This window comes from Vigna umbellata, chromosome 4, assembly GCF_029865625.1.
Source record: "Vigna umbellata cultivar VRB3 chromosome 4, Vumbellata_1.0, whole genome shotgun sequence".
Classification (NCBI taxonomy): Eukaryota; Viridiplantae; Streptophyta; class Magnoliopsida; order Fabales; family Fabaceae; genus Vigna; species Vigna umbellata.
The window spans coordinates 27,065,088-27,126,035 of NC_142168.1; the positions used below are offsets into that span (position 1 = coordinate 27,065,088).

Genomic DNA, 60,948 nt, shown 5'->3' on the forward strand with positions numbered 1-60,948 from the left:
CTTAGTCTTATGTGTAAAGCGAATTTGATGCTTCAAACGGGCAGCCTGTCATGAATAGCAAAAGGTCAAACAACTGAAGCAATATTAAATGTAAACATCATTTTAATAAAATGCAAAGCATATATTTGTTAAACATCAGTTTTTCATGGAAACTAATCCAGATTAAAAACATTGTATAACCCTAATGTTTAATTTGCAGAAAGAATGCAATCTAATATTTGAACATAGACTCCTTTGCAAAAGATAAAAGAAGACAAATGCTCAGTTTTCATTTAGACTGCAACGTTGACATTAAGGTATTGTGAGAAATGAGAGAGAAAGAGATCCATTAGTTGGAAGTACTACAATATTGTATTAAGCTAAAGTTAAGACTCAAAAACCTGAGAAAGAAAGTTTATTGTATAAACTATATCATACCTTGCGCAAGTAACCAGCTTCAAGCTTTTGCCTTTTGGTTAATGCGCAATCTGTGGAAGAAGAATTCTGTCTCTGAAACCTGCTGAGAAAGATGACAAAAGAGATGAACAACAAGGGAAAGTAATAAGAAATGGATAAAACAATTTTTCAAATGGGAAAAGACATAATAAAAAAATGTCTTGTTATATTATTTACATTGACATGATAAAATGCCAGAGGACGACATCAATATAGCTTGTAAGATCTTACACGACGACAGAGTGAACAATCAATCATCAAGTTTTTATGAGAAAAATGATCAGAGAATCCATAACAATGTGAATGTGTTTAGAGTATCATTCGTTCATAAATTATCATATGTAAAAATTCTTTATATTTACTTTATGCATACAAGAAGAAGTTTAACTAAAGAAATTGTAATTGAACACAAAATATGACATTGTTCATCATCAGCATGAAAATAAAAAAGGTGAGAAATAACTGACACCTGATGGACTCAGGGCTCCGAACTTCTAAAACGTTCTTCTGCTTGGCCAAATGACTTGCTGTTGGTTTCATAAAAGAGAAATCTTTTCCTTTAGATGAACTTGACTTGCTGAGAGGCTTTGTCTTACCACTTGACGTGTCTTGTTAAAAAAAATAAACATGCAATCAGCTTGCAGAACTAAACAATTTCTTCCCAAATTTCATACATGCAGCTAAATTGGCAAACTGAATAATCTCATTGTACCACGAAAAGGGACTGTTTTAACAAAAAAGAAAGAAAACATCAACAAGAAGGTCTGATATCTGAAAAGATGTTAAAGACTGTAAAACAAATTCATATATTCGAAATGCAAAATCTTAAGATAACCCATTTTGAGCAACATTGAATCCCTGAATCACAATGCACACAACCAGTAAGCATCTGAACATTGTGCCATCAATTTAACAGCAATGCAGAACATATGAAAGCATTACCTGTGCCATTATCTTCATCATCTGAAATTTGTTCTTTCTCCGTGATACTATCAGAGTTTCCCGACCTCGCCTTCAAGAGAAACGCTACAGACAACACATCCAATGCAAAGAGAAAAACAATCAAAACCCATTTTTCCATTTTGAGAAACATTCAATCTCAATGCAACGATCAATCGCATATCGCCATGCATAGTAAGTTACAGCTTGAAGATTAAGACGAGAATTAAACTCATCCAATGGTTTGTAACTTCGGACAGAAGAAAAAACAAACTCAACCCATTTCGCCAAACACGACAAAACATAACAGCGTTGTTTGATTTTCATTAAAGTCTTACGTGAAGGTGGGTAACTCGTGGCGTATTCAAACCACTGCTCTGCTTCGGAAGCGTCCCAAGCCGTCTCTTGACGCGTGAAAGCGAAGAACTGAGGCGCGTCGAACTCGTATTCAATGTCAATCTCCTGTCCCTCGCAAAGAGGCGCGTATTCAACCTCGATCTTCCCGAAGTCTTCATCCATGACACCTTTCTCTCTCTCTTTCTCTCTCTCTCTCTCTCTCTCTCTCTGTGTTTTCTCTCCCCAGAGCCTAATGAGCTGTGATCAATTCACGCGCACTAAGTTCATACCCAATTCAGATTCTGAAGCAAGTTTTGAAATTTCGACGATTCCTCAACGTGGGTCTCCCTGGTCTGACTCGGAACACGCGATGGCCAACGGAAGCTACGAAAAATGATTTCCAAATGAAGGAGAAAATGGTATTGAAAAATGATATTTTTGGCCTGTAATCCCGTCACCTCCTCTCTCGTCTCTGGGAAGGTCGATTTTCCCGGAAACGAGAGAGAAAGTTAGGAATTGAAGGCAAATAAATTAGAGTTTGGAAGTTTTGTTTGGTTGTTAGTGTTGTTGCATTGATTGAGTGCGGGAGCCCAATAATTGATGGGGGAATGAGGAAGAAGAAAATGGCGAAGATTTGGTTGGTGAGAGATGGAAATGGCGGAAAGAAAGAGAAGAGAAGAAGAAAGAAAAATAGTTGAAGAAACGGTGTTGGGTTGTTAGTTTTGGTTTTATATATATGGCGCCTAAGGTTGAACCATGATTACCAATTTTGAATTTTACACATCATCTCACGACATTGCATGAACAAGATGATGTCAAATATGCTATATTTTTATTCAAAAAAATTTGAAAGTACATAAATTATTTTTTTTCTTATATATACTTTAATTTTGTACTTGTAGTTTTATGCTAAAAATATATAATATTTCAGTTTATAAAATATGTATAATTAATGTGAAAAATATCAGGTTCGATCTTTTATTTATTGTTTGATTCTTGGAAATTGATTCCAGTTAATTAGTTTTAATTCATGTTATTCGTATGAGAACAGTTTAATGGCTTAAATTTTAATTGAGTTTCTGCATGATATTTTAAGGTGGTCGTCCATATATTGAAAATAATAAGTTATATAATGAAAGTATAAAACGGTTTGATATTATAATCATACTATTGAGTATAAAAAATCATAACTATAAGTTTTTTTTTTGTAATAGGTCATAAATGTAAAATTATTTTATAATTCAATGTATAATTATGAATTTATTTCTTATATTAGTTTTAATTTTTTTAACTTGTAAAATAAATCCTAAGGTACATTTTTCATGAATTTACCTTTTAAAAATGATATTTTATTGCTTAGATTTTTTTGAATGATAGTAAATTAAGGAATGCATGCAAAAAGAAAGAAAATAATAAAATATTACATTAACAATTTCTATATATAGGTGGATCATGCCTATCTAAATATTTATTGATTTTATTGTACATTGTACTATTGTTAGGTCACACGGAACAGATTGTACCTGCATGTTGACTTTTGTTACATTTTACATGGTCAAAATTCAATATCTTTTAACTTTCTATATTTTTTTTTACATATTGATGTAAACTATCTGTTATACTTCATCTCTTACATTAAATTTTCAAACATAGTAATGATAACTTATGTTAAATATTTTTTCTTCCAGCATCACAGTAAAAATGGTCGATTGATTTTTTGAGAAATTATCAATTTAGTATTAAAATACATATAAAATACAGAATGACTCTTGAATATAATAGTATGATAAAAACATTATTTCTGATGATCATAAAAATTATAATTTAATTATAAAATATTATTGGATCTTAGCAATAAGTGTTGTATATTCTACATTACATTAAGATTTGAATGAGATTTTTTTTAAAGAGAATATCATGATATTTATTTTTCTTTATGGATTTGATGAGGAGAAGACAAAATATGTAAGACCCTAAAGCAAACATAAAAAAAAAACTTCAAAGTTGTTTATGTTTAAAAAGAAAATAAAGACAAAAATCTTCATTTGATGCAATTTTTTTGAAAAATAATTCAAATGACTAGATTTGGAAAAATTACAAACATGGATAAGTTACGTTGATGTGACATAACTTTATTAAAAAAAATCATTTAAAGATTATAGATTTTAGTACATAACGTTGAAGTTGTGTTATTGTAATACGACTTTAGTTCAATTCATTTTAAACTGGAATTATGTTAATTAAGATGATACAACTTTTATTCAATTTTGATAGAAATATTTTAATTTAAAATATTCTAAACTAAAATTTTGTGACACACAATTTTTTTTACTGCAAATGATATTTTTTACCAATATTCATAATATTTTTCAAACTTATTTGGATAATTTTTTTGAAAAAATTGTACTAGGTGCTTTTGTGGAAAAGAAACATGGGTTAATTTTCAATCTGAAAACCTTGAAAGCTTTCTACATTAAAAGACATATATTATGTTTAGCATGAGACACAAGTTTGGTTTCTCTTTCATGAATTGAAGAAAAGATGTCCCACTCCATGTTTTGGCTCATAGCAAAAGGAGTGTAGCATTTGTTTGAGGCATTTATGAGATCCCCACAACACAACCCTAAGACATGGGATTTTGAAATTTAAATAGACATATGGATAGAAGAAGGAGGAAGGGATATATAGGGTTAGAAAAATACAACATGGTCTTTTCCCTATCGATTCATAATGCAAAATTCTAAACCACTTGTTTGTCTTTACGTGGAAAAAATGGCTTTGCCATGCAGCACGGAAAGCCATGTTACCTTCTCACACTGTGGAACTTTCTTCTTAATGTCTCCAAATGGATGCACGTTCCAATTTTGTCCTAAGTGCTATGTTTTCTATGTACCTTTGTAAAGGACAAATCTGTCATTTTCCCCTCAACTCAAACGCTCCCTCTCTTTCAAATAGGGTTGTCAATTCGTGCCCCTCCATTTATTATGGCTTAATTTATGTGAACAATAAAATGGGTATCCAACCATACAACCCAAACGTGATTCATAAACATGTGTTTATAAAACTCATCATATATTATATATCATAGTCAAACAACGAAAAAGAAATTCAAAAGTTTAAAATTCAATTTTTAAAATTCAACGTAGCATATATAATGAAAACAAAACTTTCTATAATGAAACTTTTGGAACGATATTTCGAATCAAAATCCATGAAATACATTGGACAAAACTTTTTATAATGGGATTTTCGGACAAACTTTTCATAATGTATATAATGTCTTCTGAAATGAGTTTTCTGAAACACGAAATGTGTTTTGGAAAGAGTTTTTCGGAACATATTAAATGCATTTGGAAAAGAGTTTTCTAGAATAAGTTTTTTTCTCTTTTTCTCCCTCTGCAACATTTTGTTTCTCTTCTTCCTTTGTAGTGGCAGTGAGACGGAAGCAGTTCGTCAGCAATGTAGTAATGAAGGACGATGGTATCTTGTCCTATTATTGTGAGGGTTCAGTTAGTAATTGTGAGAGTGGAGGAAGCAATGCCCTTATATTAAAATATATTGGACCTGTTTTTTGGATTTGAACCCACCCCAGTCCAGTATATGGTTTTGGGCCGAGAAAAAAATAAGGGGGATTCTTTCTGCACCTCCTCCTTCACTCTCGTTTCACTTCACTGATTTCCTTCATTGCACATTGCACCTCATTTGCTCCATTGAATCGTGAGGTAAGCTTTTCACATGCACCTCCGTTGTCTTTATTGGCCAACCTTTTGCGACCTCCATTTTAAGGTAAAAATTGATTTTTTTTTCGTTGGTTGGTTTTTATTTTCCTCATTGGATGGTTCTTGATCGATAGTTGGAAGTTATTTTTTTGGCTGTCGGATTGTGGTAAATGGGTGTAGGATTTTTGTTCCGATAGAGGGTGTATTTGTTTCGTTGTTTGGGAGAACTGAATTTTAAAATCCAGTTAATGTCATTGGATACTATTACACAGGAGTGATGCTCCTTCCATCACCCCATTTTCTCCCTACACCCTTTTAATTTTTTTTAAAATTTAAAATTTATATTTCAGTTAATCTCAATCCCCTCTCATTTTCACTTTTCCTTTCACTTTTAGTAGCAAGTTCACACCCTCCATTGTCACTTTCTCTCTTTCTCTTAATTTCCACTTCCATTAACACTACATTTTCCATTTCTTTTCAAATTTTACAAGATTCACCGAACACTTAGTGATAAACTGAACTTACTAATTTTTCTTTTATTCACTTTTTATTTTGTACTCAACAAACATATTTATCTTTCATTGTACCATTGTAAGCATAAATGTAATTTTAAGTATAGATTTTCAAGTTTGGTTATTTAAAGACAAGGAAGTGGGGAAGAAATTTTTAGCATATTATATTATGGAATCATGATACTTTAAAACTCATCAGAAGTTATAAATGTTTTAAATTTATATCATGCAAAATTTATTTTTTCTATCAAATTTTGTGGTAACCGAAGTGGAGATTAAGAGAAAGAGAGAAAGTGACACTGGGAGGTGGAGACTTGTTGTTGAGAGTGAAAGGGAAAATAAAACTGAGAAGGGATTGAAATTCGGGTTTTAAAAAATAAAAAGTAAAATTGGTAAAAGTAAAAAGGGTAAATTTAGAATTTTATAAAAATTGGGGAGGTGTAGGGAGAAGATGGGGTGGTGGAGGCAGCATCACTCATTATATAGTAGTGCTGTCAAAATGAATAATTCGGCCCAACCTACTACGGGTTGGTCACTTAATAAGTCAATCTAATCTGGTTCACTTAGATGAAAAAATTTGAACTCGGCTTGACCCATCACAAGTTGATGGGTTAAACGGGTTGACTCACTCACTTAATTACAAGTTTTTTTTAAATCTAACAAAAAAATTCAAAACTTTTTATAATTTAAATCTAAAAAATTTCACTCTGAAATGATGTTAAATTCCTAAGACAATTCAAAATAAAAAAAAAACGTACCATAAAATTAGAGCTGTCAAAACGGGTCACCCGGCCCGGCCCACCACGAGTTGGTCATTTAGTGAGTCAACCCAACCCAGCTCATTTATTAGCGAGCCAGAAAAATTCGAACCCGACTCGACCCACCACGGGTTGGTGGGTAAACGGGTTGGCTCACTAGCTCACTTAATTACAATTTTTTTAAAATAAAAAATTACAAACTTTCTATAATTTAAATCTAAACAAATTTCAATCCCAAATTTCACTCCCAACATGAGTGTTTAATTAATTTTGAAATAAGGAACTTAAATAATTTTTTCAAGCAAAAACAAAATAATAAATATTTTTTTATAAAAATAAAATAAAATTTTAATAAAATAAAATTAGGTAGCTGGGTTGGTGGGCCAACCCGGTCCACCACGGGTTCAACCCGCATGAGCCGGGTTTAAATGAGCTGGGTTGAAATCTGACCCGCATAAAAAATATAATTTTTTCAAATCCAACCCGGCTCAAACCCGTGGTGGGCCGGGTTGACCCGTGGGTTGTGACCGATTTTGACAGCTCTACATACAATCCAAATGTAATCCAAACAAAAGCGCAAAAGTCGAATAAATAAGTTTCTAATATTAAAATTTTTGTGTCACTTATCCATTTATAAGATTAGAGTATTGAATAGATAAATTAATAATATTTTGCTCTATTGAAACATCTTTTTTCTTTATCACGTCTATAATACAATAAAAAAAAAGTGTTAACTAATAATATTGAAACCAAAGTAATAAATAATTAAATTAGGTGGGTTGGTGAGTCAACTTGGCTCGCCACGGGTTCATCCGACCCGGATGAACCGGGTTCTAAGTGGGTCGGGTTGAAAATTGACCCATATAAAAAAGTTACATTTTTTTCAAACCCAACATGACCTGAATTTGTGGTGGGTCAGGTTGGACTGCGGATTCTAACCCATTTTGATAGTACTACTAGATAGTCAAACTTTGTATTCCGACTTGAAAAGAAATTTGGTGTTGTGTATTGTCAAATTGTGTGATTAGAGGTGTGCGTATCAGATTATGGAATCCAATTGGAGTGTGCAAGATTAAGGGATCCGGTTAGGAAATTCAGTGTGTGTACCAAATTAAGGGTGATTAAGCTATGTTTGGCAGATTGTTTTATATTTGTTTATGAAGATGAACACATGATGAAGATGAAGGTGAAGATGGAGGATGACGATGGCTAATATAAAACTCTATCCATCATGTACCCAACATGTCTCCTAACTGATGTGCATTTTCAACTACATATGTGTTAACATCTCCAACATGCTTTCAGCCACCATGTTCGTCACTTAAATTGTGTCTCTATCAACATCGCTAGCAAGCCTGAAATCGTGAAACCCTAAATCCTTTTGAACCACTGATCTCTACACACATATTCACTCCACCACGAATCAATCATGCACAAAAGCTATCATTACACCTATATCTTTGTCAAAATCATGTTTTTTGGTCCTTATTTATTCTCTTTCAAGTGTTGCAATGGAGGTTGAACGCCGACAAGATTTGTGATGGAGGTCAAATCCAGTGATAAGAAATGCTGGAGTTTCCATGGTTGTCGCGAGGTGGCCTTTTGATGTGGGTTCAGTGGTTGCTCATGGTGAGGCGATGAGGCTTGTGAAGACTCGTTTTGTTGCGGTTAGGGTTATAGTGTTGCAATTTCAGATATATGCATAGGTGATGGAATCGTGATTAAGGCTTTTATGTGGTGTTTTGAAGTGCAGGTGCATGGTGGCTCGCAATAGAGATTTATGGTTTGTTGGTTCATTCCCTTTGCGTGCATAGTAGTTTTGGCACAACATGAAGACATGAACTCAAGGTGGTTTCTTCATATGTTGGTGGCATGAGGTGGTTCATGGATTTTGGTGGAGGAAGTGTGATTTAGGTTGTTGGTTCATATAGGTGACAAGAACTATGTATGGCTTCTGGTTCAAGTGTTGCATCGTCGTGATGTAGTGCACGACAGTGGTGATTGATGAATGTTTGAGGTGTTGGAGAAGATGAAGATTCAAACGGGAGGTTGAAGATGATAATGTTACAATATCACATTGGTCAAATTTGTGTGTGATGGATAAATACCACGTGATAACTTGCTATTAGTCAAATTCCAACTTACATCATGTTGGACAGACTTTGTAAGAAAAATCGAACATTTCATTAAAACATTATCAACATAAAGAGTTTATCATTCATAATTTAATATGTCATGAAAAAAAAATACTAAATTTAACATAAATTATCAAAATAAACATTTAAAAAAACAATTTTCCTGTTATACAAAGTCATCGAGAATAAAAAAAATTTAAGCATTATAAAATATATAGTTATAAATAATAATAATAATGATAATAATTTTTATTATTTTAAAAGTAAAACACATGTTCACGCGTGTGTTTTTACTGTTTATTAACAATAACTATTAGGGTTAAATATGTTTTTAGTCCCTAAACTATTGGCCGTTTCTGGTTTTCGTCCCTCTTCCAAAGTAAGGTACAATTTGGTCCTCATTCTTTAGAAAAACGTTCGTTTTAGTCCTCAAAATTTTGTTTTTAGTCCTCGTTTTAGTCCTCAAAACATTCGTTTTTTCGACTAAAACGAACGTTTTTTAAAGATTGAGGACTAAATTGTACCTTACTTTGGAAGAGGGACGAAAACCAAAAACGGTCAATAGTTTAGGGACTAAAAGCATATTTAACCCTAACTATTAAAAAAGTAATTAAATTATTAAAGTAATTTAGTAGATTATTACATATAATATTTGTTAAATAGTCACTCTAATGGTGACAGAACATATTCATATCAACTTAAAAAAACCACTTTCCAAATCATTCACATTTATTTTTAAAATCCATAGTCCATTTATTATTTAAACATTATTATTCTTTTATTTTATTTTTTTAAATATATTGACATGAAGTTTTTTTTATTAGTTACTAAAGAAGAAAAAAATATTTAACATTTTAAATATTTTAAAACCATTACTATTTAATTGTTATTCAGTTTCTTCTTCCTCTTGTTACAGAACAATCCTCTGCTTCTTTCCATCGTGTGCCCTAGCCGCGCCGTTCTACCCTCACCGTTCGGTGACGAAGTGCACTCACCACCCACCGTAACGAGATTTTGAAGCAACGCTCTCATTGGAATCACAAACATGTCCTCTTCTTTGCCCCAAACCGAAGAAGGACAAGCGGCAATTCGAAAACTCACGAATGGACCAACAGAGTGTGAAGAGTGCAAATCGAACCCATGGAAATACACGTGTCCCGGTTGCTCCTTACACACGTGCAGTCTTCCGTGCGTGAAATCACACAAAGACCGAACTGGGTGCAGCGGGAAGAGGAACCAGACTCTGTTTGTTCCTCTTTCGAAGTTCGACGATAATATCCTTTTATCAGGTACCTTGTTTCTCAATCCTCGTACTCTGTCTTAAATATGCTGATAATCTTTTTTTTTCTTCTACTTGATTGCATAAGCACAATAATGTTGTTTTATTCCTTAATGTTCTTCGAGTAAGCAAAGTGACCTGATTTCATGTCATGTTAGTTTGTGTGAGAAAACAATTTTTTTGCTGAATAGAAAATTAATTGAAGTACCCTGTAATTATGTTTGGTAAAAAACACGGCTTTGTATTATTTTACTCGTAGAGGATGAGAGCCCCTTTTCGATTATTGGTGAAATATACAGTTGTTATTCTTGGTTTATTTTCTGCATTATGAATTTTCATTAGTCGGTACACCTGCTATGTCTGTTGGTGGGTTCTTTTAAAATCCTATGGCTAATCTGTTTGTTTACTTTGTCATGTCCTTTGGTTAGATTATAGTTTGCTGGAGGAGGTGAAGAGAGTGGCTGAATCTGCTCAGAGAATGAGATCTAAATTAGGCATTCATTCATATTTCAAGTTACCTTATTCACTTAAAAGCCTAAAGAATGCTGCTGGGAGCAGGAAAACCCAACTGATGTTTCTACCTCACGGAATGTCGAAAAGACAGAAAAACCGGTCTAGATATGATCAAAGGTATTTCTCATCGTTTTATGATAACTAGCTTCAGTTTCATTATTGTTTCCTTGTTTTTATCTTTTGGTGCATACTGGATATGATTTGTAGTATACCTAGTGGATGTGTGGCAGTCTGATTGTTAGGTTTTCTTTTCAAGTTGTGATGATTTATATTCTAACACAATCTCAGAGGGAGGTCTAGCTTATAAGAATGTTTCATTTTTGGATTGTTAAGTTGGTAACTTTTGTATCATACAATGCTTTCAGGAAGAAGTTTATATCTTGGACAATTGAATGGCGTTTTCACTCAACAGATATTGTTTTACATGACCATGGGTGAGTAACATTGATGGTGCCTTTGATTTAGAATACAAATTACTGTAGCTTACCTTCTTATTACATGCTTGGAGTCCATAGAATATTGAAAAGATATTGTGCTCATGTTGTCTAGAGTTGGTGAAAATTCAAGCTTTTGCTCCATTCTAGAGAAGCACCTCAAACCTGGTCCATGGAATAATCAGCTAAGGCCATTTTGTGAAGTCCAGCTGGATTCTCTAAAGCTTTTCATTCGTAAAAACCCAAAGGTGGGTTTTCTTTGCCTATTTCTACTGTTGCAATTCAGTATCGTACTGAGCTTGCAGACTTGTAGGATCACATTGACCGAACGCATCAAGACATGCTTTTATTTTTACTCATTAATTCTATCTGGTTCATGCAAATACAGGGTCCTAAATCACCTTTCAAAGAGATCGATATTAAACTGCCAATCAGAAAGCAATTAGCAGATATAGTCATTTTGGAGTTTCCTGTTGTTTTTGTTCTCTTGCCGTCTCACAGAATCAATTTTGAAGTTATTATGGATGTGAATACAAGAAAGCATAAATCACCACAGAAAGACAGTGAAGAAAATCAAATCCCGCAAGGGTTATCATTTAGGGAGGAGGTAATAGAAGATGACAACAGCTCTGTAGATCCTCAGGTTTTTGATATAATGAAGCAAGTGGAATCAAGTTTACCACAAGAATTGATGACCCAAAATACGAGTTCTGAGATAGCACCAAATGATTCCTCCAACAAGTCTCTGTTTGAAGGAGACACCGGAGGTGATCTTTCAAATTCATTGACAGAAACCCAGAATCCAAAGTTACCTGAAGAAATAGATTTTTACTTCGATCAAGATTTGATGGATTTCTATACTGACATTTTGGATCAAACAAATCCTAGTGATCTTTTTGATTTTGATAGTGATTTTGCCAATAAAACAGAAAATAAAATAGATATAATTGGTGCTAGTGAATTGTTCCCCTTGCCAAATGAATTGGAGGAAGGGGAAATCCCCGAATAATTGGTAACTATAATTCACTTCTGCTGAATAATTGGAGAGAAAGAGAAAACATTCACAGCACCAATAATACATGTTGAGGTTGAGGTACAGTTGTGTGGACATGATTGAAAAAGCTCGTGCATTCAGCATGGCAGAGATTCAAGATTACTAGCCTTTTGTCATAATTGATCACCATAAGGAATGACAGTAATTTTCAGTTTGGATGCAGCAATGGCTTCGTAATCCTTTCTTGAAGATCAAGGTGCTCCCATGCATAACGATTCAGACACACAACAGAAGCCACGGTTGTATTTCTCATCACTTGAGCGTAAATTTTGGTATTGGATTTCACTTTTTTTTGTTTACATACTTTTGTGGAGGAGTTGATTTCAAATGAATAGATATTTTTTCCAGTCTTTGCGTTTGCCTCTTAGTTGTTCCACCCCTCCTTCCCTTTAGGTATAATGCCATTTACATCATGCATACTTTAATACGTTGTCAAAACATGATTTCAAAAACAAGAGGTACACTAACGAAAATCCACTTTATTTACTGGAATAGTTGGTGATCTTGTAAGTGTAGTATTTTATTCTGCATTGATGCTCTGTTGAGCTTATTAAATTAGAGCCACTGGCTTCAGTGTGAGGTTATTGTGACAGTAAACCTGAAGAGAAGACTGGAATGGAAATTACTACATAATTAAATTAAATTATTTTATTAATTGGCTACATATAGGTGATTACTATTGTAGTTGATAAGTTTATTTGGATTAGCTTATCCAAAAAATGGTTTAAAGATGCAATAAAATAATAGCTTTTACTCAAGAAAGATTATAAATTGTAAATGGATGGCAACCTAATTCTGTGTATACAAATATGTATTTTCATCCTTCATTTATTTCAGCCATTTTAGGCATTTCTTGAGTAAAAAAGTAACAATTTTTATAAAACAGACCTTCCAATTTTAATTACATAAATTTCAAGCTCAAAAAATACAATTGCACCAGCCGGGAATCGAACCCGGGTCTGTACCGTGGCAGGGTACTATTCTACCACTAGACCACTGGTGCTTCTTGCGTACTGCAATGCATATATATTATTTGATGCTTAGTCTTTTCTTTTGCGTACTTGTTTTTGTGTACTTGATTTTGAAACAGATTAAGATAAGTGATTCTGGTTATATTAAAGTATATTCAATTTCCTTTTGTCATCTTATTTAAGTTTAGTAGTTATAATTATGATTTATATTTATACTGCCGTTGACACAATGTAAATTTTTATTAGAATTAAAAAATGCCATTATGATTTCATTTAAATATTTCATTACGAGTTAATTTTTCACATATTAACTTCTAAAAATTAGAAATTTCACGAATTTCACCTAATTAAGTCAGACAGTTGCATTTTCAATAATAAAAATAAAAACATGTTTTACATTATGACTCCATAAAGGTTATTTATTCAGTTAAAAATATTTGAAAACTTTGTTTGGGTAATTATTTTATCATTGTAAAAATTCATCACAATCTATTTTATAAACAAAAAAAAAAACTGAAACTTTTATCAATGTCTTTATTCTATTCATCATGTTCTGTCTATACAATATGAGAAAATAAGTTACGAAAAATACATTTGATTAAAGACAATTTTGCAAATAATGAGAAAAACCTTTTGAAACTCTAAATTCATATTCGCGTGTTATTTGCATTGCACGGTCAACATGACCCATGAAGCTGGCTAACCTCTTACATTTACTTTTTGAGGTAATTATTTGGTACTGCTCTTGGCTTTTCATCAATGCACAAATGTGTTTGTCATCTTTTATTTGATTGTGTTGTTGAGTAACATCATTCTAATATATGTTTGCCCTTTTCTTTGCTTATGTAGGGTGAGAAACTGAATATTTCAACCTTCGTACGATTTATTTTATATTTAAAATAACATTATCAATAATTATAAATTTTAATTATTTATTGGAAGATAAAATTATTATTACTTATCTCAATCAAATAATATGATTTTTTAATTATTATTTAAGTGATTAATGTGGGATAGGATATCAATATTTTGTATTGTGTATTGATAAACATATTTGTATTGAAAGGACAAGATACTTCGCCCAATATATAGATGTTAGGCAACATGTCATCTAGTGTCCATTATTACAATGTTACCTTAAAAGACATAACCTACATTAGATTAAAGAAGATTAAGAATAATTAATCATGTATAAATCTAAAAGCAAGAGAAATCTATATATTCTAGACTTATAATACATATACAAGGACCTGAAAAACGGGCCAAGAGCAGTTGGACCTTATGTTGAGGCAGCCAGACCCGTAAAACTAAGGACATCAAGATCTTAGAAGGGACCTTTCAAAATCTGAGTTCATTAGCCAACTTTCTCTTCTCTCTCTAGAACTCTTATTTTCCCTAGCCTTGCTCTGCCTTCTCTCTACCATTCCCTCACATTCAGCCGTTGCATTGTTGATTAGGTGGTGCTCAAGTGACCGCGGCGCAGTGAGCTTCGCAACCATCCGAATAGATTTTCATTCTTCAGCGGGTAAGTAACTCTTCACTGTTCTCCGCTGTTTGGAACTTAGGGCAAGTTGCATGTGCCTGGTGTACCCTTCTTTACGTTTTTCCTCTATTCGTTCTAGCTCTAAGAGCTGTTTCTATCGCCACTTGGGTGATTTGTAGAGTGGGGTTGCGCCCTTACTGTGTGAGGTGCTGTAGAGAACGGTACTGTAAGCTGTGCTGTGGAGTTTTCCAGGTAAGGGAAGCTAGATATTGTTTTCAATTTGCTTGCAGTATTTGTATGTATGTTAAATTCCTTAATGGGTGTGCTGTTTGGTTTGCTTGTTTCAGCTCTAAAGTGAGTGAAATTATGGTGTTTTAGGTCACTTTGAGAGGAAGTGAGGTAGCGATTTTGGGCATTGGAGGTCTAAAGTGCAACTGGGCTGTTGGGGCAGCCTTAGCAAGTGAATTGTGACTTGTTTAAGTCACTAAATTGATCAAAACAGGTGCAAAGCAGTAGGATTTTGTTTTGGATCCCTAAGTTGGGAAAATTGGTGTTTTAGAGTTGAAATTGAGTCTTAATCACTTTAGAATGGTAGTAGGAATGTTCAGAATCATTTAGATGAGTTTAATTAAGTATAAAATAAGAATTAAGGGTGTTAGAGTTAGTAAAAATGGTTAGGAATGGTTATGTTAGGTGATGTTCATAATTCTGCAGAAATTCTGCAGAATTATGCAGTTTCACCGAAAGTGAACTGATAACTGTTCGGCCATGCGCTGTTGAGCGTTCGGTCTTAGCGTTCGGTCGTAGTAGCGTTCGGTCTTAGTGCTCAGTCTTAAGTATAGTTCGATCTTAGTGCTCGGTCTCAAATAACGTTCGGTCTCTTAAGGAGCGTTCAGTCTCTTAAGTAGCGTTCGGTCTTGGTAGCGTTCGGTCTTAGTGGATGGTCTCTCAGGTAGCGTTCAGTCTCTTAAGGAGAGTTCGGTCTCTTAAGGAGCGTTCGGTCTCTTAAGTAGCGTTTAGTCTTAGTGGGTGGTCTTGGTAGCGTTCTGTCTTAGTGGATGGTCTCTCAGGTAGCATTCAGTCTCTTAAGTAGCGTTCAGTCTCTCAGGTAGCGTTCAGTCTCTTAAGTAGCGTTCGTTCTCAGGTAGCGTTCAGTCTCTTAAGTAGCGTTCGGTCTCTCAGGTAGCGTTCAGTCTCTTAAGTAGCGTTCGGTCTCAGGTAGCGTTTGGTCTCTCAGGTAGCGTTCAGTCTCTTAAGGAGAGTTCGGTCTCTTAAGTAGCGTTCGGTCTCAGGTAGCGTTCGGTCTCAGGTAGCGTTCGGTCTCAGGTAGCGTTTGGTCTCTTAGGTAGCGTTCAGTCTCTTAAGGAGAGTTCGGTCTCTTAAGTAGTGTTCGGTCTCAGGTAGCGTTCGGTCTCTTAGGTAGCGTTCGGTCTCTCTTAGTGAGCGGTCCTGAATAATGTTCGGTCACTTCTTCAGTCTTACCATTTATGGATCGTTCGGTCTTGTCTTTGGGAAGAGAGATATCGTTTGGTCTCCACCATTCACAGGGTATTCGGCCTTGCTCATTATGTGTTGATGTTTTCTGTTCGGCCTATATTCCTATTTATTCCAGTATGCTATTTTACTTAATTGTTCCAATTGCTTTAAGCACTTATGTGTGCATTATCATGTTGGTGTTAAAGTGGAAAGTATTAGTATTGAACGTAATTCCATGATCCTCAAGGGGGGATACATGGTGATGCCCTTTCAGTGTGTTTAGAATGATTTGCATGGTAGCTCAGTCTTGGGGGTTTTCCTACGCTCCAATGGCCTTTCATTCTTAAGTAGAGAGGATTGATCCATGTGGTGAGGAGTAGCAGGAGGTCCTAGTCTTGGGTGCTTCCAGTATGGCCCAAGGTGAGTGATAACGGACTAACCTCGTGAGTGTGGTAGGGTGAAACCCATTGGCAATGACTTTGCAAAGCAGTAGAAGCCACCACGAGTGCATAATTCACCATAACTCGACAACCATTCTAAGTCCGGACGAGTCAAGTTTAAGTGCCACAAGTCATGTTTGTATAGTATAGTATATCCGTCTTTACTTGCATGTTGCCTATGACTACTATAACATGATTTTTATATCTAGCTCACCCTTGTTGTGTGTTTGTGTTTGCTTAGGTATGCATTCTTTTGCAATGATCATCCACTTGGATGTGAGCAAAGATGGATGAGGTGCCTCTAGAGCAAGCTTTGGAGGAAGATGATGTTGCTCCTTAGTCTCCTTAGGATTCTATCAGTTATTCCTTATCTTTTGAAATACTCTAGTATGCTTAAGTTTTAAATTCTGACTCCTTATCGGATGACTGTACGCTTAACAAACTTTATTTATAGTCTACTCTAACTGTTTTCTTTTATTTAAATGTGGACTTACTATGTTATATGCTTCTATATAATCTGGGATGTTACATACAAAAAATATAAAATTTATTATAACATTTATTACACTAACTCATCACTATTTGAGTGTCAAAATGTCTTTATAAACTTTTCTATTAAGAATTCACATCTATTGAAAAAACATATTCAAACAAGAAATACAAAAGACATATCAACTTAAGACCTAAGAGAGTATGAATAAACACATAATTTGAAAGATAAAAATTATGATTAGAAATTTTTTAAGCAAGAACAGTTGGAATATTCTTTTTCTTACATTAGAAATATTCAATTTTGTTATTAATAGACTAAAAAAAAGGAGAAGTTAAAAGAAATAAATTATTTCTGAAAATATAATTTATTCTCATAGTGTCAATTGGTAATGCTATTATATTTTTATTAAATAATCCTAATCTATATTTTAATCGAGGTTAATAAGAAGACAAAAAAAATATTTATTAATATTAGAAGAAAAGAAAATACGATATTCAACATTAGTAAACAAATATATCAATATTAATAAAAGAATTATCCAATGTCAGCATAGAGATGTTAGTATTATTTTAGATCGAATAAAAATAGTGACTATAATAAAAATATGGATTTTAATTTCAAATAGATTCATGGTCAGTCGAAGAAAAGGACGTGGAGCCTATAGTAATATAAGTAGAGGATTAAATTTATATATCAATCAAGTTACTTGTTAGTTTTTCATAAATGATGATAAAAGTGTAATGATATGACAAATGAGATGTCAAAATTTATAATTGTATAGTGAAAGAGACGGAGAGGTCCACAAGAGATACAGAGAACTCGACTAAGAGTATGGAGACTCTTACAGCTCGACAAGACATCTTGATAGCTCGACAAAGTGCATGGAGAAGTCACATAGTTTTACAAAACATTAGGAAAGCTTGTTAAAAGGCATGCAGACGTCACATAACTCGATAAAACATCCAGAAAACTCGATAAAGTGCATGGACAAGTCACATAGCTCGACAAAACATTCAGAGAACTCGGTAAAACCCATGGAGAAGTCAACTAACTTGACCAAAAATTGGGAGAGCTCCACAAGTTAGATTAAGCTATCTGGACCTACTGAACTATCTGAGTTCTCCATGCACCTTACCAAACTCAGGATGTCTTGTTGAGCTATTTGACTTCTCCATGCATTTTATTGAGTCTTTAGAATGTCTTGTCGAGCAATGTGACTCCTCCATGCACTTTAGCATTATCACTTTTCCATGCACTTTAGCATTATCACTTTTCCATGCACTTTAGCATTATCATTTTTCCATGCACTTTACCAAGCTCTCTGGATGTATTATTTGAGCTATGTGACTTCTCCATGTACTTTACCGAATTTTCCTAATGTCTTGTCAAGTTATGTGATTTTTCCATACACTTTAGCGAGCTCTCCTAATGTGTTGTTGAGTTTTGTGACTTCTCCATAGACTTTATTGATTTCTCCTAATGTATTGCCAAGCTACTTCTTGATACACATTACTTAACTCTAAGAATGTCTTGTCGACTATCTGAAATCGCCAAATTTTTCATTTTTCTTGATTTTTTTTACTCGCCCAAATTTTTACATCACAATTTTTTTTAATGTATAACGTCTCCATAAATTATCACCAAAACATATCTAATCAATCAACATTAACTATTAAAAAAAACTAAACTTAATTGATGCACATAAATAAATTGGAGACTAGCCTAATAATTAACCCAAATAATTACCATTTAAAAATTCTTCTCCTAACATCAGAAAGACCCTTTGTGATTTTGAACTACTCAATAATCTCGCGATTGTTAGGTAAAATTAGTTAGCTTACGAGGTGTTTCAACACACACTTCCTATCGAGGTGCTTGACTCAAAATACTAAAATATTAAAATTAATTACAAGCCCTAAATATACTGTTTACATTTTAATATTTTCATGTATTATTAGAATATTAGATTTAGATAAAAAAAAATATAATATTACATTGTAGTGAAGTAATGATATGTATGAAAATCTCCCATAAGCCCGCCTGTACATAACAGAAGAAAACAACAAAATCCCAATATGAAGCGATTAGGTGTGAATCCTCGTTTCCTCCTCCTTAAATAAAAAATAATAATAAACAACATAAAATAAAACAAAATCCTGAACTGGTGTCGTTTAGAACTAAGAGGAACAGGAATAGGATCCCAAGGGTAAAATGGGAAAGCAAGAAGGAAACAAAAGAAAGGAGAGAATCCCAGAGACAGAGGTTCTTCCCTCTTCATTCTTTCGTTTTGATTCTCCTAACACCACACAAACCAAACCCCTCTCCACACTCCACCTTCACTCCCTCTCCGGGTCAATGACCCACGCCCGAAAGCCCACCAAGCCCAACCCCCAGCCCCGCCAGGCCCACAACCCTTCATTCTCCACCACCGGCATGAAACTCATCGTCCCTCTCCAGGGCGTCGTCCAGGGCCGCGGAGGGCTTCTCCTCGGAACCCTCGTCCCCTGCGCCCTCTTCTACTTCCTCCAGCTCTACCTCAAACGACGCCGTTCCAACTTCTCCCCTCCCTCCCCCTCCTCCGAGCCCACCCTCCCCCGAACCTCCTCCCGCTCCAATTTGTCCTCACGTGGCTCCATTTCCCGGGTTCGCCTCTCCAAGCTCGCCACGCAGATTTCCAGGCCCGACGACTCCCTCTACTACGTCGGCTTGGAGAGGGCTTCACGAGATCCCTACGACGCCGTTAACAATCCACATGGGATTATTCAGCTGGGCTTGTCGGACAACAAGGTTGGTTCCTGACAGATTACAGCAGTTTTCATACACTCTTTCAGATGTGTTTTCTCTTGTTGATTGGAATTTAAAACATTATGGTTGTTACATCTTCTTTAATGACTCTCTCTCTCTCTGTTGTGTTATTGATTAATTTTAATTGATTGTGTATAGTGTCTGTTGCTAATCTGGTTGCTGTTAATTGTTGAGGTGGGTGTAGCTGTGCTTCGATTTGATAGGGGAATGGGTGGCGCGGAACTTGGAGGGGACGATGAGTGGCGGTGTTGATTTGGGTATTAACGGGATTGCGCCGTATCAGACGTTTGATGGAGTGATGGAATTGAAAATGGTAAGAAGTTTTGTGCTTCGTAGTGTCAGTGGTAATGCTACTAGTGCCACTTTTTTTGTTTGTTTAGTTTTTGTGCGTACCATGGTCCGGGCTAATCTCCATGTGACATGTTACAGACTTTATTAGCTGTTTTTTATAAATTGAAAAAGTTGGTTATGTGTCGAGTGGTGATTGGCTGGGACCATAGACACATGGTAGTTCTGGAGCATGCAATGATTTCTCATCAGTGGGGGATGGAGTAGAGTGTTTGAATTCACAGGGGAACTTGCATGTGTACATTATCATTCTGTGTTGTCGTTTAAGGTTTTGGGGGTTGGCTTTTAATAGTTTTGTTGGTCTTTGTTGTGACTTGCGTGTGGGGTAGACTTGGAAAATCTGAAAGATGAAAAATTATCGCTTCCTTCCTGAAAGTGAAAATGTGTATCAATTTTGTTTCACTAGGGGAGTAAATTGACAATAGAAGACTAATGTGACTTATCCTAAACCTTTCAACGTTCAAATTGGTGTTTTCACCTTTTGTTGTTATTTTAACACTAAGGTAGGACTGTTAAGAACCCAATATTCAAAAAGTTAAAACTGTTAAGAACTGATATATTGGCGGGTTTTATAGCATTTCTAACACACTCCCTTGCCCAAGAGCTTTTTACCATGGAAAGTGAATGGTGCGGGCCTACTTATGCTTCATTTCGATTTGAATTTTTTATTTAAGAAGTACGGGAGCAGTAAGGATCCAACCCTCGACCAGACCACATGTTTATAGTGGTTGTCATGACCAATCATTCCAAAAGTTTAATTTGTTAGGCGAAGGAATACAAATGACCTTAAAGCATTTCTAACATACTGGAGGGTGGGAAATGTTCTAATGAAAATCGTTATCATTACATCCCTGGCTTGAAGCTGGTGCTAACTAAGCTACAAGTTTCTAAGCTGATAGGTTTTGATTTAAGTATTATTAGTTGTGGCTTCTCTTGCTACTCAATAATTTTAAATGAAGAACTTGAGCTTTTAGAATCCATTAAACTCAAGTTTGAACACACAAACTGGAAGATTCAGTGCATGCTTGGGAAAGAGTTACCATCAACGTGAAAGGACACTTAAAATATGTTAGACCAGTGTTAACCCCACTTTTACCTAATGGGAAAGTGTGATTGTTGTCTCCTCGAAGCACCTCAAATGGCAATCCAAACACACCCTTAAGTGATAGAATTCTGGAATTGTTCCAGAATTTGTAGTACAAATTAAGAACACGAACACAGGTGTAAAATCTAACAACGAGTCTCCTTCAAACAAACTTTAGTAATTTAACTCGATGAATCAGAAATCTGTCACACATCCTATTTAATAAGTACACACCTCTAACTGCAGTGTACCACATCTTATGGCTGTCCTACAGTTACTAAACACTCAAATGCCGCACAAAACATCACATAACTGTCCTACGTAAATCATTACATTTCAAAATTCTGTTTTTAAGATACGTTATTGTATGCTTTTGGAACTAGTTACCTTTACTATAATTCTGTAAACAAGTGTTTTGGTCTTAATTAGAGTTATCAGTTGTTTTAAAGGTTAAAATTAAGATGTTATCCTTTGTTGGTTATTTGTTACTATTTGATATTGGACTGGTCTATTAATTAGATACTGTTCCCCTATAACCTATGGTATGTTCAAATTTGGTTTGTTGAAGGTCATGCTGTTCTTTTGTTTATCTGCTAAACTTTTGTTTTGCTCTGATTTTTCAGGCCTTGTCAGATTTTATGCATCAGGTGATGGGGGAATCAGTGAAATTTGACCCATATAATATGGTTCTAACAGCTGGAGCAACTCCTGCAATTGAGATATTGTCCTACTGTTTGGCAGACCATGGGAATGCATTCCTTGTCCCTACACCATATTATCCAGGGTAATTGCTGACACTTTCTTGAACTCCTCTTTCTAATTTCTCGTGCTAAATTTAAAAGGAACTGTGCAGATTTGACAGGGATGTAAGATGGCGTCCAGGGGTAGACCTAATACCTGTTCACTGTCGCAGTACTGACAATTTCAATCTAAATATCACTGCTCTTGATCAAGCATTTAGTCAAGCAAGAAAACGAGGAGTCAAAATTCGTGGAATTCTAATTTCCAACCCTTCAAATCCCGTTGGCAATATTTTGACACAAGACATGCTATACAGTCTTCTGGACTTTGCTGAAGACAAAAACATTCATATCATTGTTGATGAAGTATATGCAGGCTCCACGTACGGAAGTGAGAAGTTTGTGAGTCTAGCTGAAGTTCTTGATTCAGATATAGACAAAAGCCGGTTTCACATAGTATATTCCCTGTCAAAAGACCTATCTCTTGCTGGATTTAGAGTTGGGGTTATATGTTCATTCAACGACAGTGTTTTGGCTGCTGCCAAGAAGTTGACTAGATTTTCCGCTATATCTGCTCCGACCCAGAGGTTAGTTACTTCAATGCTTTCAGATAAAAGATTTATTCGGGAGTATTTAGAAACCAACCGGAAAAGAATACGACAAGTGCGTGATGAATTTGTGGATTGTTTAAGTAAACTAGGAATCAAGTGTGCCAAGAGCAGTGCTGGTATGTTCTGTTGGGCTGATATGAGTGGATTGATACGACCATATAGTGAAAAAGGGGAAATTGAGTTGTGGGAGAAGTTTTTAAGTATTGCTAAGATCAGTATAACTCCTGGATCAGCCTGCCATTGCATAGAACCAGGATGGTTTCGAATTTGTTTTACTACCATAACATTAGAGGAGGTCCCTCTGGTTATTGAACGAATTAGGAGAGTTGTTGAAAGTTGTAATTCTTCTAGTTGAAGTTTCATTATTTTCATTGCCGTATATGGTTAGTGCTGATGTTGCAGTTTAAATTTTTTGGAAAGGAATATACATCTCTAGTTATCAAGTTCATCTTATAATGCCAAGTCTCAACAGAGTAAATTGCAACTAGAGTCTGGTTTAGAATAAATTTTAGTGTAAGATTGGTTTTGGCCTGGAAAACTACTCTTTAGGGTTTCTTTCAATAAACATACCCAGGGCAGTTTCAGTCTTGGAAAGAACTAATTCTTGAGTAGTCCTTCATTATATTACTGGTTTTTGAGGTACATACAACCTCCAAGAGGTAGTTTTCTCATGTGGCAGTGTGCCTTTGAAAGGGAATTCATTTTTGATATAGATTTTCAGAAATTTGTGGATGTTCAAAAGAATGTAAATCTCAACTTCCCTATCAAGAGAGGTTAGAAAGGAGTATACTTTGCATTTTGGGGTGGTACTACAAGAATGAAACTTTTGCTTAAACTAGAAAAGAGATGGGAAATTATCCATTGGGGGACCTGTTTTCTCACTTTAACTATGCAGGTAAGCTAGTACACAGTGGATACAACATAAAGATGCATAATGGGAAAGAGGAAAAGATATTCTTTACCTACCTGCTACATAAAAGGGTAGGGAGTATAAAAGCTCTCTACTGGACTTTTTGCCTGTTAGTCAGTTGAGTCGTATAGCAGGAAAAAAAAGGCACATATGAATTTTGTGATAGATAAGTGATACAATATACTTAGAGGGCAAAGGAAAAAAACTAACTGGAGAAGACAATCTTCTATGCCTTCTTGTTATAAAAGTTGGCCCTATAAAGACCATATTACAATGATTAAACAACGTTAAGTTAGACACTTGACTCTTATTATAACAAAACTATGATCTTAATAATTCTTCTAGTGGCTCTTGTGTGGAGATGCAAGCCATCGATCTCACCGTTCTTACAACAAAGTGGCCTTTGCTTCCTGCACCCCCCATCAAGTGACACCGTTGTTTGAGATAGTTATTTTTTAAAAATTATGCAATCAAGATCTTAATTCAATAAATTAACTTGATGCTATTTTTGTTTTTGGGTTAAACATTAGCTATTAATTAATTCCCAAAAAATTTATCAGCCATTATTCACAAACATAAGCCCGTTCTATTCAATCATCTAACACGTTAAACATAAAGTCTCTCTTATAGTTTAATATAGAATATACTAAGATAATAATGCAGAAAAAAAATTAAGATTATACATTTTTATCTAATACATGGATTTTGTACTAAATTATGTATTAATATTTTCCTCTATCTTCTATGATTTTAATCTTTTAGGAGACATTTTTTTAAAGAAATTCATACTTTATTATGGTTTTAATTGAAAGATCACCTATAACTTTTACCACCTTTAGGTTATAAATACCCTTTATGCATCTGATCTTGTTTATTTTTCCTCAAATAAATGCAAAGTCATATCAAGATATTATTAACCCTTATGCAAACCAAGTAAAACATGCCTGCAGTTAAAAAGAACACAATGAAACATCTCTCCACACTCTGTGCCAGTGGTTTTGACTTATATGGTTATGCAACAAACAAGGAATGCCTATTTAAATAGAAATGATATTTTGACACAAATTTTTCACGTTCATTTGATGCTATTTTTCTTTATTTTTTTTCTAAAAATATAAAAGTTTATTATTTTATAATCATTTTATTTTTGTAACATGTGTCAAATGAATATGAATGTAAATGTATATCACTTTACTTTTAGTTAAATTGTAATGAAATTCAAAATTTAATGTTAGTTTTTGGTAAATGTGAGTTGAGATGAAGTTTTAGGTTAAACATAGTGAGGTTGTGGGTTGATTGAATCGAGATGAAAAGGGCCTTCCAACTTGGATTGTAGAATTTGATGTGCATGTAAACCCAATCATGTTTTGGCCCACTTGAATGGAAATGTCACTACCATATGGGGCAACAATGGTCAAATTTCTTGAAAATCTCTTCACATAGATCTCAAGACACCTAATTGCCCTTCCAAAAAACATAGAAACTTTGAATAGGGTTATGTGCCTTTCTTTATTTTGATTAACCACTCAAGAGAAAAAGCATGGTTTAGTTGAAATGATGATATAGAAGAGACAGGGTTCAATCTTTCTTGCTATTCCTTGGTAAGTTTCACAATAAACAAATACAAATAGTTGTCTGGTTAATGATGTTTAGTAGGGTCTAAGAGTTATAAATATTGAAAAGGGGTTAACATTTATTGGAAACTTGAACTAATTGGACCACTTGTTATTTGCAAACCTGTGAGCTGTGTCTGCTAGTGAAAGAAAGATCCACAAAAGGAAGAAAAAGATCAAGAAAAGTGAGCAAAGGAAACTAAAATAATAGCAATGGTTACCAACAAGTTGAGGGCAAAAAAAAAATAATAAATTATTTTGTTCTGTTAAAATGGTTTTGTATAATTAAATCAAATGATTTACTAGACCCCAGATGGATTAAGAATTTGCATATTGAATTATTACCCCATTTTTTCCTTTACAAATATGTAATAAATTTCTAAATTTTAAAATAAATAATATATTATTTTATATTACTTGAGTTCAATTGTGATGTTCTAAATTGTCTATCAGTGATGGAGTGGTTTAATTTGGTTGATATCCGAATGTCCACTTCTAGAGTGTTATAAGGAGGCGTGAAAACTATACTCAATCTTATTATTAGATTTATTTGAAAGTTACATACGTTTTGTATTATGGCTAGTTAATTTTAAAATTACGAAAAACTGAGAGTTTGAAAAAAGATTTGGATTTGTTAATCAAAATAAAAAGATTGGGCTTAGTTTTCTCCAACATACCTTATATATTACTCAAGAGAAGAATGATCATCATTTTGGCTACAGCACAGCATGGGAAATAACAACATTTGAAAAAAAAAAAAAAATATATATATATATATATATATATATATATATATATACACACACACACACTTTTTTTTTTATCTAAATAGTAGATTTAACCATTTAACTAATTTGACTCCTTCTTGTAAAAGAAAAAAAAAACAAATTTGACTCTTGCAAGTTTTGGCAATTGACTAAGTTCAATTATCAATGTCCTTAGATCTCAAATTTGAAAAAGTGAAGAAAAAAGAAGCTTTTGAATTGTGCATGCGTTATAAGACCATACCAAATGAGAATAACTACTTTAGTTAAATTTAACATTTATATAGATTTTAACAATATTCGATTAATATTGGAATTATTTTTATATTGTCATTCAATTATAAATTTTAAGGTGATAAAATGGTCACTTTTTGTAATAATTATATTAAATATTGGACATAGATTAATTATTCCTAACTAGTTGCTACGTAAAACTATTAAACATATTTATTAAAAATACTTTAAATTATAATTCTATGCTACAAATTATTTAAGATTTAATATATTCAATATACTTATTTTCATATATCAAATTAATTTATAACACAACATGAAATAACTGGTATGAAAAAAGATCTTCCTGATTACGATGATGCAGAAAAAAAGTGCAGTATTGAACTGTAATCTCATTAATGTTCAATGAAATTAACTCCATCAAAGATGAAAAGGATTGACTGTAATATATAATCAATAGTTTATTGGTCATCACATGAACCCCATTGAGCTGAGTGTGTTGCTATTGGAACAGCCACAGAATTCAACATTAATAAATCTGATTAAACCCCACTAAGTGTTGATGATAAAATTAATTATGCAGAAAAACAATACACAGGAATATTTCCACATGATTATGGAGAGTATGTACGAATCATGAAAGGCCTTGCATATTTCTTGGAGATTTCACTCAAAATTAATATATCATTTACATACATATACAGACCCGGGTTAGAAGGAAATTACCAAACCTCAAGGATCTGAACTTACCACAATTAACTACCTAAAATCAACCATTCATAGAGGCAAAATTAGAACCCTCATGAGAAAGTTCATGATCAAGGTTTTAAATTATAGTTTCATCATGATCTTTTGATGCTGTGAGAAATCTTTTAAAACCTTGATCATGAAAAGGAAGAGTGAAAGAAAAGAAGAAAGAAGAAACTGATGATATGTCTCCTTAGCTGGGCTTGTGCAAGCTTAAGAAGCCATTATTAAATTTGGTACATTCAAACAATGCCTTAGCTGTCATTTCCCTCTCAAACCTCCAAACATAGTTCAACCCCACAAGCAGTTCAGTGATGGCAGCTTCTGTCTTCTCTTTGTTTGCAAAGAACAAAGTCTGCAACAACAACACATTGGTTTTTGGTACTAAGTTCTGCTGCTCATAGCTTCTTTCGCTGTGCCACTTTACCATGTTATGTGCCAATGGTGCCAGCCACCCCAGAATCCTCCCCAATGCATCCCTCCATTCTCCGGCGAGCACGTGATCATCACATGCAGAAAACCCCACCCCTCTCAATCTTGCCCTCAAAGATGACCTTATGCTACTTGGCAACATCCCATACAAATCATCCCTGGCATCCACCCCAACCAACTGGGGTGACTTTATCATCTTCTCCAACACCATCACCAAGTTTGCATAGTGCAAGGCCAAAGCTGAAGCACCCAAAGTATCACCGTCATCGTCACCCTTCAACTTCAACACCTTGCAATTAGACTCGAAAAACCCATTTCCCAAATTTTCATTTTCGTCGTCAAGTTTTGAGCTTTTCAACGGCCCAGAAACAAAGGAGCAAGAAGAAATAGGGTTTTGGTGATCGGAAGGATAAATGGAAGACAAACTACGTGACAAAAAGGGAACACTACTACTATGGCCGATTCCGAAAACAACTTTAATCCGCGCTAACACGGTGAAAACGAACCTTGCTAACAACAAAACAACCCCATCGAAGTTTTTGTTCCATAACGACCGTTCCTTCAAGTTCTTCACCTCTTGCTTCTGCCAGAAAATCTTCTGCTGAAGATCGCTTAGTTTTTTGTGAGAGGAGTGTTCGGTGGCGGCGTTGTCAGCGTTGAGAAGCGCTTTTTTAAACGCGCCTTCGAGGAGCGTGAGAGCGTCGATTTCTTTGTGGAGTGTTGCCGTGAGAGTCACGTAATGTTGCAATTTTCTGTGTTTGGTTTCGATGTCTTTCGGGGTGGTGAGGGTCCACGCGCGCGGGTCGAGGCCCGAGTTCGCGAATTCGGTGAAGATTCGGTGGAAGGATCGGAGAGAAGGTTCGTGGCAGTAGTTGCTGAGTCGGGAGACCGAGTTGGCAACGAGTCTGAGCGAGTCGGCGAACTCGGCCACGGCGAGGCTTAGAAGAAAAGACTCGTTGTTTGAGATGAGCTTGCGCACGCCTTCGAGCGCGATGGCGTCGTTCCGGAGGCGAATGACGTTGGCGTCGGAGAGGGACTGCCAGAGGTGGAGGAGCTTCGACATCACGTTCGCGATCTCGAAGGACAAAACGGAGACGTGCTTTGGCTTCGACGAGGAAAACGACGGTTTCTTCGTGAGGCTGTGCGACAGCGCCGTTTTGACCTTGATGAGCCAGGTTTCGAGGGCCATGGAAAATTCAGATTTTGGGTTGACACTGCTGGAGGAGATTGAGTTTGGTGAAATGGGTCGTGGTTTTTTCTTGGTGAGTAAGTGGGTTTCGGTGGGTTTGAGGTTGAACTAGGTGGTGAGCGCCATGTGTTTGTGAATATGCACGAAAGAGAAAGAGAGAAATATTTGATAGATTGGTGGTGTGGTGTTGTTCTTCTACAGAGAAAAAAAAGGAGGAAGGAGATTGTGACGGTAGAATGTGTGAGGTGAAGACGTAATTAGAAAGAGAGGGGGTGAGAGTTAAGTGTGGTTAAAGTATTTAAAGTATAGACCCACATGCAGTTTGTAGTGGCTGAGTGTGGTAGATTGTGGCGTCAGAGGGTTGGTTTATTGTCAATTCTTGTTAGGATTCAGTCGCTCCAAAAGCGCGTAGAAGCTTCACTCATGATGAAGCTGTTTGCTTTGCGAAGGTGTTTAAGGTGTGGGGAATGGGGGTTTATGCACTTTGGTTTGAATATTTATTTAGCTTTTTTGGGTTTGGAAAAGGCTTCTGGCTGGTGTATTATTGATTTCTTAGTTGGTAAAAGAGACCTTTTCTGTTGTGTTTGGATGCACAGAAACGCTTTTTCTTAGATGCTGCTATAATTTATCAGGAGAGAGGGCCATATAATTATTGGCTCTTTCTTTTTTGGAATTTTATATTCTCTGTTCATATTCATTTGTTTGTATCGTTCCCATGATTAATTAACTGCCTTAATCAACAATTTCTTCTCTCATCTCACATGCACCATTTTCTACCTCCAAAAAAGAGAAAGTAAAAGAAAACTTGACAGTTCAGTAATCTGCTATAAGACCACATCAGTGATGATTAGCAAAAGAATGCTCTCAACTATGTGACTAAATAATTCCAGTCTTCCTTGGTCCAAAGATCTCTCACTAATTCAGTTGACTGATATTTTGTATCTTAAAATACACTCAAGTACTCTAAGTTCATCCTATCACAGTGAATTCAATATTATGAAACCATGATGGAAAATAATTACACATCCAATACACATTCACTTTAAATTCCACTACAAGTTCACTATTCCTTGTTTTGGCGTAGAAAGTATGACATCCAAAAAAGTGATATGTTAGAATGTTTTGCGTTTGAAACAGTGTTTGTATAGATGAAATTATTATATGGCAAACAAGTAATGTCAACTGTCAGAAAGCAATGCTTAGTGTGCATAATCGATGAAGTTTGACTTGGAATAGTTAACGAGGGTCAGGAAGCAATAAAAACACATAGATAGTGGCGTACGCCTAAAAGAATGATACATTCAGAATAGCATACACATAGTGCAGATATTTGGTGGTGGAAATATAAAGAAAACTCATCCACTACCTCACTCATTCACATCACATGGCTAGTGGGAGGAGTGTGTTGGTTGGCCAGCTTCATACAAATATTTCGAACTCATCAAATGCTCCCAACATTTTTCTATATATAATCTATTTTTTAATATAATATATGCAGATCTTGGTCATCAAAGCGTAACAGTGCATGTACATTAGAGTGAAAAGAGACTATTCACCTGTTATCAGAATAAATTATCTGCAGAGTTAGTTTTTGTTTCTTCTTTTTTACCTGTGCCTTGTCTTTAGCCAACCAATGGAAGGACAGTGAAGGGTTTCCAAGCTGAGTTGTTGGAAAATGAAGAGACATTCACTGATATTGATGCCTCTAGAGAGAAGCATGATCATGCATTATCTTCATCTTTTTGTTTTAACATATGGTGAATAAATTTTCTCTTCTGCTTCAAGAAAGACAGCCTGGTATGCTAGTTATTATTTTATCCATTCACTCACCCTTCTGCACATGGGACAAAGAATATATATGGCAAAAATAAAAGAACCTCAACATTATTTTGGCACACTATTTCCTCATTTTGCTGCATTAAAACTTGTTTTAAAGGGAGGTTCTTTTTCGTGAAAGGTTAGTTTAAAAACAATCATAGAGAAGTTTATAAGAAAAAAATAATAATCAAACTTTAGTACTGATTTTGTATAAAAGTCTAACCGAGTGAGACACTGACTCATCTTCACTCAATCTTCACTCAGTGTGTAAGTATTAACTTTGAATTTACAGAAAAAATCAGTGCCTGACTTGATAGTTTCATTCAATGAGCCATTAGCACTTCGTATATAAAAAGTTTTTATGCCAACTTCAATCTAAAATCTTAAATTTAATTGATTTTTCTCTTTATATATTATTCACCTTGTTGATCTTTATTTAATACGAAACTTCTAACATATTTTACACATTATTCACTTAGAGTTTATCTTCCTTCAACACGAAACTTTTGAATTTACATTTGAATTTCACATTGATACATTTATCTTTATATGATCTGAAACTTTTAACTTCACACTTCACATTAATATATTTATCTTTATTTGACTTTCATACTTGAATTTTGACGTACATTAATATATTTATTTTTATTCTTTTAATGTGAGATTTTTATGTCATACTTGAATTTCACACCCACATTAATGTATTTAGTTTTATGCATGAGTTTATCTTTTTGTTTGAGTATTAATTTTCCAAAGGAGGCAGTGGCCTGAAGCACAGGGATATGCAATGAAAGAACGGCCAAGAAAACTAATTTACTAAATCCCAGATAAAATATATGTTTGTTATTTTGGAAAAAGAAGCCTCCAAATCAATTGTCATGATACATTTGAGTGGAAGCTGGAAGCAAAACATATAGTTTTACGATCACCATGCCACCTTGGTAACTCAGACAATCAGTGTTGAATAGCAGCAAGTGCAAGATGAGTGTTTGAAAAGACAAAGAGATGAATATGAAATTGTCTTTTTGTGTGTGTGCAATGAACCAGTGAGAAAAATGAAGTACCCAAGTACATGTTGATGAAACATGCAATATAATCATATAAAATTAATGGCACAGTAAGAATGAGCAGACCATATCAGACAATCCCCGCAAAAAGTGTAAGCCACGATTTATTCTTTAGTGGGGAATCACAGATCACACTCTTCACCCTTTTACATTTTCTTTTTTTTCTTTTTCCTATGTTTAATGCTTCTACTATAAAATAAAATAAAATAAAATAAAATAAAATGGTTAAGATCTTAACAAGGAAAAATAAATATTTTTTTTTATATTTTTGTAGACAGTCTCGTATCAAACTATAAATAAATAAAACAAACTTACTATATTAGAAGTTATTTTAGTAAAATTTAACTTTTATATAATTTCATCTTATTATAAATCGATTTTATAAGACAATTTTAACTATAATTCACAGAAAGTGAAAGATTTTCAAACATGTGTGGTTATAGACTGTGTAAAACCTTATAAAATCATCTAATGTTTAGAATTCTAAGACTTCCCTAATATCTTAAACTCTCTCATAAAGCTAAAAGTAAATATATTTGTAGTGATTTGTTTTAGGTTTTAAATCATGTTCTTTGTATTTTCTTTTGAAACATTATTTATGTTTTTCTTGTGTTTAATAAATATACTTCGTTTTAATAAAAATAAAAAATTTCTTTCAAACCAAAAATACATATTAAAAATATAAAGAAATAAAAACAAATGTTTTCAAAAAATTTATATTTATATGTGAAATTGACATTGATAAATAACAAAGTATTAAATTAAACCATAATAATGTTGTCTTTAATCATAAATTTACATGAAACATAAATGATTTTTCAATTTTCTTGGTGCTGAACAATTATTATTTTTTCATTGGTTTCCAGATGAATCCTCTCAAAACATCCATAAAAATTAAAGAAAAATGCACCAACTCCGACATATATAGTGAATTAACTTCCTTTGAATTTTTTCCAACAATAACTACGTTTAATCGCACTTTCTTCCATGCATTTTACGGAAATTATATCCAAAATTCTAGTATCATTTTTCTCCACCTTTATTGATGATCATGTATCTATCTGTATCTATCCATCAAGTAAAAAATCTTATAATTAATTATGCGAAGCAAATATAATAAATACATTTCACTAAATCCTTAAATTAAAATTAAAAAAAAATAAAATGATTTTTTTAATAATCATGTAACTAATCATTTATCATTGTATAATATAAAACTAGAGTTGACTATTCTATAGTCTCTTGGAAGACAAATTAAATTTGTATATGTTTCAATTTTAGTACATTTTAATGCTCAAATTTTTAAAATAAATTAATATAGTCATTTTAACTTAATAATATTAATTATTTTTCGTATTAAATGATATTTTAGATTAACATTTAAATTGAAACATATTAAATCGTAAAAAAAACTCAAATACCAACTGATCGAACACACAGTTTAATTATATTTATTCATTTTTAATATTTGAAAACTAAATTATATCAAAATTTTAGACAAAGTGTAATTTTATATTTAAAAATATAATCCATAAAACTATAAAGAGAGACACATATATTTATGTATATGGATTATATTTATATACATGGGTTAAAAATGTTTATATATATATATATATATATATATATATATATATATATATATATATATATATATATCGACACATGAGTTCTTTCAAGAGTAATTAAAAGTTTGAGTAACATATACTATAGACAAATATTATGGTGATGACATTTTGATGTTGAAATGAAACGATCGACCTTATCTATGTTGGAGGTTTCTGTGTATAATAAGTGAATAACACTATACATCTTTTGCTTTTAGATTTTGCAACCATGCACGTAACAGTGACACAAACCACCATTTTTAAATTTTAATGGCTATAGATAGCTTCAAATTCACAATCAAGGATACGTGTGTGTCTCTTAATTTTTTTTTTATTTCATTTTCTCATTAACATGTTTTTGTTTTATTATTTTTAAATTATTGGTCAATACGATTTTTTTTCCTTTAATTTTTTTATCTTGTTATAGAACAGTTTATCAACAAAATGAAAAAAAATAGTTCTAATCGACAATTTAAAAAAGTAGGAAAACATGAGCCAAAAATAGAATTAGAAAATTAACATCGTATTATTAATAAAATACTGAATATTTTTTAAAAATATTAATACATCCCTGGGGCTATAAGAACCATGCATGACACGAACACCACAAATTAATTACTTGAATATGAAATTAATGATGAGACACCAAAGTAGCTTTTTGTACATTTTAGGTAAAACTACCTTATTATATAGCCTCATTCTAACATTTATGTCATGCAAAGCTTTTCAGATGGAATTTATAGAGTAAGTCACTTTTAGTATTTTTATATGAACTGAGTTAATCAATGGAAGACTTGTTTTATTTATTTTTTCTCCTTTATTATTTCTCTTATTACAACTATTATATTAAAAGAAACTGTTAATAACTGTTAAAAATCCCATAAAATCAAAATTTATAGTACACAAGTTTAAAAAATTTTATTTATATTGGTTTAAAATCTTACATCAACCGAAGACAAGACCTGTAGATACAAATATCATTTTACAATCTAGTTTTGTAAATTTAAATTTACTTTTTAATTATTTTCATCTTGAAAAAAAAACTAAAAATTATTATAAAAAAGCATTCTATTATTAAAGAATTAAGATGATGTGAGAGAGATAGTGACAGCAGTGTTTGGAAATAATATTGATAGAAAATTGTTAGCAGAAAGGTTTTAAGCATTTGAACCACACTTTCGGCTCAATGAATTTTCATGGATTGGTGTCTCTTCATGCTACACAACAATTTTGGTTTATTAATTAATTAAGCATTATCATTATAGACTTAGTTGGGAATTAACTGTACATTATTAATTATAATTTACTAATCAACTACTTTTCTGCATGTTCTTCAATAATTGTTCAATCCCCACTGCTACTAAATTACATTTCTTAACCTATTTTCAATTCATATATATCTTCAACTTCACCTATGTAAATTCTTTTTTCTAGCCCTAATAATACCACTGCTCTTATGTACTCACACATTATATATTCCTGCTACGTATTTAATCTATCATTATTATTATTATGTTAATTCTGGTTATATAATTCACTATATTCCAGATTCAATGATTTAAAATGTTTATTGGTTTTGTTGTAATTTTATTTAGAAAAGATACTTTTGAATATATATATATATATATATATAATAATAGTTTATTTTTAAAATATTTAGTTTGATTAAGTCCTTAATTTTGTATAAATATACTCAGAAGCTAATAATTAAATTTTGAGCTACATATTTTAAAGTATGTGGTACGTAGTATTGTGGATAAAGAGGAATTAATAGTATAGAAAAAGTTGGATAAATTAGGTAACTTGGGTACATACGAAAAGAATATCATAAAAACGGCTTATTCGTTTTCATCTTGGATTTGTACTCTTGTCCTTGTATGTATAAAATTATAAAAAAAATAAAAATGAAAGCATGATCATATACAGTTGAAAGTAGGGATGACAAAAAAATCCGCGCCCGCGGATATCCGTGGATAAAATCCGCGACGGATAGTTGATACCCGCGGATATTTACTACCCGCAACCTGCGGGTATTATACTATCCGTACCCGCGGATATCCGCTATCCGTAAAAAGTAAAAATAAAAATTTTATTTATATTTTATTAAGTTAAATTTAAATAAAATTAACATTAATTTATATTTTACAAGATTAAATTTAATTAAAATTGAATTTAAATTTAAATTTAATTTAATTTATATTATATTTTATATATTTTTTGTAATTCTATTTAAATTTTATTTTAATAATTTATTAAAATATATATTTTTTTTAATATTTGTGGATATCTGCGGATATCCACGGGTATCCGCGGGTTTTAAAATATCCGCAGATATTTTTTAAGCGAATATCCGTACGGATAGCGGATCGGATAGCGGGTAGATTTTTTTTGTCGGATAGAATTGTGGGTAGACACTACCTGTGTCTGACCCGACCCGTTGTGATTCCTAATTGAAAGTTTGATTTTGTGAGTGAATTTGAAAATTGAAAGGTAGGATTGAAGAGAAGTAAAATTGGAATCCAGTGGCCGCAATGACTTTAAGAATGGACCCATTTATCATAAAAGCCTTTCAAAGCTGTTTCAAGAAATTAAAGGTTTTCTTCATATAAGTGTGCCTTCTTCATATCCCACTATCAAACATTAACCTGCTTTCACAACTTTAGGTTTAAAAAAGACCACACTATGGTATGTCCACAAAAATTAAAAAATAATATTATTATTCTAATTTTAAGTTTATAGAGTGAAATTGTTAGAATCTGTCATTATATACCAAGTATTTGTATTTTAAAGTTTTCTCCATAAAATTTAATCTTAAAATATCTTAAATATATAAGATATTTAAGATTTGTATATAAATGTATGAAAATATGTATATAAATGCATGGCAAGAACATTTGAGAAAGCTATTATGAATTAGGGTCTCACATTTGATCAGAATTGAAGGAGTTATGTTTCACTTTGGGTAGACATTCTTTGGAGAAAATGGTCCACAAATTAGAATGAAATTGAATTATATAAACATGGAAAATGAGATGCATAATTCATTGATTCTTTCTTATCCTATTTTCTTTCTCTTTCTCCCCACTCAGGAACTGCATTTCGCACGTGTGTCATCATCATTGGATATACGTGCTAGACCAAATTATGCAATCAGTCCCACGTGCACCAACCTACACACGCGGGACAATGCTAATTCGATAGTTCAACTGTTAACTCCGTTGAAGATATGTTAAAAATTCGATTTTTAATTAGGGTTATGATGTCCTTTTATCGTTTTCCTCAAGGGTCTTTGTTGCTGTATATAGGTTTCGATAACAACAATCTATACCGTGTGATGGTAATACATAGGTTTTCAGTGACAGTGATAATTATTCGATAAAAAAAAACTATTTTTGTCGAATATTATTAAAATTTCTTTCTTTTTCTTTATCTAGATTTGGTTTTGAGAAAATGGGTGTATTTGTGATTCAATTCGTAGCTAAAAAAGAGTATATCCATTGAAATAGTTGACATAGAACCATAATCTAAGAAAATAACTAAATAAATTTAGAAAAAAAAAGGAATTTATTCATTCGATTAAAATAAACTTTGAGACATTCTCATGATTGTGGTGTCAAATCTTGAAAGTGGGGTTACTATGAAGAAATATTAATAATTATTATTGGGGTAGTTAAAGCTATTAAATTCTTTTGAGAGGGAGAATTTGATTGGTACCTCCACACTCGCACTAATCTCTTTCAAGATTAATTACATCTTTATAGAAAAAATATAATAAAATCTAATTAAATGCCATGTTTTAACACATCTACCAAATATTTGAAGTAATAAGATTGAGTTATCTTCTTGAAATGTCAACATGAATTTGATATGTGAAAGAGGATGAATGAGTGTGACAATAAGTGCTCCATAACCATCATCAAGAGAAGATTAAATTTGATTATGAATGTTATCCGAAACAGTTATCTCCCAATTTCAAGACATTAACAATGATAATGATATCATGCTGAAATAATCAAATGAAAAAATGGATTAAGAAACATAAACACATGGAAACAAGTGTCATACACGAACTTGAATACTTTACACCAGCTAATTGATATTGATGTTGATATGATGTTAAGGATAATTGATTCTTAAAATTATTATAATATGTAATAAATATGATAAAAAAAAAAAGAGTAGTACTACACTACTATGTTATACGATTTAATGACATGAACAAGTTTTTTATGTTTAAGCAATTTGGTTTCATGCACAGTTTAATATTCAAAATTGCATTGTGTCTTTGGATAGACCAAGATTCGGATAATAGTCTATAACTTGAGTGGTGTGGATGGAAAAACGATATTAGCATAACAATTAGTTCATAGTTAATATAAACTTTGGTAACACGATGACAAAAAGTTTTGTAAATAAATTAATGTTGTGTATGACTGAACGGAAAAAAGATAATATAATGTCTCCAAATTGGAGATATAAGAGTGAAATAACAATCAATTTCGATATATTTTGTGTGCTTGTAAAAGATTAAGTTACAAGTAATTTGAATAACACTCGTGTTACATGATATATATATATATATATATATATATATATATATATATATATATATATATATATATATATATATATATATATATATATATATATAAAAGAGTTGATACAAAGAGAAAACATTTATGTCCGAAAGAAGTTAACATAATCAAACTACTTAAATAATGATTAGTGATATGATAGGTTATTCAATTATGATATTGAACAAGAAACAATATATTTAATTATGCACTAATATAAGTGATTTTTAATCAATTTAAATTAATTATAGAAAATATGTTGACTAAAATTCTCTTCGTGTCATTACATTTTAAAAGTTTCAATCACAAAACAGTCTAATAGTATCCCATCAATCTCTCGTTTTTTTTTTTTAGTTCTATAATCTATTAAATTATTTTCTAGCCTTTAATTAGTTTTAACTAAAATTGGTTAGATTTTGTATGCTTGTGCCCAACCTACATGTGTTAGAAACCTTTTTGTTTTAACTAAAATTGGTAGTTATTAGTTAGATTTTGAAAGATGAAAAAGCTTTGTCTGGCCAGGAAACAAGAGGTGAAAAAAAAAACATATAAAGAGAAAAAATATTTGTAAAAGTATATATTTTTAGAGTGTTGGTTTATTTTTTTTATATATTATTCAATGCATATATTGTTTTTTCCTAAACCAATAACTGAATGAACTTTTCGAAGAGATACGAGAGAGATTCAGTACCGTTAAATCATGAGATAATTTATATAAACATATCATGACATCATTTTATAATTTAAGATTTTAAAGATAAAAGTCTTCTTTCTTATATATATTGTTAATTTTTTTTATTTAATATAAAATTCAAAATTACACTTATTTCTGTCACATTCAATAGTTTTACATTGTTGAAAAATTAAAATTAAACTAGTTTTTTTTTCCTTTCACCTTTTTAAACGCTTTTTTTTAAGAATAAAACCATTTTATCAAATGTTGTATTTTCGGCCAAATGTATGAAAATTATTGTTGCCTACAAAGTAACCTGATTGTTTTCTTTTTTCTTTTCTCTTCACCAAATTAAAATGGTTACGTCCATGAGTTCAGACTGATAATTGTTTTTTTCTTTTCCGGCACGTTTCCCAGAACAGTCCACACACATTAGGACAAACCGTCTAGCTCTTAGAATCCATTTTCTTCACGTCCTTGGTGGAAGTTATAGAGTAACCTTAATCACATATCAGACCAGTAATATTACACTAGATGTCTTAAATTAGCTTCCACCAAACGTTTGCTCTGGAACACATTTGGTTTAAAGTTACTTACTTCATTCACCAACTTATGTTAAAGAATGATAAAAATACTAGTTATGAATTCACCACTAATATTAATCCTCACTAATTGTTAGGTTTCTCCTTATGTAAACATTAGTCAATTTCTTATATTAATTCTCACTAACATAGATATCATGTGAGAAAAAAAGGAGAAGAATCTGAAAAGATCACATGTGATGTGAACGTGAGTAGGAATTTGTCATAAGATTTACGCAATTGCAATCCGAAGCTGCCTAACTCACTATCAGTTGCGTGCTGAAGGAATGGTATGTGAAAATAGCAGCAATACTAAAGAAAAGTTGATAGACAAAATCGATAATGCCGACAAAGAGTTTACCAACAAATGGGAAGAGTTGTCAACTTGAGTTGAACTGCATCATCATGCTGATTTGATTAATACTAGATATGTGGAGTTAACTCCTTCCCACTTTCACTTTCAACTTTAATTAGGTTAACGGCTTCAACACATCTAAACAGAGCATTGGTAAAGCAGGTTTACGTGGTTTGCATTTATGTGTCGTGTTTACACGCGCAATCATACTTGGATTACTTGTTATTCTTGCAATAGAACCAGATCATAAGTATTACTTATCTTTTAACTCGTTTTGGGTAAGAAGCAGACTTTTATAGCTACCTAAAGAAGCAAATCATAGGTAATTGATTCGCTGAGCTGTACCATGCATACCAAATTGAAATGACGAGAATGGTAACTCGAATTTTGAAGTACCAAAGAAGGGAATAGAGAATAGGGATCACAATGGTATTAGCTATTAAGCTTGAGTTTTAGAAGACATGATAAAATAACACAAACTAACACAGCGGAAAAGAGGATCAACTTTCGCTTGATATTGTTTCAAACTGTAAAATACATAGCACTTGCCTTTTATTAGAAAAGTTTTGGGAAAAAATAAATAGTGAAAATAAAATTAATATTGTCACCTAATCTAAATCATAAGTTCTTATATACGATCAAGCGATTGATATTTTAAAATTATTTAAAAACTAATATTCAGAGTCAGTAATTAATTGATGAAAGAACGATAGCAATAACTGCCACCTTAACTTCTAACTTGAAATGGTGATATTTTAATGTCCAACGATTACTATAGATAAGGGAAAATGTTGAAAAGTGTGTAAGAAAACGAGTGATGTAATGCAAAAGAGATGAAAACCGCTAATGAAGTGATTATAAGAGGTTACACATTGTGAGGTATAGTATCTGGTCATAACAGTTCGCTAATGGAATCATTGAATCTTGCCGACAACACTTCATTCAGTGATTTGTAATTGAGGCCCCATAGAGATTCAACATTCATCTTCCTAGCAGTGGACGTAATTGGTGACATCCGATCACTCATATTTTATTTTTTCGGGTCAGGTGAGGAGCATGCAACGAATGCTAACTATTCAGCAGCCCCTGGCTTTTTGTTCCAAGTTAACCTTAGATGAGATTTTGATAGATAGGGTAGTACTTTTCCATTCCATTTTCTACTTCAAGGAAGCACGATTTAAATTACTGTTGTAAGTGGGATTGTGATGCAATAGGTAAATAAGAAGACAAATGTAATTACAATCACAATTTAGTACCAAGCATAGAAGTATACTTTGGTAAAATTATTATCATTCTTAATGTTCCCAATATTGTTAATTAAGATGAAAGTCTAATGTTCATTTTCAACAGATAATAACTCTTTTTAAAAATCGGTGGATACACCCATGTATTATGACTGACCCACAACAGATGCACATGACGTGTCTTATCTACAAATGCTAGTTATTATTATGTTAGTAATTAATGTTAGTTTTTGCTAACAGAAGAATTCAAACTCACCACTAATCTTTCTCTCCTTCAACTTCTACCACTAAACCAACTTTATATCTCTTAACAGCCATGACAGATTAAAATGTCATTTGCAACTAACACGTCATATTATGGTGTGAGAAATAATAATACTAATAATTACATGTTACAGAGAACTCTGGACGCTGACATACAGAACAATATCTGCCTCTATAGTGGGGTTATGTTTCTTTAGGGGAACAAAATCCATTTTACATCCACCTCGTCCGCAGGGAATAAAACAGACTCCCCTACTACTACTACAACAAGGTCTACATGACTGTAGTTAAAGGACATGCATGAGCCACATGGCAAATTGACCTTTGATGTAAAGAGTACAGAATATAAAACATCCATTGGAATAAATTATGGATATCACTATCCTAATACTGTCTGCTTTCACTGTTTCCAACGGCAGTAGGCTACATGATCTAATGACTTAAACAAGTCTTCGACATAGTAAAGCATTTCTCGATAACAAGAGCTAATTGAATCAGAGTAAACAGATGCTAACGGCATGGCAAAATATGGACAGCACTGTTCCTTGATCTACAAAGATGACCGTGTTTACAAGAAGCTAGTTCCAAGAGACAGATCACTTAGATTTGAGAGAATTTGTGATCGAGTTGTCCCAACCTGATGAGCAATTTCAAGCTGTTCCTCCAATGGAAGCATTTCATAACTGTAACAAAGAAGCCGCATATAATGAAATATGAAGAGACAAATGTAAATATCTGAAACAGGTAACGTCTGTAAGTACAAGGTATAGCTTTTCACCTTATTGGCTCATAGAAAGACTAAGCAAATGAAGAAATTTACCTAGATTTTCTTGCAATGTTACTTTGGTTTATTATCCCCTATTTATTCCATTTCTTTTTGGAAGCACCCAAGTTTTAGGCATTTTATAGGGCCATTAATTTTTGGATGCAAATCGCAATTCTTAAACATTTATAGAATAACCAACAACCTTTATATTTAATTCTTACTCAAACTCAGTTTAATATCCATTTCTCAACCACCCATGCAGTAATACTGGCTGAAGAATAAACTTACTGGCATAGCAGGTCGCAGTCAACTATACTGTCAGGGCCAGGTTTATGAGCCTTTCCATTTGACCGAAATTGTCTGAAAGCTCTGGGGTTCAGGCCAGCAACATGGGCTACAGCATCAACAAGTTTTCTCTGCAAAGACTGGAGTCTACGAAATGTGATTTCATCAAGAGGGGCAATGCAGCCAATACTGCCATCCAAGGTCCCAAATAATAACGCAAAACGATTTGTTTTATCTGAGCCTGGAGCTGAACCAGCTCTATCCGAAGTGGATAGCATTTGCAATCTCAAGAATTTAGTCACATGAGCACCAACATGAAATTCAGCTCTTGAAAGAAGCTTCTGTCCTTTCCAACTCTCGGACATCTTTGGCGCATAGTAAAAAATCTGTGCATCATACATTTCAAAGGACTTATGTCACCGGAAGGACAAGATAATAAAACAAAAATAAAAACAAAAAACTTGATAGCTATATTTTAAGACCACATCAATTTTTTTTAAAAAAGAAGCAACTTTTCTGTTGGTTGGATAAAAGAATATATAAACAGAAAGAGAGTAAACTGCGTAGGAGTGTATGAAATCCCAGTAAACATTAACAAGTCAAAATTACAAAAATGGACAAACACCAAAATATAAATAATGAAAGAACTGAGGGGAAGGAAAATGTTCAGGTTAAGCTAGCCTCAGTGAATTCTTCAAATGGGGCATCAGGAAACAAAACTACCTTGACGGAACATTGCGAGTGGCAGCCTATAGGGTACACTGATTCGATTCTGGCTGATGCTAAGATCAAAGACAAGTCAAACCATATAACAGTTGGGGTTGGACCCTCGCAAACAACATATGGTCATTGTAGATTTAACAGGTTTGTATTTTAACAGGCAAAATTGTTTATCAAAGATAGAAAATTCATCTTGCAATTTGGGGGAATAGTAGGTTTGATGCCTGTTAGTATAAGGGACTATTCTTTTTACTACGGTCCATTGGATGGTGCATCTCGACTAAAGACTGTAAAATTTTCTCTCTGATGAACAAGTTTCTGTCTGGGCTTTGGAAGCATCTTGACTAGAGACTACACAGGGGTAAAACCCCAATTACAAAGAGAGCTAAGTCTTTAGTCAAAATGAACTTTCCGATGGAAATTAAACTGGAAAGCGTCCATACAGAGTAAAAGAATTCCTAGACACAAGTAAAAAGAAAACAATATGCATGTTATTATTCTTATATTATGTTCGAGAATAAATTTTCAATTAGAAGAACTTCCTTTTATTTGAATTAGATAACTTTCAAAAGTGCAAAAATACACATCACAAAAAACAACGTAAACAAATAATTCCCATTCAATCGTAAGACAAACCTGGATATTTTTTTTATCATCTGAAACCATGAGACTAAGAGTACTTCCATCAATCAAAAATTCTGTTGCAAAACAATCGAGAGAAGCAAAATCCTTGGCTAATAAACTCAATTGAGCACCCTGCTCTTTCCAACTGAGAAAGTATATGCTTTTATGGATGTCGCCAATAAGGATGAAGTTCTTTACCTACCAAAATGATAAAAACCACTAATCAAGACATGGGAAAATTAAAAGCTCGATAGCATACACTTCATCTGTGTTTCTCATGTTATTTGTTCCTCTGTCACATTTCAAAACTCTATCATATCAAGCATCACAATGAAATATTATTGCTCTTGAAAACAACATGGAACACACTACTAATTTGACCCAACCAACAAATTTTAATTCAATAAGAGAAACTTCAGAACATTAAAGACATAACTGCATAACCAAACTGAATGTTTTTTAATGGCCATTTATTCATCATAATAAAAGATTTAAGGAACAATCACTCACAATATTTAAGCTCACAACATGTAATGGCGGTGCATCAAAAAATGCAATACCATTCAACTCAGTGCCATTCCACTTGTGCAGAATAATTTTTGGACCAGACGCTATTAATAGATGGCCCTGAAGTGAGGCCAAGGCAGATATAGCACCTTTTAATTCCTTCGAATACACCTCTGAAACCTGCAAAGAAGATGGATATCCATGATAGTGTCCAAATACAGGCATCACCCAAATTTAGAGTAAAGGGCTTGTGGATACCAGAGATTGTGGATTATCAGTATTTTTCCCCAAAGAAAAAAGGAGGATGCGTCCTCTTGCAGCAACATCCTCTCCTTGCACATAAGCAGTCCCAATGGCTAAAAGTGTTTCATTTTCTTTTGAGGTTGTATTCTACAACAAAGATAGAATTCAATAAGGATCAGCACCAATAAGCATCTCGTTTTTAAAAGTGAAGAAAAAAACATTACCAGCAGCGTAACCATCCTCACAGTGAGGGCATTTTCAGAACTTTGCATAGGTATTGTTGCTTTTGTTTGCCAAGGGCCACCAGACTTTTCTGGCTCCATAATTCGAACCTCAAATTCATCAATAGGATAAAATCGATTTTGATCATCAGAATTCATATTCTGACCCTCATTCTGATGGTTGACATCTTGGTCAACCAAAGAAATAACTTGATTTAGTGGCTTAAGAACCTGATGAGAATGATTAAAATGTAGTATCATTTTCTGAATAAAAAATTTGTGACTAAAGACTAAAAAGCAATCAATAAAGTTGCTGCTTCTAATTAAAATAATAAATGGAACAATTCAATTAATGGAGTGGGGAAAAAAACGTTTAGCACTACGCCAAAAATAATATAAAAACCATAAAGTTTTAGTAGCAAATATTGAAAGCACAAATAAGCTAAATTACTTAAAATTGACAAACTAGCGACTGGGTATTACTTCGGAAGAAAAACCTACATATCTTTTTTGTTGGATAATAAGAAATACATGGACAAGATAGAATATAATTACTAACCAGTATACAAGCTAATGGAAGAAGAAACTTTATAAGCAGGATTAGTTTATGCAATCTAATCCTTAGCTTAAAAGTAGAAAGCAACTTGATGTACTGCGTGTAAGTGATTACAAATACTAAGATTATAAAAAATATTTGACATCTTGTTCAAGCTTATTAGAAAAATAATTACATTGTGTCAAGATTTTTCATAAGCTGCAAGAAATAAAAGTTTGAAAATAAGCTGATCCAAATTTTGACGAATATTCAAGTCTAAGAATTATATAATCAATTAAATGAGTAAGGATTATATGACCTTGTAAGCCTAACAACTATGTTCTTGAACATTTCAAGCAAATTAAAAAAGATAGATGTACTTACTGGAAACGAGACAATAAGTGGATATAAATTCTTCTCAGCAAAATATGTTACTTGGTGTGGAGTGGCTTTTAGTGGAATCTAAGAATGATAACACAAATTAGAAAAGGTCCAAGCAAATCAGATAGAAAATCTAGAATTTTATATTTTGAGCTGTAGAAAGCTAACTTTTTGTACAGGCCAGTAGCTGTCATAGTTTGAACCAGAAGGCAACTGGCATATCTTCAAAACACCCTGTAGAGTAGATTAAAGAAAGGTTAACCACAAGTATATATCTAGTTTATGATAATTTATCCATAAAAGCAAAGTATCATCCCGTACCTGTGATGTAACATATATAAGTCCATGATTGCAGTTCACGTTGTGAAGTACAGTAAAAGCAACAATAGATCCATCACATAGCTGACATAGAAGACAACAGTAAGATAATTTTTCAAATTTCTTCTGTACAAAAAAATATTATAAAAAAGAATTATAATTTACATTTAGGTAGTCAAATCAAGCAAAAAAAATGTAGTCATCCAATGTGACAGCCAACCCATGAGGGTTCAAACATAATATGCAGACCAATCAGCTAGTAAATGCAACTTGAAATTGCAATCGGTGGTGGAGCTTACTACAAAGCCTATTAAATTAAGAGCATCTAATTTATTGTAACTGCCTTATCCAACTTCATTGAACATACTCATTACAATGAAGAAGCGCCATGTAAAAAGTTATAGGTATCCCCAACAAATCTCAAAAGAAATTAAACCAGAAACAATATATGGATATGATTACATAATGACGGATTTGTTCAGACCTGTGGATGAACACGAAGTCGTTCCCTCAACACCATGACCCAAGCTGGTCTTGACCCAGATAAGAAGAATCCTTGATAATTACCAATATTCTTAAAAATAGTAATTTGTTGACGAGGTGATCCATTAGATGTCTCCTCCCTGGAATATGCATCCAAGGGCACACGAACAAATCTCAAATTTCTAAGCCTGGAAACATTGGTAGTGCCAAGGCCAACCGATCCTCCTCCTGCTGATGCTGAATCCTCAACTTTAGAAGTACCATCTGGACTTTCATAAAGATAAGCATGGTAACAAAGAATAGTTCCATCACTCAAAACCCCAAAAAGAAATGGACGGCTATGTTGCCCAGACCATCTCTGCATAGCCAACTCTACAACCTTCATATCTGGTACATTTTCCTTCCTCCCTTGGCTGACCACTCCATCTCTATCCCCCATTTTAGAATCTTTCAGTACTTCTTTCATCAGAGCATCAACAAGATGGCTTTTTCCAGACATAAAATTTTCCACAGAAAAGACACAATTGAAATTGGGGACATCAAATATTTCAAGGTTGCCATTATCAAAACAAACAACACAATAAATATCCCCATGGTCCTGAGCAGCACCATCAGTACCATCAATAGCCTCGCCAACACCAGTAGAAAGCCACGCATCAGTACTAGTCTTCCTCAGCCAAGGCTCAGGTCCTTTATCATGATACAGTGTGCATGAAGAAACTGATCCCTTGGTACTCTCGAATGAAGCTGGTGAAGTGACAGAAATTGTGCAGGTAATAGGATCTGTAAATTGAAATGACAAGGAAAAAGGCATCACAAAAAGAGGGGAAAACAAAGCTAAATAGCATCTATAGATGCCTGCACCGTGTAACTCAATCCTTGATTATAGGTTCCAAAATAGTGAAAACAAGCAGCACAAGTAACGCAAGCATATAATAGACAAAGAGGACAAAGCTTATGAGGGCTATGAAAGTGGAAATTAAAAATATATATAATTTGTTAGAAGGAAAATAACTAACCAAGAGTTTACCTCCAATCAGAAGACGAACACTTCCATCACTCATTCTGAGTAAGACAAATGGATCAGCTATAGAAACAGAAAGTGCTATGGCACTCTCAGAAGCAGAACCAGATTCTGAATTTGAAGCTCCAAAGGTTATATCTTGAGTCATAAAAGAACCGTCTAGAATTCGAGCCCCACGTTCATAGACTTGGATAACTCGACGCCTACGAATAAAAACTGGGACAGCATTAGTTGTATTTCTATAATTATGGAAAATTGTGACAAGACATTGGACTAGATGAAAATTAACAGGGAAATAAAGGTACATAGAAGACACTTTCCATTTCACCAGCAAGTGATAACAGTTCATGGCTCCATGCAATATGAAATCAATAATCCCAGCCAAATGGTAAAGATCTACAAACCAAGTAAATTATAACCCATCTTCTAATTTTATTCTTACAGAAACATCAATAACCAACCAATAAAGACCCACCTTCCAAATAAATTTCCCGCAGCAAGTGTTTTTCCTTGAACATAATAGTCCACACTTTCAGTAACCTCACTCAGAAGATCGGCTGTTTCTAGTACCTGTTAAAAATTAGCCAAGAAAACACAGGTAACTTCGTTATGCAAACCATGACAAACTATTATCATTTTAATTTTGCAATAAATACGGATAACACATCAAGGAGCGGATGAGCTTTGAAGCAAGAATAAAGCCTCAGTCAACCAACTTTTTAAGTTAAAATTGATGTTGAAGCTTGACATGTCCCCCTTAATCAAACAAAGGATTGTTTTCCTCAATTTTCTTTTATTGTTCATGCCTGTGATTGAGTTTTCCCTTATTTACTATATAAATATGAAAACCCGAATTTCATCGGCAGTCCAATTAAATGCCTCTCCATTGCCAGCAAGCTAAACTTTTCTACAAACAAGTGGACTTCTAGTTCCCAATCTTGCAAAACTTAATTCACTAAAGAAACCCAAATTTTCAAGTGTTAGTTCACCCTTCATCTGTCCTGCTTCCCAAAGGGCAAAGGGTGAAGAAAGCTGATTTGCCGCTCAGCCAACAGAGACAAAACTAGAGATGATAAAGACATGGAGGATTTGTGAATAAAACTCAGGGAAGATTATAGATACTGTGATTAGATGCCCACATTGCTTGCATAGGAGAGACCTATAAGTCAATTTCCATTTAAGAAAATTAACAATAAAAATATATAAAAAAAAAAAAAAATCAAAGGAAGTAAAGCAGTAAGTTGTAATACAAGTTTATAAAATACTTGACATCACGTATATAAACATACACATATAGAACTATCTCGGAAATGTTGTATTATAGGAACCGTTACTGATGTCATGTAATTCGCATACCCATATTAGGAGCTTGATTTAACCTCCCTACCATTTTGTTAAGGCACTCATGTAATACTTAAATTCCGCACCCCCAAATGATTTGACTACAAAGTCAATCCACAAATAAACATTAAAATCAAAACTTATTAGACTTTAGCCATATCTTATTGTTCTAAAACCAAATACTGTATTTACCATTGTACGAGCCTCCAAACTAATAATAAGATAGGCATGATACTCATCATCATCATCAGCCAGCTTAGAAGAATCAGTATTATGAGCACGTGTGCTCTTATGATACACAGTCCAAATTCCTTTGCAACCAGGAAGTTCCACCTGAAAGTATGCATTATACAAAAAAAGTATGAATGTTGCATACCATTTGCAAGCTTCTCAATCAGAAATTGATTCATAATTCATAAGATTCTTTTTAGAGCATTCAGCAAATTGCTAAACAAACAACTAGATGGGTAGAAGTAGCATTAGTACGGTTAGATGTTAAGTTGTGTGTTTATGTTAATTGGGCTTAGTCCATTCTGTATTTAGGGTTTAACCCTTATCTTATATTATAAATAAACTACCCTATGTGTATGCTAAACACATAAGGGAGATTTCTCCTAATCTTCTCTACTATTTCACAAGTACATCACATTTAAATGCTTGATGTATCTAGTAATAATTGATTTATTATGCAATTGTAGTGATAAAATATAAAAAATTAAAGTTTCAGTAGTTTTGTAAATTGATATAAAGAAAAGGTTAAAAATTATATCATAAACATATTTCATATATTAAAACATGTCCCACCAACGAAAATTATGGACAAACCTCAGTAATCACTTCTGGACGAATTGATTGCCGCAAAACACACAGAGAACCATTCTTTCCATGACCAGAACAGCACACCTGCATGGTGGCTCAATATATGTAAATTAAAAATCATTAAGTGGAATTAAACTAAGACACAAGCATAATGTAAACAAACTCTATGGAATACTACTATTATACAAGAAGGTGGTACAAAGACTTCTTTCACTCCCCGACCTTTTTCCCTGTCTAAGCAAAAAGTAATAGAGCTTGGATTAAAACGGGTAACACAAGTTACTAACCAGTTCATAGTTACTCTGTTTCGCTATCCCTGTAGCATTTGCATCAGCATTTATTCTTAAACCATATGAGAAGTCTTTCAAAGGACCAACATTAATCAATGAATCCCTCACAGCAAACGAGAAGGACTTCTGCAGCAAAAATATAACTATTTAACTAGTTCAGCAAGTTTGATATGCAAAAGAAATTCAGAAAATACCACAGAAAAGACAACAAGGAATATATCTATAAACAATCAAAAGACGTTAAGATGCCCACTAAATCTCACGAGACTTTTCCTCTATCCATATCAAGACACTACCTGAGCTGATTCTGTTCTATTTGGAGCAGACCCAAACAAGGAGAGCTCTTCGCCACTAACCATGTCTTGCAAAGTATCAGAAGGTGACCTCCGCAATCTCTTTGATGGAGCATCCACTTCAATATCACCGACCTACAAAGTTGCAAGGGAAAATGTAATAATTACTTCAGTGACAGAGAACACAGACGTAATGAAAAAAGATGACAGCAGGCTTAATGTTGGTAGAACCCAAAAAACAAACTCATCTTCAATAGCATATTTGCATCTACTAAAAGAAATGGCTTTGAAATTATCAATCATAAGAAGGTAGAAGAGAAATTCAAGACATCCATTACATACCTCTTCTTTTAAATTGGATGACAACAACGAACCACCAGATCCACAAGAAAATTGCACCAACATACTATCCCCTAACCGACTGGCGAGAAAAAATAGACAATTCCCAATTGTCGTAATACCCTTATATAACAATGCAGATATTAGAAAAACTGGTCAACATGAAAATTAATCTGAAAATTTTAGATTTGAATCTATAACATTAACTCAACAGGTGTAGAATTTTCAAACTTACAGATGACAGAACTGAAGCTTTTGACTTGGAAAGATCAAGTCTCTGTACAACCCTGAATGAAAAATAATAATTAATGGTTTATGTATAGAGGAAGCTATATCATAGTTGTGTTTAGTAATGTCTTGAGCACATCAAAATACAACAGTTGGATGAGGGGATAACGCATCAACTCTTTCTTTTCTTCAATCACACTGCCTACTCTAGAATTCTTCAAAATGATTTCCATCTACCAATCTACTATAGATCACAAATTTAAAAGCTTAAACTATTTTTCCTTCTTTTGATAAAAACAAATAAAAAACTTTTGGGGTACAGAAACGCCTTCCACTTTCGAAAGAGAAGCATGAGATGATAGCATGAAAAAAAAAAGGATAGACTACAAAACACTAAAAGACTGGTAAGATTATCTTTTATGCAAGTAAGAACATATTCCTACTATACGGCTGTATTTACTTATAGATTCCAATGAGGGTGAATGGATGGATTTAAGGATATAGAGAAGGGATTGTGGTGTTGTTTGTTTTAAGGAATAGAGAGATGAAAGTGAAGATATCTAAAGGAAAAGTTTGTGAATGATTTGATGGATGTCATAGATAAAAAAATGTTTAAATAGATTAAAATGTAAGATTACACTTTTGTCCTTGCAGCTAAAATTAATATAAAATAAAATCTTATTAGTTAAAATTAATTTAAAATAAAATCTAATAGTATTATTATTATTAGTTTATTATTACAGCAGCTTCTTCTTTCACAGGAAATGCTGCTCAACCCACCAACCATCACAACACAGGAAATAGGACACGTCCTCAGCCAGGAAGGAAGCTACATCCCCACACAACCAACCACCACACAAGCTCCACAAGAACCATTACACAACTGTCCAACGTCAACAGCACCTACCACCCACATGCACTATCACCACCACACCAGCGACCACACAACAAAATAACACATTGAATCAGTTTCGCAATAAACAGAATCGATTCTAAGGCAAGAGAATCCATTCTCAACTCCATAGAATCAGTTTCCATGATGTAGAATCAAATCTCGCCCCCATGGAATCAGTTCTGATGGTGTAGAATCAATTCCCACGTCCACATAATCGATTCTAATGGTTTCACAACATATTCTCCCCTCTCACAAATCACACAACCTTAACAGCATCATGCAAGGATCATTCAATGTGATCTAAAACAAAAGCCATGGGCAATTTAGTAATGTTACATTATAAGGTTGGCTTGGTGGTAGAAGTTGGAAGGGAGAGTAGGAGAGATTGTGGATTCAACTCTCTTCACTAACAATTAGGAGATATAAAGTTGGCTTGGTGGTAAAGTTGGAAGGGAAGGAAGGAGAGACTGTGGGTTCAACTCCCCCACTAACATAATACTAACAACTAAAATTTGCCAATTAAAAAAAAATTGTATGTACTGTAAATCATCATGAATCTCTTCAGTTATGCGAGGATTTGAATCCCTGCCCATCCCGCAAATTCTCTCCCACAAATCCTCTCAAATTGGTTGAAGAAGAAAACACACAGGACACTCACATACCCATCCACTTCAACAGTAATTAAGTGAAAGCAAACACTGTGTAAGTCAGTTGGAGTGTACTCTCAATCTACACATCTACCTCCTAATGAGCTTAAAATGAACATATGACCCACAACATAAAGTATGTGAACAAACACAAGTAGAGGAATAGACTCGTAAGATTCTTTTATCCAAGTAAAATGACGCATTCCTATTATAAGTCAGTTGGAGGGTACTATCAATCTACACGTCTACATCTTAATCAGCTAAAATTAACATAAGACCCACAACATAAAGAATGTGAATGAGGAGGATAAAAAGAAAAAGCAGCATACCTTCCATCATAAACAAGAGTAAGCAATAGCAGTTCGCCAGTTTTTGTAGACAGCAAGGCCACATCACTCAACAACCAAGTTGCATTGGCAGAATCAAGCTCCACGTTAAAACTTGATCTCGGTATCTCTTGACTGGAAATACAAAAGGGAATTGGGGTTATAAAAGCTAACATCCAAATACAATTTGCAGAAATTAGTTAATGTGCATACGAGGATTTCAAATGAGAGTATGAAAACTGAGGATAATGTCAAATAATTGCAAAAACTCGTGCCAAGAATGTTATTTCCTTTTAAATGAAGGGTATATGACAGAAAGAATCACCACATATTGTCAGGTGAAACAGCATAGCTGTTCAAGGCCAATGAACAAGAAGCAGACTGCAAAAACAACCTATATAATTAGATTATTCACTGTATAGTGCAAACCAAAAACTGTAAAATGCAAGAATACACATACCCGCAAAACTACAATTAAATATGCCTCCGCAACTCATTTACCTGACTGTGATAATGAACAGTGTTAGCACCTATTACAAGAACACCACCTATTGGCGAGGGCACACCAAGAAGCTTGTATGCATCGTGGGGGAGATTCTGGAAAAATTAATGCAACAGAAAAATTTACAAAAACAGTTTAGTGTGTAAAAAAGAGGGGGGAAATCAGAAGTCAAATGATGCTCGAATTCAGAAATACATATGATTTCCATGAGGAAATATTACTCAAACCATAAGGTCTACATGGTCACATTGATTAATCACTTACTAAAGAGATCTCACATGGAAGAGGTGGTAAATTGTTAAAAAAAAAAAGTCAATATAATAGACATCATTACTCACATTCACTTTTGTTAGCCTATATATTAAGGAACAACAAAACTAAAAATGTTTAAACAATATAATAGACACCATTAATTACACTATTTTTGTTTGGCTACAAGTACAAACAAAACTAAAATTTATATAATGAAAAGAAAATTATAAATAAAAAAAATATACATAGCAAACACCAATAAAGAGGTTAATAAACTAGCCATATCTTAAATACTCCAGCTTATCTAAAATATTGAACTGCAGAGGGTAAAAATCTTCCATTCTGCTATTGTCAGTTTTGAAAATCACATTGAAGTGACATCTAGGCATCTACGTTGAACTTACAGCAGCTGACCAAATAAGTGGATGCTGCTTTAAGGTTGTACTGATACTAAGTGCTGATATCATGCAAGTATGATGCTTCCATGAGACACGCCCAGCCCAAGTGAGTTCACGTTCATGTAAAATAACCATTACAGGTTCAATGTAGCCTGTACAACACATTAAATCAATACTTGTTAAGTAAAAATTAACACAAACTTATGCATATTACTATCTTTTCATGCAAAGAAAATAGATACTCAAGTAATGCAATAAAGCACCAGAATCAAAATCCCTTATATTTTTATTTTAAATGATTATTGTAAATTACAAAATTAGTTAATTCAGTTTTTGATTCAGAAACAACACAGCTAATTATTCAAATTATAAAAGAGGGCTACCAAATAAGCAAACAGAAAATAAATTTAAGAAACGTGTCATTTTAATCAAACCAACAGTCAATATTTTATCGTGCACAAACGCAATAAATGCTTATTTATACATTTGAACCATGTATTATAATAAAAAAGTCTGTCTCTGTCCTTGGTGTATGAATGAATGAAATATATGCATATAGAAAATAAAATTGTTATTAGTTCATAACTAAAGAATTAATGTGCAAATCCATTATGCCTTGTTTGGCTGAGGCAGGGTTCATAAGTAGGACTTGTTAAAGTACATAAGTAGGCCTTGTTATTTCAAACTTACAGGAACAATTTTTCTGTGTTTCACTAAGGCAGGGTTCAGTTACAAAGACAATCTCTTTTTCTTCTAACATTTATTATGGCTATATTAAAGTCACGAGTTCTATTTCACTGTGAGGGAAATAAATTTGCAGAATGACTCATCAACTGGAGCCGGTAACTTTCTTATGGATTAATGTGATTCCTGTCCCTTCTAGTGATTCATACATACTTGTTGCTGCTGATATAGGGAGACAGATGGTTTCATTTTTCTTTAATTTTGCAGCCTTTGGATTAAGCCCAATTTTCTTGTTCTCCCCAACACCCCACAAAATCAGGAAAGAAATAAGAATACCATACGATTAACAACCCTGATCCATTTTTTATCAAAACTAAATATAGATTCCATCTCACAAAGAGCTAGAACTTTTATTTTATAGTTTATAAATACATAATTGAGACAAGATAGTAAATATTAATAATCTCTTCACTCACCATGAACAAACGTAAAATCTTTTACATGCCTCATATCCAAGTCACGGAGGTTTATCATATAAGATGACTCAATTCGGGCAGCAACTGCTCCTGAAAATCCCAAGGCATCATCGTCCCCAACTAAACCAGAACCAGCCTGACAAAAACAAAATACAAGAATAAAATGATTAAAAGACAATAAAAAATATAATACATAAAGAAATTTTTTCAAGATAAATAAACTAAAAAAATGAATCACAGTTGATTTTAAATGTTAGGCGGATTACAGAATGCAAAGCTGGGTTACAACAGGTTGTTTGCATCATAGTTACTTAATTGAAAATTATTAAACAAAAGGTCAGGTAGCCTGGTAAGCCCAAAAATTGGATCCCATTTTTCTTCTGCATTAATATGCACGTACAATCACTGCATTAATATAACACTATCCTAAAAATAAGGCATTCTCTTTAATTAAAAGCACCAGATCACTGCTCATGTAGCATTGCAATGGTACCTAGCTGTCTTAATTCCGAATCCAATCAAAACTACTAAAACGGCATGGGAAATTTATCCAAAAGACCTAAATCCTCACAGGAAATCCAGCTTTTCTAGTTTTATTAAAAGTGAAATGTCCACACCATAAATGTCTTACTGCTGTGTAGCTATTTTAATAAAAGAAATATTTTTTAGGAACAAAGTAGAGACAGATATACAAGAGAATAAGAAATTCTTAAAAACTATATAGAGTGACATAATACAGTGAGATATTATACAGAGACAATTGAATTACAGAAACCCGACCAGTGAAAGAAAATTAGAAAAAGAAAGCTCCCATAAAACTGTCTAACAACTAGAACATCATTCAAATGGCATGTTCTTGTTGGAGATCCAACATCAAATTGAGATATGATTAAATTATAGTATATAAATAAGTATAAATCTCACCTTATTAACTAGTTTTGTAAGGTAGAGTTAGGCTTAAAACATACTTTCCACAATAGATTCAGAGTTTATTCTACTCAGATTTGTTAGGTCTATTGTCTTATCTGCTATTAAACCACCCACAAATATCTAGTCACATGCTCAAGATATTTAGTCCTCAGTATGAGAGAGAGTGTTGAAAATCTAGCATCAATAAAAAGATATGGCCAAATTAAGGTATATAAATGGGTTATGCGTCGGTTTTATGAGATTGAATTAAATTTAAAGTCCACTTTCTAAGAGTTACTAAAGGTGTGGACCAAGAGATTACCACCCATAGGAACTCCTAGATAGGTCAATTGCAGTTTATGTAATTGAAATCCCACAAATAGACGAAAACAGATAAAGATTGTTTAACCCTGAAAGGTTGATTTGTAGCCTTGAAATAATTTTAAACAACCTAAGCATGGAAAGAGAATTAAGAAAACAAATGACATTTAGTTATAATAACGGGACAGAATCCAGCAAATTGAAGATGTGATACTAAAACATCCTAAGAGCCCATTGATGTCAAATAAATCAAGGCACAAAACACAGTGAAGGGAAGCCTTTGCATAGTTTACAAATCCACAACAAATCATTAGAATCAATCCTTTTATGTAATAGAAATTCAAATGAAAGATGTTGCCTTGGATGGAACCTTGGACTTTCAAAAGAGGTGTACAAAAACAGATTTATTCCTATTTGGAGAAAAAATTAGAGGAATTTAAAACAGAACCTGCAACAGCATGACTAGACACCCTAAAACTTGAATCCAAATCCTACTTTCTGGTGCACACGCAAGAAAAAATAATGGATATTTCAAGGAAGTTCCCTTTAAAGACATGTAAAGAGATTGGGCATTTTAGGCTATCCCTTCTATATCTAGTGAACAATGATTATTTTTAATAAACAGGTAAAAAATATTAGTATGTAATAAAGTGTTTAAATTCACAAGGTAAAGAGGAAAAACCTGAGTGGCCTTTAGTATTATCATTTGCAAATCATATACAAGAGCTCCACCACACCTGCCTTGAGGATCAACCTTTACCACTGGTCCTCTTGCAAATTGTTCTCTTCCTCTTTTCAGATGAAGCCATTCTGGACCCTCAAAACAATGTAAAGAACTAGGAGGTAGAAACAAGAGTTAAAGACAAGACATAAACTAAATCCTTTACACAAGAGATATGATTTTGATGTAAAATTACTTGGATTCTGATTCTCAAATGAGTACTGGCATGCTACAGGTCAATGAACAACTGTTTTATGTTATACTCAACACCCTATCCGTAAACAACAAAACAAAAAGAAATGGCAACAGCTTGCTTTATGCAAGCCCTGTACATCTTCCATATTCAATCCCTCCAAAAGACAATGGTAAACTTATATCACTGCATTCAAATATCACCAGAATAAAAACATTTCTCTCTTTACACCTTGAAGTAAAACAAACATAACAATAGTTACAGCTCATCACAATACCAATCCTTTCCATAAGCAGGCCACATGGAGGTTTTGATTAGAACTGTTTAATACAGAAAACATCTTGATGAGAGTATTCAACCTAGTCTTCTACCCTACAATGTTGAACTACAATGTCCGCACACCCACTCATAACATTCCAAATAGAATACGATATCTCTGCAGTTCAACTAAGTAGCTAACCATTTTAATAATATCAACCAAGTAGCACAAAATGTGTATAGTAAGAGTATAACAAAGAGTTGGATAAATCCATTTTCAATGGAACTCCTAACAAATTTGAAGGCTATTTTTTTTTCATTAATGATTCTTTTCACTTTTAGTTCACAGAATTATGGAGCCACATATGACATTACTAATAACATAATTTAACAAAAGAAAAGCATATGTTGTTCACAATCTAATTTAAACTATGCACTCACCTCGTCCGAAGTCCATGAATAGAATCATCATACTCGAGAACTGAAATCTTTGCATCTGCAAAAGTTAAGATGATAGAGTCTCTCTTCCTAGAAGCATCACCACCTCCAATGCTCAACACGGCCATGGTTTCAACATTACCATGCAACCTGGATCATATGTATAATAGCATGTGTCAAGTAAGATGCCCAAATCAATCACTAAATCCAATAGATTAAACAAGCAAATGATCAAGGTCATGTCCAACATTTCCATTATCATCAAGGAAATCCATGAGACTATCACTAACTAAATTCCCTTAACCCAGTCCATACAATACTAAATGAAAATAAAACAAAATAAATTTTCTAAACATCACATAAAACTTGAGTCTGTCAGTAAAAACAATGGCTAAAAGAAGCAAGAGCAATCTACTCAATATCCCGATGCCTTCAAGGAAACCCACTTGATGACCACTAATATACATACCTATCAATTATAAAACAATATTTAAGAAAATATAAATATTTACAAATTTCACATTTTATGTTCCAGCATCAGCCACACGGTTAGACTTTTACATTGTGGCATAAGATGCTCCACACTCAACTCCATCAGAAAATTCAGCAAACTGACAAAGCTGAACATTATTCCAGTCTAAATCCCAGCACCATTAACCAAACACTTACAATTATCACAAACTTTATTGTCACTACTGAATCCACAACATACCTATCAGTTGCTATGAGAACTTAAAAATATAAGCTCTTTTATTCACTACCCTTTTATTTAATCACACAGGTGTACTCAGTGTTATCAATTAATGGCCATGGCGGAAAGCAATGGATTCATTGTAGGCCATCATAACAAGGTGTTGGCAAATCAGGTTTTCTGTAGCAGCATACCAGCTGCCTTGGGCATTACAGAAATCAAGCCACACCTCCATCATAAGAAAAAAAAAAGATCTGGGTCAGCCCAACCCACCGAAGGAAAAAGAAACCCTAATTTCGTTTTTCATAAATGTTTTGGATTCTTATACCCAACCCAAACCCAATAAATTGTTTATAAGATTTTTAAAAAGGAACTTTAAGTTTAACACAATATTTCAAAACCAACATGGTATAATGAGATTTGTACTCACTTATATATTATAATTTGATATTATTCCTAATTGATGTGGCATCTCCAACATACCCCCTTCATGTCGAGAATTGGACATCTCAAGCATGAAACTGAGAAAAACTCAATAGTAGGTGACACGAGTCCAAACAAACTTGAAAAGGATAGACTTTGAATAGCTCTAATACCATCTTAAAAAAGTGAGCTTTAAAAGTAACTCAACCTCACAAAATCAACTTAGTAAGAAGAAGTTTACATCCACTTATCTACTATAATTTAGTCTTATCTCCAGTCAATCTGGTCTTCGAAACATACTTGTATGCATATACTGTATTCTCTTTTTGTCTGTAATGCTTCTACTATAATCTGTTATGCCTCCTGGTATATATTTGTAGAGGACTTTTAGGTGTTCCCAATATTTTTTGATAATGATAACACTGTGGGTGTACTTCTTCGGAGACAATCTTGTTTGCGGCAGGGTTGAACTCTAAATGTGAACATAAGCAACTCAAACTTTGATCTGCTACGTTGTACGTACTAATCCCTACAACAAGACCCAACCCCTGAATTCCACTAAATCCTCACAGCCTCCCCTGAACTGCAACAGTAAATTCAGGAAACTAACAAAGCTGCAAATAACCAAATCTACATCCCTGCACCATTAACCAAGCACATACAATTATCACACACTAAATCACCACTACTCAATCCACAATGTACCATCAATTGCAAACAAGAAATAAAAATAGCTAAGAAACAAAAACTGGCTTATGGACCACGGTTTTCTTTCTAATTTCTCATATGTATACACAACCATATTTGCGTACAGTCAGAACCTCTATGTGAGAAACCTCTCTCGATGGAAAATCAAACCTTCGTTTGCCACATTGTCAGGAGAACTAACCCCTCCCATGAAATTCTAGTAAATCACACAACAATCATGGGCCAAATGTCTAGTTCAGATCATTTCCAAGAAACTAATTGCTATTTTCACTATTTCTTTAAAATAAGCTAATCCGATCACAATTCAGACTCCAGAACAAGTGAACAAAACACTAAATGTGCGCACCTCTTTCAACGGCAATTGGAACCTTGTTAGTTGTTCGCCACATTATAGAAATTAACCCCTTACGCTAGAATCAACCCAGCCACTATTGGCACTAAACATTCTAAATTCCAGCAAGTCCATACAACGACCACAGCTCAAATGTCTAGTCCATATCATTTCGAGTAATCGCTATTTTTACTATTTTTTTAAATAAACTAATCTAATCAAAATGCAGACTCCAGAACAAGTGAACAAACACTCTATGGGAGCACCTCTCTCGACGGGAATGCAACCTCGTTAGTTGCTCGCCGCTGCAAATTCACACCACTACCCTACACAGCTCAAAATGTTTGGTCCCGACGAAATAATCGCTTATTATAATTTCTCAAAAATGAGCTAATCTAAGCACAATTCAAATTCCAAAACAGATAAGCGGACAGAGGCGAAACCTGTAGTGGCACACGAGCTCAAGTGAGGCTCCCTCGATTCCATCAAGGAGAGTACCGCGGCGGGGGTCGGTGGCCTTGGTCGGCTGGTCCTCTTGGATGCGTACGGTGTAGACCTCGAGGACGTTGGCGGCGGTGACGACGAGGTTTGGGAGGGGGCCGACGCGGCTAGGGCGGGAGGACCACTCGGCGTCTAGGTCGTCGGCCTGGAGCGAAACGGATTCGGCACGTGAGTGCGTGAGGAAGCCGGCGGCGCAGTTGTCGATTCCAGTGGACCACTGCATCATCTTGTACGCCGCGAAACTCATGGTTGAAGGAGACGCGCGAGATTCAAATTCGGAACTGAAACGGTTAAAGAGAAAAGGATTGGGTTATGTTGTTGGAGCTTAAACCCTCGATTAGGGTTTAGGTTTGGCGGGACTCAGTATTTCTGTGAGTCCCCTCACTCTGATATCTGCCAGTGTAGCTCACTCTCCGCGGCGAGGGAAAGAATTTGAGTTTGGCTGGAAAATATTTTGGAAGAATTTAACAAAAAAAAAAAAGTCAGTGACATTTTATAATTATTAATACACGTGTTTGTTTTACTTTTGTTGAATTAAAATTAATGTAAATACTAGCTTAAAATTTGATATGTATGTATTTAAATGATTTATTTACTTTTATGTTATTGTGTTATAATTTAATAATTGAGAAAATAAATATAATGCGAAAGAATACAACTTTTGGAAGTTATAAAAAATTAAAAATAAAAACTTTAAAAAGTGAATGAAAATCAAATTTGAGGGTTATTGTATAAGGTAAAATAAAACTAAAGAAAATAAGAAGAGTGATTTTACGTTAAAGGGTGTACTAAAAGGAATCTAGTTTATATAGTTTTACGTTAGTACGGTAACAGCTTAGAAAATAAATGATTAGAATTGTTAGGTGTTTCAAAATACTAAAATTGATTATTTTAATGTTAAAAAAATTAATAATATAAAAAAATTTATAAATGTGTCTCGTTATCTAAAATATTAATCATTTCTATAATATTCAATTATGTTAGTTTTCTCTTTCTTCTAAGAGTTCTAATTATTGAGACATGTGTTTGTGTTGGGTATCCAAGTGTGAGTCCAAGTGTCACATTTGATAGAAATAAAAAAGTAGAGCAGTATATAAAGATGAAAGACCCATTAACTCATTGCCTTAAGGTTCTGGGTAAAGAGTGGTGTTGATCCCTTATATAGTTAGCTCAGATGTTATTGGTGCTTGTGTAACCCATAGGGAACCTCCTCCTCGATA

The 60,948-nt window shown here is 33.5% G+C and overlaps 5 protein-coding genes and 1 non-coding gene across 12 annotated transcripts in view; 2 read left to right on the top strand and 4 right to left on the bottom strand.

The window, feature by feature from the left end:
* LOC124828479 (uncharacterized) overlaps positions 1-2,394 on the bottom strand; it is a 6,506-nt gene extending 4,112 nt beyond the window's left edge. For 3 of the 4 annotated variants that reach the window (XR_015786171.1, XM_088113983.1, XM_088113981.1), the window contains exons 1-5: positions 1,713-2,394; positions 1,378-1,461; positions 905-1,043; positions 418-499; positions 1-45 (exon numbers count right to left, since the gene is read on the bottom strand). The exon at positions 1-45 is cut by the window's left edge and continues 3 nt beyond it. Coding sequence is in view for 3 of the 4 variants with exons in the window: in XM_088113983.1 (XP_087970109.1) it covers positions 1-45; positions 418-499; positions 905-1,043; positions 1,378-1,461; positions 1,713-1,893 (531 nt within the window). In the remaining variant the exon portion in view is untranslated. The remainder of the gene's footprint in view (positions 46-417; positions 500-904; positions 1,044-1,377; positions 1,462-1,712) is intronic. The other variant, XM_088113982.1, reaches the window with a different exon arrangement.
* A 7,337-nt stretch (positions 2,395-9,731) lies between these two features.
* LOC124828476 (HIT-type Zinc finger family protein) lies at positions 9,732-12,476 on the top strand. The gene is made up of 5 exons (XM_047301780.2): positions 9,732-10,123; positions 10,542-10,743; positions 10,992-11,060; positions 11,176-11,308; positions 11,449-12,476. The coding sequence occupies exons 1-5, from the start codon at positions 9,880-9,882 to the stop codon at positions 12,067-12,069; spliced, it is 1,269 nt and encodes a 422-aa protein (XP_047157736.1). The 5' UTR covers positions 9,732-9,879; the 3' UTR covers positions 12,070-12,476.
* A 570-nt stretch (positions 12,477-13,046) lies between these two features.
* TRNAG-GCC (transfer RNA glycine (anticodon GCC)) lies at positions 13,047-13,117 on the bottom strand. Its single transcript has one exon. It is a non-coding gene; the product is annotated as a tRNA-Gly (tRNA).
* A 6,056-nt stretch (positions 13,118-19,173) lies between these two features.
* On the top strand, positions 19,174-23,021 carry ACS12 (1-amino-cyclopropane-1-carboxylate synthase 12). The gene is made up of 4 exons (XM_047301778.2): positions 19,174-19,764; positions 19,967-20,095; positions 21,838-21,998; positions 22,068-23,021. Exons 1-4 carry the CDS (start codon positions 19,189-19,191, stop codon positions 22,918-22,920), a joined length of 1,719 nt encoding a protein of 572 aa, XP_047157734.2. The 5' UTR covers positions 19,174-19,188; the 3' UTR covers positions 22,921-23,021.
* A 3,693-nt stretch (positions 23,022-26,714) lies between these two features.
* Positions 26,715-29,178, bottom strand: LOC124828474 (protein PSK SIMULATOR 1-like). The gene has a single exon (XM_047301776.2). The coding sequence runs from the start codon at positions 28,452-28,454 to the stop codon at positions 27,027-27,029; it is 1,428 nt and encodes a 475-aa protein (XP_047157732.1). The 5' UTR covers positions 28,455-29,178; the 3' UTR covers positions 26,715-27,026.
* An 11,525-nt stretch (positions 29,179-40,703) lies between these two features.
* Positions 40,704-60,177, bottom strand: CPSF160 (cleavage and polyadenylation specificity factor 160). Of its 4 annotated transcripts, none has more exons than XM_047301773.2 (26): positions 59,671-60,177; positions 57,078-57,224; positions 56,147-56,300; positions 54,235-54,370; positions 53,081-53,226; positions 52,424-52,519; positions 52,251-52,303; positions 51,926-52,057; positions 50,062-50,113; positions 49,830-49,949; positions 49,491-49,622; positions 49,192-49,320; positions 48,911-48,988; positions 48,278-48,418; positions 47,220-47,314; positions 46,751-46,947; positions 45,722-46,503; positions 45,241-45,321; positions 45,088-45,153; positions 44,923-45,000; positions 44,007-44,234; positions 43,798-43,929; positions 43,543-43,719; positions 43,045-43,230; positions 41,692-42,074; positions 40,704-41,320 (listed from the first exon to the last, which is right to left on the bottom strand). In XM_047301773.2, exons 1-26 carry the CDS (start codon positions 59,973-59,975, stop codon positions 41,206-41,208), a joined length of 4,341 nt encoding a protein of 1,446 aa, XP_047157729.2. In that variant the 5' UTR covers positions 59,976-60,177; the 3' UTR covers positions 40,704-41,205. The 4 variants fall into 4 exon arrangements, with proteins under 4 accessions (XP_047157729.2, XP_047157730.2, XP_047157728.2 ...); XM_047301774.2 differs by having other exon boundaries at positions 49,192-49,317; positions 52,248-52,303; XM_047301772.2 differs by having other exon boundaries at positions 52,248-52,303.
* Positions 60,178-60,948: the final 771 nt, after the last annotated feature.

What these genes read in the sequence shown, in the direction of transcription:
- LOC124828476 (XM_047301780.2), top strand. Translation starts at nt 9,880, where the DNA reads ATGTCCTCTTCTTTGCCCCAAACCGAAGAAGGACAAGCGGCAATTCGA. An exon ending in CGATAATATCCTTTTATCAG is followed by an intron (nt 10,124 to 10,541) that starts GTACCTTGTTTC and finishes TCCTTTGGTTAG; the next exon opens with ATTATAGTTTGCTGGAGGAG. An exon ending in CGGTCTAGATATGATCAAAG is followed by an intron (nt 10,744 to 10,991) that starts GTATTTCTCATC and finishes CAATGCTTTCAG; the next exon opens with GAAGAAGTTTATATCTTGGA.
- ACS12 (XM_047301778.2), top strand. Translation starts at nt 19,189, where the DNA reads ATGGGAAAGCAAGAAGGAAACAAAAGAAAGGAGAGAATCCCAGAGACA. An exon ending in TGGGCTTGTCGGACAACAAG is followed by an intron (nt 19,765 to 19,966) that starts GTTGGTTCCTGA and finishes AGGTGGGTGTAG; the next exon opens with CTGTGCTTCGATTTGATAGG. An exon ending in CCTACACCATATTATCCAGG is followed by an intron (nt 21,999 to 22,067) that starts GTAATTGCTGAC and finishes GGAACTGTGCAG; the next exon opens with ATTTGACAGGGATGTAAGAT.
- LOC124828474 (XM_047301776.2), bottom strand. Translation starts at nt 28,454, where the DNA reads ATGGCCCTCGAAACCTGGCTCATCAAGGTCAAAACGGCGCTGTCGCAC.
- CPSF160 (XM_047301772.2), bottom strand. Translation starts at nt 59,975, where the DNA reads ATGAGTTTCGCGGCGTACAAGATGATGCAGTGGTCCACTGGAATCGAC. An exon ending in ATTCATGGACTTCGGACGAG is followed by an intron (nt 56,301 to 57,077) that starts GTGAGTGCATAG and finishes TCTACCTCCTAG; the next exon opens with TTCTTTACATTGTTTTGAGG. An exon ending in CATCCAATTTAAAAGAAGAG is followed by an intron (nt 49,623 to 49,829) that starts GTATGTAATGGA and finishes GCAACTTTGTAG; the next exon opens with GTCGGTGATATTGAAGTGGA.